Source organism: Sus scrofa, unplaced genomic scaffold (genome assembly GCF_000003025.6).
Source record: "Sus scrofa isolate TJ Tabasco breed Duroc unplaced genomic scaffold, Sscrofa11.1 Contig59, whole genome shotgun sequence".
Lineage (NCBI taxonomy): Eukaryota > Metazoa > Chordata > Mammalia > Artiodactyla > Suidae > Sus > Sus scrofa.
The window spans coordinates 410,581-482,669 of NW_018085257.1; the positions used below are offsets into that span (position 1 = coordinate 410,581).

The 72,089-nt window shown below is 38.8% G+C and overlaps 2 protein-coding genes and 3 pseudogenes across 2 annotated transcripts; 2 read left to right on the plus strand and 3 right to left on the minus strand.

Moving 5' to 3' along the window:
* The window catches only part of LOC100525381, a 929-nt pseudogene extending 23 nt beyond the window's left edge, over positions 1–906 (minus strand).
* Positions 907–9,977: 9,071 nt separating this feature from the next.
* LOC100739386 lies at positions 9,978–11,015 on the minus strand (annotated as a pseudogene).
* A 5,089-nt stretch (positions 11,016–16,104) lies between these two features.
* Positions 16,105–26,690, minus strand: LOC100158087 (annotated as a pseudogene).
* Positions 26,691–45,994: 19,304 nt separating this feature from the next.
* On the plus strand, positions 45,995–46,963 carry LOC100156904 (olfactory receptor 1361-like). Its single transcript, XM_001926338.1, has one exon. It carries the CDS (start codon positions 45,995–45,997, stop codon positions 46,961–46,963), a length of 969 nt encoding a protein of 322 aa, XP_001926373.1.
* A 19,585-nt stretch (positions 46,964–66,548) lies between these two features.
* Positions 66,549–67,403, plus strand: LOC110258938 (olfactory receptor 1J4-like; the record flags this gene model as incomplete). The annotated part of the gene is made up of 1 exon (XM_021082228.1): positions 66,549–67,403. A coding segment is annotated over exon 1 (855 nt), but the record flags the coding sequence as incomplete, so codon positions are not given.
* Between the last annotated feature and the right edge of the window lie 4,686 nt (positions 67,404–72,089).

Genomic DNA, 72,089 nt, shown 5'->3' on the forward strand with positions numbered 1-72,089 from the left:
TCCTCAAGGCGTATTTCATGTCCTTGTTCCTAAGGCTATAGATAAAAGGGTTCAGCATGGGGATTACCACAGTATAAATGACAGTGACCACACGGTCCTTTGTCACTGAGTAGGTGGATGAGGGGCGGATGTACACTGAGATGGCTGTCCCATAGTACAGTGTCACAACTGTGAGGTGGGATCCACAGGTGGAGAAGACCTTGAACCTGCCTCTCCCAGAAGGGACCTGCAGAACAGCACGGGTGATACACACATAAGAGACAATGATGAAGAGGAAGGGGCTCATGATCACAAAGGAGCCCTCTGTGAAGGCCAAGAGCTCATTGACAGAGGTGTCAGAGCAGGAGAGCATCAGCAGTGGCTGGACATCACAGAAGAAGTGGTGGATGATGTTGGGCCCACAGAAGGAGAGGCGGGCCATGAGGATGGTGTGGGTGAGCGAGTGGAGGTGGGACACCAGCCAGGATGTGATCACTAGCAGGAGACAGCGCCTGGGGTTCATGGTTGTGGTGTAATGCAGTGGGTTGCAGATGGCCACATAGCGGTCAATGGCCATGGCAGCCAGGAGGAAGCTGTCAGTGATCGCACAGGTCACAAAGAAATACATCTGTGTCAGGCACTGGGCAAAGGGGACATTCTTGCCCTTGCTCAGTATGTTTGCAAGCATCCTTGGCACAATGACGTTTGTAAAGCAGATGTCCACGAAAGAAAGGTTGGAGAGGAAGAAGTACATGGGGGTGTGGAGGTGAGCATCCCCCCAGATGGCTGCAATGATGACCGAGTTGCCAGCCATGTTGACCAGGTACATGGCCAGGAAGCTGGCAAAGAGCCACACCTGCTTTGGGGGTCACTGGTCAGTCCCAGAAGGAGGAATTCAGTGATGTGAGTCTGGTTTCCTCTTGTCATTGCTGAGAAGGGATCCAGTACTGCCGAGTAGGTCACTGCTGTGGCTTGGATTCAGTCTCTGGCCCAGAACTTCCATATGCTGGGAGTGCGGCCATAAAAAAAAAAAAAAAAAAAAAAAAAAAAAAAAAGCAGTTAGGGTCATCATAATATGCATGCAAATCAGTTAGCAATTTAGGTGGCACAAAATAAGCTTTGATAAATGCCCATTTTAATTATTTTTGCTCTTTAACAACATTAATTAATAGATTTGTGTATATAAACCTTACAAAGCTGGCACATAATAGATGTTCAGACAGTGCCTGAAGAAATGTGTGTAGACCTGAATAATCTCAGAGCCAGAAGAAAACTCAGAGATCATCCTTTCCAAACCATCACCCAGAGCAGGAACCCTAGAGTAGCCTTGACAGTGGTCATCTGGCTTGAATACATCTAGAGACAGAGAACTCACTGCCTTCTAACTTCATGGAATCATAAGGAGATACATCTGTATTTTTGGTGTTAAAGCCATCAGTCAATAACTCTAAACCTCACACTTCTAATAGCCTTCTTTTTTTTTGTTTTTTAATATTTTAAAAATTATTGTTGATTTACAACACTGTGCCAATTTCTGCTGTGCAGCAAAGTGACCTAGTCATATATATATATATATATATATATATATATATATATATATATATATATACACACACATTCTTTTTCTTCTATTATTTTTTTTTGTCTTTTTGTTGTTGTTGTTGTTGTTGTTGTTGCTATTTCTTGGGCCGCTCCCGCGGCATATGGAGGTTCCCAGGCTAGGGGTCGAATCGGAGCTGCAGCCACCGGCCTACGCCAGAGCCACAGCAACACGGGATCCGAGCCGCATCTGCAACCTACACCACAGCTCACGGCAACGCCGGATCGTTAACCCACTGAGCAAGGGCAGGGACCGAACCCGCAACCTCATGGTTCCTAGTCGGATTCGTTAACCACTGCGCCACGACGGGAACTCCTCTTCTATTATTTTCCATCATGGTCTCTCCCAAGAGATGAGATATAGTTCTCTTCAGTTATAACAAATGACCACAATTTTGCTTTTCTCCTTCCTCTGGAATTATTGATTTGTTAAAAATTAATCAAGCACTTCCTGAGTGCCAGCATTCACTAGAGGTCCTGGGACACAGAGGTGAGGAGACACCAAGTCAGTCTACAGATGTTTAAGGATGATGATTACATATTCCTGAGCCTCCACTTTTCCATGTCATCTGTCTCCTGTGTTCACTGTCACCTGTCCCCCTGCCCCCAGAACAGAGCTTCAAATATTCCCACATCTCTTGTCCCATTCTTCCTCTAACCCATGGTTGACACTCCTGTGTGATGGACATGTCACTAGTGAGACATACTGTGAATAGTAAGCCTTAGGAGTCCCAGAATTCTTCCTTTTTATCCAGAAAAATTCTGATTTCATGTGTCTTACAGATTTTGTTTTAAAGGATAATTTTTAAGACAAGCTTTCAGTGCTAAAGAAAATTTCCAAACCTAAATTCTGACCTAAATGATGTGTTTCCTGAGGGCCAGTTGAGGCCTCAAGGAGGAGGTTTTGGGGGACATTCTGGGATGACAGAAGCTGGGCTTTTACCCCTCAGCATCCTCAAGCAACACTCTTCCTATGAAAGGGTCAGTCCCTTTGGAGCTTCACCCACTCAGAGCCAATGCTCCCTCACTTTTGTGAATGGAGAAGGGAAAGAAGGTGTGTGGAGGAGCTTGAAGCCCTCAGATAAATACAGGAGGCAGAGCGGGAAGGATGATATAACCCCTTTTGTAGTCCAACCATGGCATTTACATGCTGCATGTAATTGGACCATTAGTTTTCCTTCTCGGTAAGAATGAATGTATCAGATCAGAAGGTTTGAAAGTGTCTAACACTCCAGGTTAGAAATACTCTAAATATAGAGTTGAGGATACCAGCTACTTACTCAGGTAAGTGTTGGTGACTGCCAGGGTCACCTTCTCAGCCTTATTGTCCTGGTGTCTAGAGGAGGATTGGAGGGCTTGGGGTGTAGAGGGAATGTTCAGAGCAGGCCAAGAAAAGGAAAAAGCCTGATTCCAGAGGTAGGTGTGAATACCTGCAATATTGAGTGCCTGTGCTTGTTGCTTCAGCCTAGAAATAAGGTTATCAATTCCTGAAGTGGACACTTTTCTTCTCCTTCCTGAGAGGTGACCCTTACACGTAGCCCCTGGCACTGGAATCATGATCCATCCATTCATCCCCAACTATCTACCACCTGCCACCTTCAGGCTCCATCAGGTGTTGATAGATTGGGTAGGGGCTTGGAAGTACCTGATTGTCCTGCATGTGACTTCACTCCAAGGAGACAGGAAGCCTCCCCAGGTACAAACCCCAGGGAACCCATTAAACACCTTGCTTGGGGAGAAGTAGAGACCTCTCCACAGAGGCAGTTCCCTGGTGGTGTAGAGGTTAGGATTTGGTACTTTCACCACTGTGGTCCAGGCCCAATCCCTAATTTGGGAACTGAGACCTCTCTGTAGAGACCAAGGAAACCCAGGCTACCATAGCATTGGTTTTCTTAGCATCCCAGATAATTAGTCCTTTTTAGTTTAGTGATTTTTAAGGAGACAGAGGCGAATGCATACACAGAGCCTGGGGCTTCTCCCAAGACGTGGGGGAGAATGTAGAGGGTTAAGAGAAGAGTCCAGGTCTTCACATAAAAGTTCTTTGGTGAAACTTAAAAAAAGTTATTTGTTGATTAGTTGGTGCTCATATAGCCACACCTATCAATTCATCCATTAAAAGAAAACTACTTTAAAAAAACTACCCCTGACATAAATTTTACCATTTTAACCATTTTCAAATGTATAGTTCAGTGGCCTTAAGTACATTGATGAACACAAGTTTTCCATATCTCGGCTTGGAGAACAGTACTGCAATATTCCATTGTATATGGCGGAGATGATGGGGGCAGCAGAGAGGGACTCAAGTCGCTGGCATCAGGAAGTGCAAATACATGTGGGGCAAAATTTAGTGAAATTTGCAGGGGGTCTTGATGGCTGTGCCAGCCATGGATTTCTTCAGCAGAGAGAGCTGCTGGGGTCACTGGCAGAGCAGGTCCCTGGGAACTGTGGTCTCTTTTACTGCATGGCTGTTCTGAAAGCCTCGATTTTCCTTCTTTCTTCCTAGAAATCTCTATATGTCTCAGCTTTGCAGATCTCTAGGTTGGATGAAGCTGGATCCTCAGCTTGTGTCCCCAAAGGCTAGGGAAGCTAGTTACTCACTTACAACTCTTCCATATCCTGAGAGGGGAATGCTTTCCCGCTGGTTTGTTCCCCTTGGCACCAAGAAGTGCCAGACTATTGTATGGGCTTATGCAGGCAAAATGAAGCTGTTTGTCCTTCCCTTTTGGTGCTTTTATTCTCAAGGTTTTTGTTTGTTTGTTTTGTCATTGTGTTGTTGAAGTCTCTCTCTCTCTCCCTCCCTCTCCTCTCTCTCTCTCTCTTTCTCTCTCCTCTCTCTCTCTCTCTCTCTCTTTTTTTTTTTTCTCTCCTCTCTCTCTCTCTCTCTCTCTCTCTCTCTCTCTCTCTCTTTTTGGCTGCACCCATGGCACATGAAAGTTCCCAGTTCAGGGATCAAACCCATGCCACAGCAGCTTCAGTGTCAATGCCAGATCCTTAACCCGCTGAGCTGCAGGAGAACTCCTGAAGTCTCTAAAGTAGACTCGGGAGCTCTCTAAGAGCTGTTTTGTTGGTGGAGAGCTGTCTAGTTGCTCATCTTTGTGGGTGGGGCATAGATGCTGGGATCTGCTGCTCCACCATCTTGGTGATGTAACTCCATTTACTATTAGTTCCACAGGTAAATATGTGCTTGTTATTTGTCACCTGTTCTTAAGTTGCTGTCTGTTGAGTCATCTTGATTTCTGAAACTTGTGCTGTATTAGGTTCCTCAGGAGAAATTGAATAGTGAAAGAGGTTTTCATACTGAAAGTAATTTTGATGGGATATGAAACCTTAGCTCATATATTCTTTCTTATCTCAATTTGTGTTTGTGTAATTAGCTCCTGTTTCATAAGATTTTCAAAGATAGGGTCTTTCACTTTCTGAGCTATCTGGTTCTTTTCCTCTTTTCTACTTTTATTTAGACCTTCTTTTTTTCCCTCTTGTATTATTATTTTTTAAAAATTGTGGTTAAAACTTATGTTTACCAAAGGGGAAATGTGATGGGGGGTTAAAGGCAGTGGGTATTGATATACACATACTACTATATATAAATAGATGGGGAACAAGGGCCTACTGTATAGCACAGGGAAAGTTACTCTATGGGAAAAGAATAACCTATATGGGAAGAGAATCTGAAAAGGAATGGATATATGTATAATTGATTTACCCTGCTCTATGCCTGAACTTAATACAACTTTGTAAGGCAACTACATTCCAATAAAATTTAAAAAAATTGTGGTTAGAAAACATGTAACATAAGATCTCTCTTCTTACATATATTCAATTGCAGGGTACAGCATTAATGATAAGCACAATCATTGTACAGCAAGTGTCTAGAACTTTTTTCATGTTATATGACAAACCCTTTACCAACTGAACAGCAATACCTCATTGCCCCTCCTCCCCGCCCCCAGGGACGAACATTCTACTTTCTGTTTCTATGAATGTGCCTGTTTCATCTACTTCACATTAATGAAGTCATACAATATTTGTCCTTCTGCCACTGGCTTATTTCACTTAGGATGACATCTTTGATATTTATCATGGGGTCATATACTACATAATTTCCTTGTTTTTTAATGGATGAGTAGTATTTCTTTGTAGATATACACCATATTGACTTTACCCATTCATTAATGGATAATTAGGTTGTCTGCCTATGGTGGACATTGTCAAAAATGCTGCATGAACATGGGCTTACAAATATATCCTTGAGATTCTGATTTCAGTTCTTTTTGGACTAACACCCAGGAGTTGGATTGTTGGATAATGTGGTAGTTCTGTTTTTAATACTTTGAGGAAACTCCATCCTGTTTTTCATAGAGGCTGTATCGTTTTGCAGTCCTATCAATACTGTAAAAGGGTTCCAATTTCTCCACATCCTCATCAATGCTTGTTATTTGTTTTGTTTTGCTTTGTTTATTGATAATGATAATTCTAACAGTTGTGAAGTGTTATCTCATTTTTATTTTGATTTGCATTTACCTTATTGATTACCTACTTTGAGTGTCTTTTCACATACTCATTGGCCATTTGTATGTCTTCTTCAGAGAAATGTCTGTTCAAGTCCTTTGCCCATTTATAAACTCAGATTACTTGGGCACTTTTTTGCTATGGAGTTGTAGGAGTTCCTTATATCTTTTGCAGATTAACATCATATCATGTATTTTTTTCTCTTAAATAGTTTCTCCTATCCCCTAAAGCCATATTCACGCTGTTGTTTCATTTTCTTTGTAGAAATTTTTTAGTTTGAGGTGTTCCCACTTGTCTGTTTTTGATTTTGCTGTCTGTGCTTTTGGTGTCATATCAAGGGCTAATGTCAAAGAACTTTTCTTCCAAGATTTATATTTTAGGTCAAATATGTAAATCTTTATCAATTTTAAAATGATTTTTGTAAATCATTTAAAATAAAGGTCCAAATTAATTCCTTTGCACATGGATATCCATTTTTCTCAACACCATTTATTGATGAGACTCTACTATCTTCATTGCATATTCTTTTTTCTTTTTATTTATTTATTTATTTATTTTTTGACCATGGCTATAAACGTTCATGGGCCAGGTATCAAACCTGCACCATAGGAGTAATATGAGCCACATCAATGACAATGCTGGATCCTTAACTGGCTGCGCCACCAGGGAATGCTTGATTATATTTCTTGATGCCTTTGAAAATTAGTTGTTGAGAGAGTTTCCATCATAGCTCAGTGCTAACAAACCCAGCTAGTATCCATGGGGGTATGAGTTCAATCCCTGGCCTTGCTCAGTGGGTTAATGATCTGGCATTGCTATGGCTGTGGTGTAGGCTGGCAGCTATAGCTTTGATTTGACCCCTATTCGGGGAAATATGCCACAGGTGCGGCCCTAAAAGATGAAAAAAAGAAAGAAAATTATTTGATGTTATGTATTTGGTTTTATATCTGAGTTCTCTGTTTTGTTCTATTTGTCTTTATGCCAATACCATACTATTTTGATTACTGTGGCTTTGTAGTATATTTGCAATACATGGGGTATGACACCTCCAACTTTGGTTTTTATTCTTAAGATTGTTTTTGACACTTTGGGTCCTTTATAATTCTATATGAATTTTAGGAATTATCTATTTCTTTTAAAAAGACAGTTGGGCTTTAAGGCTTTTATAGAAATTACATTGGATCTGTGGACCACTTTGTACATTATAGACATTTTAATAATGCATGATCTTCCTATTCATGAAGTCTTTCCATGTATTTGGGTCTTACTTAATTTCTTTTATCCAATATTTTTGTTTTACAATGGACAAGTCTTTTACCTCCTTGGTTAAGTTTATTCCTAAGTAATTTTGATGCTACTGATGGGATTGTGTTTTTAAATTTACTTTTCAGATTGTTCATTTTTAATGTACAGAATCACAAGTGCTTCCTTAACCCACTACAGTCTTGTTTGTTTTACATTCCTCCATTGAAACCTCATTGCCAATGTCACCTTGTCATTAAAGTCTCATTACCTAAAACCTCATTACCAGTGTTCTCCTTGTCATTAAAGCTGATGGACAATCTTCTATTCTTATTTTGCTTAAACTTTTACCGTATTTTGATGAGGATTAGTAGCCATTGCCTCTTTAAACTTCTTCTATTCTAGGCTTATATATCTACTTCTTTTCAGTCCTCTGGATACTACCTCCTCTATCAGCCTCTTCAATGTCAGAAATACTCAGCCCACTTCCCTAGGCCCGCCTCAGATTTTATACAAGCCTTCTTCTTTATGTCATTCACTCTGATCAACAGGCAAAATAGGTTCAAAGAACTCAATTTTTCTTAGTTCAACATTATGAAAAATTGTCAACATTTACATATATGTGAGCCTACAGTAGAAGAACCCCAGTCCATTTCCCGCCACAACATTTTCATCCAAGGATGTGATTACAGCAATATCATTCCACTGTTGGGGTCAGCCAGCCTCCCAGGTGTCTGTATGGTAGAAGGAGGACTGTGAAGAAGTTTCCTGGTCTCCCAAGGGCCGTACAGAAGCAATTTGCCTAACCTGGCAAGGTGTTCAGAAAGTCTGCTAGGATCTTTCTTCTGATTATATCTACTTTCAGAAAGGACTTATTCTTACCAGTGCTTATTAGCAACCTCCAAGGTCAATTTCTGGGCTTTCTTGTTTGGATAGCAAACCTTTTATGAAAGTCTCCAAACACTACCTTCCCCTGAACAGGACGTCTTAAGGGCATTGCTTCATATTCTGAAAAAGACGACAGTCTCATTCTGACAGAAGTTTAGGGCTAATTTTTTCCTTGAATGTGTTATTGCATGGTCAATAATTATGTATTTCTCATTATTTGAGCTTTTCAGAATATCTATGAGAGTTTAAGTAAAAGATCTTGATTTCCTAACAACTATGTGTTCCTGAGAAAAAGGAGTCTGGTTCTAATAGCAGAGGGAGGTTTGAACTAAAGAACCATTAGGTTTCCTGGGACCAAAAGACTTAATGAACTTTATAAATTATGGAAGCTATCATTAATGAATTTATTTATTTAACATATGTATTGTTCATATTCTAAAGTGATTTATGTATGTGGCTGAGCATGAGTGCACTAGCACATAAATAAAGGAAGTGGAATGGGTAGAGATCTTCCAGGCCAGCCTCCCCAAAACTGAGTGATTGATGGGCGATAGTGGTGAAATCCAGGGGTGCCTGTGCAAATAAAAATGCTTTTGCAAAAGGAGTATGTTTCTTGGATGGTGATGGCTTCTTGAAAATTGGAGGTGGACATAGTGACAGCAATGTCAAGGACTTTGTTGTTGGGTCCCAGGCGTCCCTGTGTTCCATTAGGTTGTTGTATACCTCTTGTTAAATCTTTTTTTTTTTTTTTTTTTTTTTTTTTTTTTTTAGGGCTGAACCCATGGCATATGGAATTTACCAGGCTAGGGATCAAATTGGAGCTACAGCTGCTGGACTACATCACAGCTCATGGCAATGCCAGATCCTTTAACCCACTGAGTGAGGCCAGGGATCAAATTCTCATCCTCATGGGTACTAGTCAGATTTATTTCCCCTGCACTCCAATGGGAACTTCTCTCTTGTTTTATCTTTAAACCCAAAAGATTTGTATTCAACTTCATTTTCTGCGTCCTTATCTTGACTGTGACAAGTTGCTTATCCAGGACACAATGGGCATTTCAGTAAGGACTCTGGCCACATGGAGAAAATAATTAAGAAGGAAGGGAAAAGGTGTTGAGTACTGTGAATTCACACTGTGATGACACTTTGGTGTTTGGGGAAGTAAATCTGTTTTATAGATTCTTCTGCCTCCCCCAGCCCATCCTATTCTCCCTGATCTCAAATTGATGAAGCCCCACAGGACTTTTCAATGTCTCTCACACACATTCCAGTGTTTATTGCTTTTACTTGCTTGGATACTTTCCATATTTGAAATGCTCTAGTTCCTTGTCCTTTTAACTTTCATCTGTCCAAATTCAATTCATCCTTACGGACTATTCATAAAGTCTCTTCCTATACTCTGTGGAGCCCATGTAATGTCTTATAAAAATGAATAGGATTTTCTAGTTCCTTGAGTACTGACCATTGTCAAGGGTATGGAAGAATTATTTGGAGATACTTTTTTTCCCCACTATTTTGGCAGCAGAAACTTTTCTCCTGAAATCTGAATTCTGAGCAGTGATTAGCCTGGGACTGATCATATATCCAGTCAAGGTCACTGTAGAGACCACATGACACTGCTTTGAGGTCAGTGCTCTCACTGGGGTTCAACACCACCTCTTATTACCTCTTTGGGTTCCATGTGAAAATCGGTAGGAAGGAAGGATAACCTTATCATCTCTTAGGTCACCTCCCAATTGTGATATTCCATCATATTCTTTCTATGAGTGAATTCTATCCCTTAGGTTCCTCAAACCCCTCTTCATATCTTTGTTCCTCAGGCTGTAGATGAATGGGTTTAACATGGGTGTCACTGTCATGTACCTAACTGTGGCCACCAGGTCCTTCACCATTGAGTACATGACAGAGGTATAAAATAGACATAGATGATACTTCCATAGAACAGAACCACCATAGTGAGGTGGGGTCACAGGTAGAGAAGACCATCCACTTCCCAGCTACAGAGGGGACTCCTAGCACCATGACAATGATTGGCATGTAGGAGAAGAGGGTGCACAGGAAAGGGGTTGTGATGACAGCCAGGGTCTCAGTCATGACCACCATTTGGCTGGAGGAGATGTCAGAGCAGGACAGCTTTAGTATAGTCTGGGTATTGCAAAAGAAGTGCTTGATGATATGGGGGTGGGCAGAAGGACAGGTGGGACATGAGTAGCATATGCAGCATGGAGTGCAGGTGAGAGATGGTGCAAGAACCCAGCAGCAGGAGGAGGCAGTGCCATGGGCTCATAGCCATGTCATAATGGAGGGGGTTGCAGATGGCCACCAGCCTGTCTATAGCCATAGAGGCCAGCAGGTAGCTATCAGTGTTCCCAAAAGCCATGAAGAAGTACATCTGGACCAGGCAGCCCACATAGGATATGGTCTTTGTCTCTGAGAGTAAGTTCACCAGCATCTTGGGCACAATGACTGTGGTGAAGCAGATGTCCTAGAAGAACAGGTTGCTGAAGAAAAATACATAGGGGTGTGGAGCCGGGCATCAGAGTGGATGGCCAGAAGGATAAGTACATTGCCCACCAGGGTGACCAGGTACATGATGAGGAAGACAGCAAAGAGGGGTTTTTGGAGCTGAGGGTTGGAAAAGAACCCCAGAAGGACAAAGTCTGACATGCTGCTGCTGGTGTAGTTCTTTGTCTCCATTTCCATACCCTTGACCTCCTTTACAGAGTTTGGAGGAGCCCTGGGAGAGATGTGAAGGGCAATTTGACCAAGATGGAGTGTTCTCTACCTTCCAGCCTATTAAAAAAAAAAAAAAAAAGCCTGCTGCTCTTTGTTAGGATATTTACTTCAAGAAAGTACAGGGGTAAAATCCATCAAGGGGAAATTTAAATACTTCCAAGGTACTCCCTACATGAGAAACTAAATTTTTCTCAGACGTTGTTAGGAACTTCTAGGTTGCCTCATTTTTCTGAGTTCTTCTCGATACTCTTTCTAAAGCTTCTTTTGAGGTTGCTGCTTGATGCCCTAGACCACCCCCCAATTCCTTTTGCTCCCTTCTTGTCTTAGGGGAAGGGGCTTCTGGGTCACACCTTGAATCAGGATGCTTTAATACAAGAGGTCTCCATGAATGAGGTCCTCTCACCATGATCCTCTCCTACTCATACATCCAGAGGTGATGGTCCACGTGGTCAGGGGATGGGACAAAAGTAAGTACTGGATTTAATCAATTCTCTTTGCTCCCAGAGAGTTCATTTGAGACTTTTTTATCACTTAAGAGCAAAATCTCCTTAATATTTATTAGCATTTCTATTTGGCTAATAGTGATCTTGACACTTGAAGCTTAAGTTTTTGGTCAAGGGATGCCACTCAAAATAGGAACAGAATTGACCACTGAACAATACAGTTATACCATGCAGATCCACTGACGTGTAGATTTTTGCAATAAATACAGCGTATAGTACTACTTCATCTCTGGGTTGGTTGAATCCATAAATGCAGAACTTGTGGATATGGAGTGCTGACCATGAAGTTAAATGGGAATTTTTCCTGCAGGAGGATTTCGTGTTTCTTACCCCCATGTTTCTTTAAGGGTTAACTGTCCTACCAGGTATAGACTATGGTACTGAGTTTATTTTTTATTTTTTTGCATGTGTCTTTTTAGGGGTGCACCCAAGGAATATGGAGGTTCCCAGGCTAGGGTTCCATTTGAAGTCATAGCCACCTGCCTACACCACAGCCACAGCAATGCCAGATCCAAGCTGAGTCTATGACTTACACCACAGTTCACAGCAACCCCAGATCCTTAACCCACTGCTCAAGGTCATGGACCAAAACTTTGACCTCATGTTTCTAGGCCAGATTCGTTAACCACTGAGCCACGATGGAACTCCATTTTTTAAAAATTTTAAATGATTTTTTTTTCATTATAGCTGGTTTACAGTGTTGTGTTGATTTTCTACTGTATAGCAAAGTGACCCAGTCACACATACATATATACATCATTTTTCTCACATTATCCTCCATCATGCTCTATCATAAGTGACTAGATATAGTTCCCGGTGCTATACAGCAGAATTTCATTTCTTATTTTTAATTTTTTTACTGTTATTTCCCCATTATTTTTTTCTTTTCTACTGTACAGCATGGTGACCCAGTTACACATATATGTATACATTATTTTTTCTCCCATTATCATGCTCCATCATAAGAAACTAGACATAGCTTTCAGGGCTACACAGAAGGATCTCATTGCTAATCCATTTCAAAAGCAAGATTTTGCATCTATTAACCCCAAGCTCCCAGTCCATCCCTCTCTTCCCCCTCCTCAGGCAACCATAAGTCTTTTCTACAAGTCCATGATTTTCTTTTCCATGGAAAGGCTCATTTGTGCTGTATATTAGATTCCAGCTACAAGTGATATCAAATGGTATTTGTCTTTCTCTTTCTGACTTACTTCACTCAGTATGAGAGTCTCTAGTTCCATCCGTGTTGCTGCAAATGGCATCATTTCATTATTTTTTATGGCTGAGTAGTATTCCATTGTATGTATGTAAATGGCATCATTTCATTCTTTTTTATGGCTGAGTAGTATTTCATTGTATATATATACCACATCTTCCTAATCCAATCATCTGTCAATGGACATTTGGGTTGTTTCCATGTCTTGTCTATTGTGAAGAGTCCTGCAATGAACATGCGGGTGCATGTGTCTTTTTCAAGGAAAGTTTTGTCCGGATATATGCCCAAGAGTGAGGTTGCTGGGTAATGTGAGGTTGCTATGTATAGTTTGTAAGGTATCTCCATATTGTTCTCCATAGTGGTTATATCAGCTGCCATTCCCACCAACAGCGCCGGAAGATTCCCATTTCTCCACACCCCTTCCAGCATTTGTTCTTTGTGGATGTATTAATGATGGCCATTCTGACTGTTGTGAGGTGGTATCTTATGGTAGTTTTGATTTGCATTTCTCTAATAATCAGGGATGTTGAGCACTGTTTCATGTGTGTGTTGGCCATTTGTTTATCTTCCTTGTAGAAATGTCTATTTAGTCCTTTTGCCCATTTTTCCCTTGGGTTGTTGGTCTGACTTTTAAAAATAGTCATATATGTGTAGCACAAAATTATATACACAGATTTTTATTGTAGCACTCCTTATAATACCTCATAAAACAATGCAAACAAATGAACAAAACAACCCACAAATAACACAACCTAAATATCCACAAATAGTTGAATTATTAAAATAATTTATAGTGAATTTGTATTACTTCATATCACACAGTCTAAAGAATTTAAATGAGTAATGCTAGTAAACACTTATTAGCCCTCAATATATGCGACACACTTAACTAAGTCTTTACACGTCTTTCATCATTTTATTGTCTCCAAATCCTAAGAGATAGGCACCATTTTATCTCTATTTTACAGATTAAAAAAGATGAGTTTAGTAAAGTTCACCAACTTAGTAAGTAGTAGAGCTAGGATTTGAGTTCAGGTCATCTGATGGCAGAGCAGGAGCTATTCATTGCTGAGCTATTTCACCACCATTACACTGCTGTCTGTGATAATTTAAGTTAGAAAAACAAATTGCAGAACAATGGATATAGAATAATCTCATTTTTGTCCAGAAAGATGTCCCCTTTCTCTGCTGTGTTTGTTGTTGTGTGTGTGTTTCTGTGGTGTCATTGCCTCCTGAAGCAAGACTGAAGGGACAGAGTAGGGAGTTCCTTCCATATTTAACTTTAAAAAAATAAGGGACATGTGTATCTTTCATTAATTTTATAATGAAAAGGTGAAAGTTCCCTGAAATTCCACTTCTCAGAGAACTAGAGACATAGGCATATTTTAAAGTTATTTTCTCTGTCTGGACTTATATATACAGAAATGGGGTCATTTATCCATAACACTTTTTCCTTCCATCAAAGACAGTGTTGAAATGGATATTTTTGTGCATAAATATTTTGCATCAAAGAGAGTTTTCTAAGGCAGCATAGAGTACATTTTGGGAGATGGACAGCTGAGGTGGAGTTAAGAACCTAGAATTTTTCTGTTTTTTTTGCACTTTTTGGGCTGCATCCAGGGCATATGGAAGTTCCCAGGCTAGGGGTTGAATGGGAGCTACAGCCACTGGCCTATGACACAGCTCACAGAAATGCCAGATCCAAGCCACGTCTGCGACCTACACCACAGCTCATGGGAATGCTGGATCCCTGACCCACAGAGTGACGACAGGGATCAAACCTGTATCCTCATGGATACTAGTTGGATTCATTTCTGCTGAGCCACAATGGGAGCTCCCGGAACATAGACAATTTTAGTAGGTACCCCCAATCTGAGGCAATTATCCTTTATCCCACTCCTGGGAAATGTATTGATTTGACTCTGGACTCTTTCCCCATGTCTTTCCCTTTGTCTTTTAGCCTCAGTTCTGGGACTTTGTTTTCCCTGGTGGTGAAGGGCTATATGACTTCCTTGGTCCTGAACTTGGAATTCTTCAGATCTATGTGACATTTCTCAATCATTAGGGACCCTCCTTTCCATTTGGCTGAAAGTGATTACATTGTATATTTCCTCATGCCTTGGGCAGGTCTATTCCCCTCCATGTACCATCAATAAAATGGAAGTGTTTTATTAATATGACTTGTAAATCAATCATACTTCAATAAATCTGTAAAAAAAGGAGTTGCTGTTGTGGCTCAGCAGGTAACGAAACTGACTCTTATCCATGGGAGTGTGGGTTCGATCCCTGGCCTCTCTTAGCGGGTTAAGGATCCCACATTGCTGTGAATTGTTGTGTAGGTTGCAGATGTGGCCTGGATCCTGCATTTGTTGTGGCTGTGGCTTAGGCCAGCAGCTGCAGTTTCAATTTGACCCGTAGCCTGGGAAATTCCATGTGCCGCAGGTGAAGCCCTACCAAAAAAAGCAAAACAAAAAAAACAAACACCAACAAAAACTGTCAAAAAAAAGAAACATTGCAGAGCCTGGAAGGTTTGCAGACTTAATACTCATAGATAATGAGTACCCTGCTGTATTGACTGTCTCTGAAAACTTTTCAGAGATAGACCTGGAAAGAATTCAGTGATTTTTGACTGCAGTTGGTTGAGCAGTTTCATGCCTATAAGTCATTTGCATCTTCCTAATAGCATATGATGTTGAGCATCTTTTTTGTATGTTTATTTGCCATATGTATATCTTCTTTGGGGAAGTGTCTGTTCATGTCTTTTGCCATTTTAAAAATTGGGTTGTTTGCTTTCTTATTCTTGGGTCTTAAGTATTCTTTGTAGATTTGGGCTAACAATCCTTTTTGAGATCAGACTTAGGGTTACCAAATGGGAAACCATGGCAGAGGGAGAGATAAATTGGGAGGATGGGATTAACAGGTACATACTACTAAATGTAAAGTAGATAACTAACAAGGACCTATCATATAGCCCAGGGAGTCTTTCCTGGCATATAGTTATCCCTCAACAAATGTTAGTGATATGATGATGATGGTGTACATGTCCCCATGTCCTCAGTATCCGTCTTCTTGCTGGTTTCCATTCCCTTCTCCATCCTACTGAGCTCTGTTGATGGCGCTGTGATGCATCTTAAGAACCATGCGTGCTCCTATGGTGACAGGCACTGTAGGTACTGGAATAGGAGCTGTTTCCTGAGCTCTAGGCAGGCACATCCATCTGTACTCCTCTAGACTATCCCATGGGCAGCTCAAAAGGATACATTCCCAGTGGAATGTACTTCTCAAACTTGCTCCTTTCTGTTTCAAAAACTTATGCTTTATTTTTTAAGGTTTAGTTTAGATACCATCTCCTTTGTAATGTTTTTCTGAACGTTTTAGATAAACTAAGCAAATATTGTCTCTAGCCTCATACAGCAGTTTTCTCCCTTGGTATCACATTGTGTTGTAGTTGTCTCTGTCCCACCTGGTGGATGGAAACTTTCCACAAGACTGTGAGGCCTTTTGAGGGCAGTGACTGTGTCCTGTTAATATGTGTATCTCCAGTGCTGAAAATCCCATGTAACACCTAGTAGGGAAATCAGTAATTATCTGTTAACTTGAATGAGACTGGAATCCAGAAGAAAACCTACATAAAAAGAAATTTAGCCTTTTTTTTTGCCATTTAGCCTTTTTTGTTTTGTTTTGTTTTGTTGGTTACTTCGTTTTTAGGGCTGCACCCAAGGCATATGTAAGTTCCCAGGCCAGGGGTTGAATATAAGCTGCAGCTGCTGGCCTATGTCACAGCCACAGCAACACCAGATGTGAGTTATGTCTGTGACCTATGCCACAGCTTGTGGAAACGCCAGATCCTTAATCCACTGATCGAGGCCAGGGTTGGAACTGGCATGCTCATAGATACTAGTTGGGTTCTTAATCCTGTGAGCCACAATGGGAACTCCGATTTAGCCTTTTAGCATCTGGTGGAAAAGAAAATTGTGGGGTGACATTCAGTTGGAAGAAAATATTTTTAGATCTCTACTGCATGCCACATATAAAAAATAAATTCCAGATGAATTTGAAGAGCTAAGGCAAAAATATATAAAATTGTAGCAGGATAATATAGGATATTTTTTATAATTTTGGGATGGATCAACCCTTCCACAACAAAATATAAACTCTGAAACTCTAAAGGAAAAGACTGATAGATCAGACCACCTAAAATTGAAAACATGTGGTAAATGATTCCATGATATAGTTAAAAGAGAATTAAAAGACTTGGAGAAAATATTGATCTATATAATATATCCATTCAATATAATGCATATAGTATCTGCACAATACAAAGAGTCCTAATAACTCAATAAGAAAATGATAAACATTCCAGTTGTGGCAGGTACAGTGGTATTTATCAAATATTCCATATAAAAAATTCCCACCCCCTGCAGTTTTATATGAACCCTTTTATATATAGAAGGCATAAGGTACATTTGAACAATATATATGCAGAGATGTTCATAGAAATATTAATTATAATAGAGACAAGAAAAAATAGAATCTCTCTAATGTCCAAGAATAGAGAAATGGTTAACTAAATGGTAGTAGCTTCATATTATAAAATGTTATTAAAATACTGTAGAGGCAGTTCCTGTTTTGGCTCAGAGATATCAAAACCGACTAGTGTCCATAAGGACGTGGGTTCGATCTCTGGCCATGCTCAGTGGGTTGAGGATTTGGCCTTGCCATGAGCTGTAGTGTAGGTCACAAATGCAGCTCAGATCCCATGTTGCTGTAGCTGTGGTGTAGACAGGCAGCTACATCTCTGATTTGACTCCTACCCTGGGAACTTCCATATGCCATGGATGGGGACCTAAAACAAAAAAAATACTACGCAACAGTTAAAAATAATAGCGTAGATTGTATATAGTAGTGACCTGGAACTGATTCATCCCCAAGACATCTCGTTAGATGAAAATTCATGTTGCAAGATAATATATTTATGTAGTGTGATTACAATGCTAGGAATCTTTAAATGTGCTGACGTGAAAATATATTTCTACATGTGAGAGATTTGTGGGTGGGAGTCAGAAGGGACTTTCAGTTTGAATCTTAGAATTTGACTGTATTCATGTGTTATCAGAGTCCTTAGGAAATAAAAATTGTAAAATAGAATGAAAGATCAGAAACATAGAAATAAAATATTTTTAATAGAGTCCCTTCTTTATGTTGTCCCTCGGCATCAATTTTTTTTTTTTCTCTCTTTGGTCACACCTGCAATGTGTGGACATTTCCAGGCCAGGATCAAACCTGTGCAGATCCTTAACCTGCTGAGCCACAAGGGAATTCCACAGCATCAAACAATGACACATTAAAAACTTTGAAAAAAACCTCTTATGATATATGAAAACATACCTAGGATAGAGGTATATTAATTTGCTGAACCCTAGAATCACCATATTGGCTCTAACAAATTTCAAGACAACTGGGGTCCTCTAAAGAGATCAGTGGTTCTTAAACTTGGCTGGCGATTGGAATATCCTTTGAGCCTTAAAATTACAGATACCAGGGTGGCATCTCAGAGATTCTGATTTAGTTGGTGTGGGATGTAGTCCTGGGCTTCAAGATTGTTTTAAAATTCCCCAGGTGATGCTAAATGCACAGAAGATGCCTAGAACTGTTGCTTTTGATAAAGTAGATACTATCACAAAGGTTTTCCATTAAGAGACCTAAAGGAATAGGGGAACTGAATTGTATGCATCAAGGATAATGTTATCCAGGGAATGACAAGGGAAAAGGGCCCTGGGTAGAACTGCTTTAAATATCCCCTCCCTCGAGTAGGATGGACTGGGAATCAGGGAGTAAGAGATGCAAAGTATTGCCTTTGGAATGGATAAGCAATGAGTTCCTGCTGTATAGCACTGGGAACTGTATCTAGTCACTTATGATGGAGCATGATGGAGGATAATGTGAGAAAAAGAATGTATATGTGTATGTGTGACTGGGTCATTTTGGTGTACAGTAGAAAATTAACAGAACACTGTAAACCAGCTATAATGGAAACAATAAAAATAATTTTTAAAAGCTTCTCCCTCTAAAATGTTATTCAGTAGCTTCCTTCAGTTCTGCCCTTGAGGAATGGTCTCAGATGAGAGGAGGCAAATCCTCAGACTTATGGTATCCTCTTTCATCTTTCTAGAATTAAATCAGAATGTGGCCCCTTGAGAGCAGCACAGGAGGAAAACCAGGACATCTCACTCATAATGATGTGTCAGGAAAGTTTCTGAGCCACTGTCGCTGCAGAAGCTCCCTCAGAGGGATGAGGTCCCATCTTTGCTTTTTAACAAAGCTCAAGGGAGATCTTGCAGGTGAACCTCCAGGCTCCTTTCCTTTGATGCTAATTAACCACTCAGGGCAGCTCCTTACAGCCTAATCAAATAGAGTCTAGAGGTAAAATTTGGCTCCTCTTTGTGCATGGTTGATTGGGAATCAAGCCTGGACTCTCTTACCACAAGTCAGTCTCAGTGTAACCATGGGTCACAAATGAACCCAACAAAGACTTTGGTCAGAGAAACAGACCACCCAGGCACCCCCATCCCTCTGTCTAGTCAGAAAAACATGCTGTTTCTCGAGGGCCAAAGTGTTGATCTGATCACAACGTTGGCTCATCTGATTGAAAACTCTTCCATAATGGAAGCCAAATAAAGGCTCTGGGGAAGGCCATGGTTGTCCTCAGTGAAATCCTCATGCAGGTTCAGGCATGACCTCAGACAGTGCCCACTTCTCCCCCTAGTGTTTGGCTTTGCAATTGGGACTTCACATTGATCAACTCTGAGTTTGAGTCCTGCTTACTACTTACCTGCTCATGAGTTGGACAAGTCACTTCGCCTCTTTTAACTTCAGTTTCCTCATATTTGCTTTTTTTTTAATTTTTCCTGCCACAGGTTTATTTGTACAAATAGCACAGGAGGACAACAGACCCATATAGACAGCAGCCCAGGGATCACACAAATGCTTCTGTCCTCACATTGGCAGATAAATGCCTCTAATGTGGAAACTTTATTGAGGATTGGGCACATTTGGAGCTCTGGAGCCAGAGCCAGAGCTGACCCTACAGCTGGACCTCCAGCTGCAGCCTTGGCCTTGGTCTGAGCCTTGGCCTGGGACTTTTGCAGGAAGAGCCTGAGACCCTGGGCCATGAGGGCATGAGCACATTTCCCAAGCTTGGGGTGAACAATGTAGGCAAGTCGACTGAGCTTGTGGCTGCCACCCTAAGGGATGTTGGACTTGACCTCCTTGGGTTTTATAATAGCATGTATAGCTTCAGCACATGCACTCATGGCCTTGGCCATTGTTGTCCTTCATCTTCTTTAGGCCCTTCTCATTGTGCTTCTTGGCACAGTGCATGTTCCTCAGGAACTTGGGGTCCACCCCCTTAAGGCATTCATATCATTGTGATTGGGGTTTCTTGATGTCATTTCTGTACCACTTTCGAGATTGATTATTTGTGATGTGGTTCTTGGACTTTTATGGCTGCACCAAGGTCAGCTGACCCTAAAGTGCCTGTGGCCAGAAGAGAAAGAGTGGTTTCCTCATCTCTGAAAGGAGTTCATAAAATCCCATCAGTCAGAACTGGAGGTGGTTGATTTGTACTAGTTCCCTTCCCTTGACCGTGATAATCTACGGCATGTACATCAGCTAGCATCTTTAAATTTATATACAAAGAAATGATTAAAAAAGTATATTCTAGCTCACCAGATGATGGAATTTAAGAGAGGGCATTATGGCCGAAGAACTCAGGAAAAATTGCATCCCACTCAGGTTTCTAAGGAAAAGGCTGCCCAAGGAAAAATGGCAAAGTTCAAGCTTGACCAGAAGAAGGCTCTCTCATATTTCCCACATAATTTATGGGGATTATGGCAGGGACATCACCAGATGTCTTTAGGTTATAGTAATTCTTTATGTCCTTAAGGCTTCAGTTTAAATCAGGGTTCCCTTGTCATTTTGCTTTCATGTTGACTTTTTCACCCCAATCTCTTGCTAGTTGAGTTCTAGGTCTTATTCTCAGACAAGCTAGAGGTTATGGAAATTTCCCAGTTATATTCTCCTGGATAATCCAGAAATCAGAGATGTTCATGTTTAAAAAACTAATTTTCTAGCCAGCTTGGAAGACATGTGGGAAGACTTTGTTGTGGATTAAAAAGTTGAGACCTTACGTACCATTTACTTTTCAGTTATCACCAGCAAAATTATCAAAAATGTTGTCTTGGGAGTTTCCATGGTAGCTCAGTGGTGGCAAAACCAACTAATATCCGTGAGGACTGTGTTTGATCCTTGGCTCCGCTCAGTGGGTTAAGGATCCAGTGTTGCCATGAGCTATGGTGTAGGTCACTGACATGTTTTGGATCTGAGGTTGCTGTGCCTGTGGTGTGCAGGCTGGCAGCTACAGCTCTGATTTGACCCCTAGGCTGAATTTCCATATGCCTTGGCTGAGGCCCTAAAAAGACCAAAAAAAAAAAAAAAAGCCGTTTTAGTTTGCTGGGGCTGCTGTAACATAGTACCACAGACTGAGTGTCTTAAGCCACCATAATTTATTTTCTCACAATTCTGGATGCTAAAATTCTGAAACCAACATGTTGACAGGTTTGGGTTTTTTTTTGAGGCCTCCCTGTTTGGCTTGCCATCTTCTCCCTTTGTTTTACTTGGTATTCTCTTGGTGTGTGTCTGGGTCCTAATCTTTCCCTTTTGTAAAGGCACCAGTCATATAGTATTTGAGCCCACTCTAATGACATCATTTTACCTTAATTACCTCTTTAAAGAACTTCTCTGCAAATAAGTCACATTCTGAGATGCTAGGGATTAGGATTTCAATTTATGAATTTTGAAGGGGACAAAATTCATTCTAAAAATTAAAAAAAAGTAGTTCCCATCATGGCTCAGAAGAAATGAATCTGACTATCATTCATGAAGACACAGGTTCAGTCGCTGGCCTCACTCAGTGGGTTAAGGATCCAGCTTGCTATGAGCAGTGGTATAGGTCACAGAAGTGGCTGGGATCTGGCTTTGCTGTGGCTGTGGTATAGGCTGGCAACTATAGCTCTGATTTGACCCTTAGCCTGGGAACTTTCATATGCTGTGGGTGTGCCCCTAAAAAAGCCAAAGGAAAAAGAATAAAAGAAAATGATGGTGTTTATTTGTATCCAGAGTACTGGATGTTGTCCTCAGTACTTTCCTTGAGGCAATCCAAAGGTTTTCTCTTTTTTTTTAATTACTTGATTATAGTTGACTTACAATGTTGTATTAGCTTCTGTTGTGCAGCAAAGTGAATCAGTCATAAAAATACATATATCCATTATTTTTTTTCTGTATAGGTGATCACAAACTATTGATTAAACTGTCGTGTGCTATGCAGAAGGTTCTGGTTAATCATCTAGTTTATGTAATAGTCTGTATATGTTACTTCCTCTCTCCCAGTTCTTCCCTCCTCCCAGTGGTTTCACTTATGGTGAGCTTAAGATTGGTTTTGAAATATCTGAGTTTGTTTTTGTTTGTTTGTTTGTTTATTTAGGGACGCACCAGTGGCATATGGAGGTTTCCAGGCTAGGGGTCAAATCAGAGCTGTAGCTGCCCGCCTAGACCACAGCCACAGCTATGTCAGATCCGAGCCATGTCTGTGACCTATACCACAGCCCACTGCAGTGCCAGATCCTTAACCCACTGCAAGGGGTCAGGGATCATACTGGCATCCTCATGGATATTAGTCAGATTTGTTTCCACTGAGCCTCAATGAGAACTCTTCAGTTTCTGTTTTTTAAATAAGTTATTTTGTATTATGTTTTATTGGATTCCACACATAAATGATATCGTATGATATTTGTCTTCTTTTCAGACTTAATTCACTCAGTATGATAATCTCTAGGTCCATCCATGTTGCTGCCAATGGCATTATTTCATTCTTTTTTATGGCTGAGTAGTATTCCACTGTAGATATGTACCACATTTTCCTTATCCATTCTTCTGTTGATGGACATTTGCATTGCTTCCATGTCTTGGCTCTTGTAAATAATACTGCAGTGAACATTGGGATGACTATCTCTTCAAATAGAGGTTTTTTTTTTTTTTTTTTTCCTGGATATGTGCCCAGGAGTGGGATTGTTGGGTCATATGGTAGTTCTGTTTTTTAATGGCTTTTATTTTTTCCATTATAGTTGATTTACAGTGTTCTGTAAGTTTTCTACTGCAAGGCAAAGTGACCCAGTCACACATACAGGTGTAAAGTCTTTTTCTTACATCATCCTCCATCATGCTACATCACAAGTAACTAGATATAGTTCCCAGTGCTATATGGTATTTCTATATTCAGTTTTTTGAGGAACCTCCATACTGTCCTCCATAGTGGTTGCACTGCTTTACATTCCCATCAACAGTACAGAAGGGTTCCTTTTTCTCCACACCTTCTGCAGCATTTATTATTTGTAGACTTTTTGATGATGGTCATAACGTGAGTCTAGAGTGGCTCATTCAAATTAAAGAATGGATGAGAGAACAAAAGCCAGGCTGGTAGGGAGTAGAGAGAGGAACATCAAAGGGACATGGGAAGACCCACTGCATGGTGGCTAAGAATGAATGGCATCTCCATTGGATCATCATCACACAGTATAAAGAGTAATGAGAACCAGTCTCCATTCTCAAAAGCAAGCCCTAGCTGTCATGCATGGTGACAAATGAATAGAACAAGGTCACATGTCAGATTCTTGTGTGGGACCAAAAGATAGACCAGTCTGATAAAATAACTGCTTTCTCTTTGGATATGTGTGGAGAAAGGTGCATAATCCCTGAGCATTTAGAAACAGAACTTGGAAGGAGCAATGATAGCCATGAGAAGTGGGAAATGAAGGAATGGGGCTAAATTACAAATCAAAATCCACTGAGAAATTGTGTTATTGGGTTTAAAAAGGCAGAATTGAGTTACAGTTACAAAAAAAAATTAGGGGTTCCTGTTGAGGTGCAGTGGAAACAAATCTGACTAGTATCCATGAGGATGTGGGTTCCATCCCTGGCCTCACTCGGTGGGTCAGGGATCCAGCATTGCCATATGTGGTGTAAATTGCAGATATGGTTTAGATCCTGGGTTGCTGTGTGGTGTAGGTCAGCAGCTGCAGCCCCAATTTGACCCCTAGTCTGGGAACTTCCATATACTGCAGGAGTGGCCCTAAAAAGCTAAAATAATAATTAAATTAAAATAAATATTGAAACGAAGGTACGGAAACAAAGTTACAATTTTGCTTGCCCAGGATTTGAGTTCTATGGTGACTGAAAATTCACTTGTTATATGTACCAATGCTTCTTGTACCTACATCCATAGCAGCCATCGTAATCTATCTTTATTCATCCTTCTTCATTAATCCCAGAGGAAGGCACAAGTTTTCTCACTGCAGCAATGCAAGAAGTTATTATCAATTGTTGAGAAATGTCATTAAAGTTAAAACTTACATGCTACACATGTAATAAAGGAATAAAACTGAGTAATAAATTCTTACCCACACTCTGCCCTACCCTAGGTTAGGGCTGACTGAGGCAAAATCAAAGTGATTTAAAGATTCCTATTCTATCATTTAAAACTTCAAGTATCTCCATTAAGTACTTGCCTAAAATACCATGAAAGATTAATTTGTTTAATTAGATATTTCTATCTACTAAAATAAAAATACCAGAAGAGAGAATCATGCAAACTGCTGTTTTTCACCACACAGTACAACATAATTCATCTGACTGCTGCTCTTATTTTATTGAGGTATAGTTGCATTATATTAGTTTTAGGTGTACAACCTAGTGAGTTGATATTTTTATAGATTACATACCATACAAAGTTATTACAGTGTTACTGACTATATTCCCTGTGCTGTACATTAAGTCCTGTGATTTACTTTTATAACTAGGAATTTGCACCTCTTAATCCCCTTCACCTATTTTGCCCATATCCACACCCCCACCTCTCACAACATCCCCTTGCCTGTAGCAACCACTGGTTTGTTTTGTTTCTATTTTGTTACATTTATTCATTTGTTTCCACACATAAGTGAAAACTATGGTATTTGTCTTTAGCTGATTCTGAATGTTTTTCTGTATAATTCATTCTTTACCTCAACTGAAAGTGTCTTTCATATCAGACATTTTAAACCAAAAGCTTCATACTATTAACTTACATCCATTGATTTTTTTAAAATTGAAGTATATCCTTTTTTTCCTTGACTCTGCCTCCAGTGGCCATAGGAAGCATTTCTGATTAAACAGAATAAATAAACCTTCCTTAATTCTGAAAAGAAATCAACAGATGAAAAGATACGGAAAAACAGGCATCTCTAAGAGAAAAGAACACACAGTCAAGGAGTCCCAGAAAGAGTCAAGTGATGAATTCACTCTGAGCACATGGAGGTGAGGAAGAGTAGAGACCAAAACATGTGTAAAGGCACAGAGCTGGCTAAATAACAGTCAATTAAGTGATTTCTTTGTTGCAAATCTAATGACCCCATAGCCCAGGATAGCCATAGGATATCCATACTGGAAGTATTTTTATAAAGGGACATTGGTTCCATCACCACATGCCTGGGGAACACACATGCTGAAATTGGGAAGCATCTGGTTTGATTTGGAGGTCACACACACATACCCACACCTGCAAAAACTTCTAGAAATTTAACTAGAACAGAATGTTTATGTATGCATAAGTATCTTTGCATGCATATAGATTTCTACACAGATGTATACAAAAATTTAAGTGACCAAATTTGGCTGGAGTTAAAAATAGATGGAAATATGGGAGGTTCTGAATAAATATGGAAAGAGTAAAGGGAATATGATTTTCTAGAAAGGAGAGGTATTATGGGGTGAGTATGTCATTGCAGCATATGAATCAAAACATGGTTATAACTGTCCAACTGCAGCATAACAGAGACCAAGGGGTGCAAAATGACAGGGTGTGGGTTCCAGTTGATGAAAGAATATTTCTCCATGGAAGACTTGCCTCAGAGGCTGTGTGTGTGCAGGAGTGTGCATGTGTGAATACACCCCACTTCCATCCCCACAATTTGTCCACGATTATTTTTTTGGCTTTTGCAGTAGAAAACCTATCCATAAGGGATGTAATCCTGCTTATCAGTTTCTCCAAGCCCCGTTTCATGTCCTTATTTCTTAAACTGTAGATAAACGGGTTCAGCATTGATGTCAGCAAGTGTAGATGACTGTTGCTATTCGGTCCTTGACAGAGTAGCTGGACAATGGCTGGAAATAGACAAAACTAATACTCCCATACAACAGAGTTGCCACAGTGAGATGGGAGCTGCAGGTGGAGAAGGTTTGTGTTTTCCAGAAGTTGAGGGGATTTTGAGGACAGCAATGAGGATTCTCAGGTAAGAGATGACAATGCAGCCAAACGGGGCCATCACAGATGCCAGACCTTCTGTCATGGCAACAACTCTTTTGACAGATGTAGAAGATCAGGCCAGCTTCAGAACGGGGTTGACATCACAGAAGAAGTGATGGATAACATTTGATGCACAGAAAGTGAGCCTACTCACCAGGAGGACATGTAGGAGGGAGTGAAGGTACGAGAAAGCTGTGAAGGCAGCCAATAGCAGCACACAGCGTCTGTGGTTCATAACAGTGACATAGCGGAAAGGGTTACAAATGGCTACATAGTGGTCAATGGTCATAGCTGCCAGAGATAGCTGTGTCAGACATTCAGTGTAGAAAATGGTCTTTGTCTCTGATAAGAAGTTCATTGACATCTTGGAGACTGTGACTGTTGTGTAGCAAATATCAGCAAAGGACAAGATGCTTAGGAAAAAATACATGGGATTTTGGAGTTGAGGATCAGAGCGGATAGCCAAGACGATGAGTAGATTTCCCATCAAGGTGACCAGGTACATGATAAGAAAGAGGACAAAGAGTGGTTTCTGGTCCTCTGGGTGAAAGGAGAGTCCCAAGAGGATGAATTCAGAGAGTCTTATTACATTGGACATCCCCATGGACGTGTATATTCCTACAGATAAACAATACTGTCAGTTGATGGTTCTTACATTATGAAGGACATGGACTTTTTCCATCTTGTCCTTACACTGAATAGGTATTAATAGAGTATCTACTGAAATATTTTTCCTCTTGAACATGGAAAAAATCAGAGCCAATTGTGCACTTTCATTTGTTCTATTAAAATCTTTGAGATAATGATGTATAGAAAACAGATACGGGGCAGTGTTGGTGAGAAAGGGAGAGAGGAAGAGAGAAAGGGAGAGAGGAAGAAAGAGGGATAAGGGGGTTGAGAGTTTGATTTCCTTTTTCTCTTTCCTGCTCTATGGCTGATGATCACAGGAACCACAGAGGCAGTCTGCGAAGCAGGTTCAGGTCTCCTTCTGATTAAGGATTGTCAGTGACTAACCCACATCTATATAATCATGAGATAAGTTATCTAACTTATGGTTGATGAGTAATCATCTTTTAAAATCAAGATGCTTCTTTCCAAATCATTTATGAAGGAAGCAAGAAAGCCATTTAAAGAGTATCAAATTGCATGTAGGCATTCCCACTGTGTCAAAACAGGATCAGCAGGCCTCTCTGGAGCACTGGGATGAAGCTTTGGTCCCTGACCTTGTGCAGTGGATTAAGATCCAGTGCTGCTGATGCTGTGGCATAGGTCACAACTGTGGCTCGGATCTGCTCTCTGGCCCAGAAACTGAGAAAGAGGAAGTGAACTTGGGTGAGAAAATTCTCTCCCAATTCTCCCTATTCATCAGCTGATAATACAAATCCTGAGGTCAGCAGAGGGTGACTCAAAAGCAAAAGGTAAAGGAAGATTCACCTTTGGAGTAGAGATTGAAAACCTTCACCTTTGGCATGAACATAAGTTAGCTCTCTTATTTAGCCTTCAGTGATGACCAATTCTCTGATATCAGAGATTCACATCTTCTCATCAGGCATTCATTCTCAAAGCTGATTTCTTACCTGGGAAGAACATGGATGTCCTGCTTCATGTATTTATTCCACTCTTCCCTTCTTTATGCTCCATGAGATGATTAGTCAAAAAAGAAGACAAAATTGAGCCAAGAGACAGCATAGAGCAAAGGCACCTGATTAACTGCAGACAATCTTCTAGTGCTTCTCAAAACTGATGCCCCTTCCTTGGATTCTTGTGGTCCTCTGCCAGGTGTAGATACCGCAGATCCTGCTTTCCTCATGGGACCATCCTAGACTACTGTGTCACTAAGTCCCTGGTATTAGGTGAAGGGCAGAGTATGCACACAAGCACCCATTATCTATGTGCAGGACTTTCTCCACAGATTCAGAGGAATTACAAGTCTTCTCCCTCCCAGGTGGCCCCACATCCCTTTTTTTGAACTTCTGGGTGTAGTGCAACTTCTGCCTCATCTGACATAGGTGTCCAAGAGGGACAATAATGTTCCAGACCTGGCTCTTCAAACCCCTGTGAGGACTTACCTGGGAGATGTTTCATGTAGTCCTGAGGCTGGAGTACAAGGCAGGGACATCTGGGTCCAATTTCCCTGTTGAACCTATAATGATTTCACTTGGCCTCCCCTGAATCTCTCCATTTCTCCAAAGGATAGCCACTCCCAGAGATCCCCCCTCCTGCAACATGTTAGGTATCTTCTGCCCCATTGCCCCAAGTTCAGATACAAATTCTAGTTTAGTAGCTGTGGCCTTATGCCTCTATCCTCTAACAAACGTGTTTCCCAAGGCGAGCTCCGGCGGCCAGGGAGTGTACACTTTTTCCCTATAGGAGAGGGATGCAGTGTCAGTGAATGTACAATTACGGAGAGAGCCTCTTTGTCCCTTCTTTCAGGGTGCTTGACTGCTCAAACTTTATTGGCAACAGTGGTTGATTATATAGAAAGTTGTTCACTACAGATTACATCACAGTGTTAAAAGTACATTGGTTAACTATTACATGGTGTAGCAGCTATGCATCCTGTTTGAAGATCTCTATCTTAACTCAAGTTAGTGAGTACTTTGAAGAGGCCATAGACACAAGAATTTGGCATTCACAAACCTTGTTTGTAGACTGGTGCTTATCTTCAAAGCATTATGGCAGGGAGATAGCAGAAGCAAATATAAACCAATTTAACTAAACTAGCCATCACTTAAAAGCTTTTAAAATCAAAGACAAAACTCACAGCTAGGTTTTTTGGATAATATATGTCTAACTTTTATGAACCTCATTAAGATCCTAACTCTAAAGTTTATATATAACCAGTTAATAGATAAACACTATGTTTTAACTAAGTTGGGTTAAAACAGGGGACAGTCCTTCAGGATGAAATTCTTATTATATTATTGTTGTAACTTTGTTAAATCACAAATCACCACAGGAAAATAAGAATGGAAAATAGGAATAATAAGTAAATAATCAGGAAAGACTGAGGAAAACTGAATAATAAAACAACAGGAAAGACTAGGTAACCAGAGAAACAATCCACACTCTCCAGCACAAACATGGAAATTATTTTCCCAGGAAAGCCCCAATTCTTCCCCATCAACATCAAAATGAGAGCTGTGTAACCTGAGGCCTGCCCTTGGCTTGTAACATGCAGGTGGCTTTTTATCCTGACCAGAAGCCCACCTTTGGCTTGTACCATTCAGGTGAGCTCCCTTTCTTGGTTAGGAACCTGCCTTCAGGTTTTTCTGCCATCAGGCAAGGTCCTTTTTTTGAGTCCCTGCATCTTCTCAGCTCCCCGCACAAAAGGAAGGGTCATAACCTTGGAACCTAACATAGTTCACCCTTCCTTTATTAGCCAAACCCAAGTCTACTGCTCAGATATTGGTTTACCATTCCCTGCTACCACCCCTGGGGAAAGACACCAGCTTCAGACGTTTCACTCTTTAATAGATGAAAGCAAACAGAACCCACACATCAGGGTATTGCTTCCACATACACATTGCTCATTGCCTGTCACTTAGTGAATTTTTTTTTTCATCTTTTGTCATTTTAGAGTGGAACCCATGGCATATGGAGGTTCCCAGGCTAGGGGTCTAATCAGAGCTATAGCAGCTGGCCTACTCCACAGCCACAGCAACACTGGATGCAAGCTGCATCTGTGACCTACAACACAGCTCACAGCAATGCCAGATCTTAACCCACTGAAAGAGGCCAGAGATGGAACCCTCAACCTCATGGTTCCTAATCATATTCATTTATGCTGCACCATGATGGGAATTCCCAAGATTTCTGATCACATCTTACAGTTCAACCACCTCATGTCCTTCTATTTCTCCATTCACCTGCTTCTCCAGGCTAAAATGCAGCATCCTACAGGAAGCATTCCTCGATGACCTGATTAGACTGAAATATCTGTCCTGGCTGTCTTAGTCTTATATATGAATTTCTATTAAACACAAATCATGTTCATTGTTATATGATCTTTCATTTGAAGGCAACTGATATTTATGTACTCAGTAATTTGTAAGCCTTTCTCACATGAAACACACAACAGACTCATAACATATGTCCTTATTGTCTCCCTTTTATGTCACTTTTATGTGACTTCAAAAAATAAGGTAACTAGCAAAATAAAGCTTGAACCAAGGACTGTTTGAAGCCAAACCACATTGTTGAATCACTGTGCTAAAAGGCCTCTCTCTTTTGCTTTGACAAAATTAAACATTTTTAGTTAAAGAACAGCTTTCAAATGACTTAGGGAGATGAAACTTTGCATTATTTCTTTCTTGCCAGATTAAGTTGAAAGTTCTTTGTTGCCCTGAATCAAATCCAGGCTTTATTTCAGACACTATGTGCTATATTGCCCATGGTGCAGATATTTTATCAATAAAACTCTATCTACCTATTGCTAATATATATAAATAGTATATATATATACACACACATAAATAAATGAGGAGAATGAAAACAGTGTATGAGAAAAATCAATTAGACACAAAAGAAGGAAGTAATGGGGAATTGAGAAACAAAAATATATGAAAGACATAGAAAATGAGTAATAAAATGATAGAAGTTAAGTCTTTCTTTAGCTATAATTACTTTAAATGTAAATGAATTAAGATATTCAATTAAAAGGCAGAGGTTGGCAGAATGGGTTTTTGAAAACAAACAACCATGATTTGACCATAAACTGTCTATAAGTGACTCAGATTCAGAGCCACAAATGAAAGTGAAAGATTGGAAAAAGATATTCATTGAAAAGAGTAACTTAAAGAAAACTGAGGTGGTTATGCTAATTATCAGAAATATAGACCTAGTAAAAAAATTGTAACGTGAGATAAAGAAGGACATTGTAGATTGATAAAAAGGTCAGTACCTCAAGAAGATATAAATTCTGTTCACACACTAGGCTGTACATTAGAACTCCAGAACTAATTCATCTTATAACTGGAAGCTTGTACTCTTCAATCAACATCTTCCCATTTCTCTCACTGCCACCCCCTACAGGTAACCACCAATCTACTCTCTGATTCTTTGAGTTGGATTTTTTTAGATTCCACATACAAGTGATATCACACAGTACTTGTCTTTTAATGTCTGCCTTTTTCTTTTCTTTTCTTTCCTTTTCTTTTCTTTTCTTTTCTTTTCTTTTCTTTTCTTTTCTTTTCTTTCTTTTCTTTCTTTTTAGGGTTGCACCCACAGCATATGGAGGTTCCCAGGCTAGGGGTTGAATTGGAGCTGTAGCTGCCAGCCTGCATCACAGCTACAGCAACACCAGATCCAAGCCATGTCTGTGACCTACACCACAGCTTGCAGCCACCCCAGATCCTTCACCCACTGAACATGGCCAGGGATAGAACCTGTATCCTCATGGATGCTAGTCAGATTTGTTTTCGCTGAGCCATGATGGGAACTCCTGTCTGACATATTTCACTTAGCATAATGTCCTCAAGGTCCATCCATGCTGTTATAAATGGCAAGATTTCCTTCTTTTTCATGGCTGGAATCATATTTCATTGGATATATATACACCACATTTTCTTTGTCCATTCATTTGTCAACACTCAGGTTGTTTGTTGGCTATTGTGAATGATGCTGGAATGAACCTGTAGTTTTAATGTGTTACTGTATCCAGCACACAAGCAGGAGCTCACTTCCCCTTTTTACACAGCAGTTGCCTGAGCACTGACGTGGGTGGATGTGTTCTTTTATTCTTACCAACCCATGCACATTAGCCAGAAAGTCCTCATAGAGCAATGATCTAAGGCAAAATTAAATTGAAAAAAACAACCAAAATTTACAATTTAAATGTAAATAAAACTACAACACTCACTAAAATTCAAATGGACAATGTTAAGTTAATGTGATATATCTTGTTTTATTAAAATGAAATTGGCCTTATTAGGTATAATCGAGAAAGAAGTAGACATATCTTCTTATACTTTTAATGTTTCTATATTTTTGTTTAATAATACTTATATGCTGAATGGCTATTTAAAGAAGTAGACAAAAATGGTGTTAGTAGTATCAAGCTGTGTTTAATAACTTAGGAAGATCAAATATCATACTGAACTCAAATTGCCAATAAGGAATCCTAAAGTACCAAAATTATTAGAATGTCATTTCACAACTCTTTAAAGTTGTGCTGTTCACTTGAAAATTTTAGTATTTTGACTTTTTCTAGATCAGCATGGAAGGAGTAACTAGAGAGCTAATGGGATCTGATTAATCACAGTAGTAACAGCAATAACGGTTACCATTTATTGAGTCATTTACATGTGCTAGGCAGTGTCCTGCTGTCATCATTAACAGCATTTTATCTATTATCTCTTACTATCTGAATAGTACTTCATTATCTTTCTGCAGCAATCAACCTTAGCAGGATGGTTGTACTGTGTCTTAGAGGCACTGATGGTGATCTTTCTAACATGTAGCTACTACCATGACCACATGTCTGTTCTGGTGAGTGGGAGAACCCCTGAGCTTTTGTACTTGTCTACAGGAAAGGTGACAGGTAAACAGAAGTACAGTAGGAAGAATTCTAAAGTGAGTTTTCAGGAGCCCTGCCTCATGGTCTATATGCCTTGCATATTTTCTGGGACTGTGAATCTGATAGATTTTACTCCTATGATGAAGTTATGTTATATGGCTCAGGTGACTTTAAGAAAGATTATCTGAATGAGCTGGACCTAATCACAGGATATTCATTTAGATCTCAGTAGGAGGTCAGAGACATAAGAAGTCAAAGATTTGAAGCATGAAAGGGAGTCTAGGAGCCCCCAAGGACTTGGAGATAAAGGGGGCCACATGGCAAATATTGTGACTTCCCTCCAGGAGTCCTGGAGGCTGGCAGGGAGATGGGGCCCCTGTTTTGCAACTGCAAGGAACTGAATTTCACCAAAAATCTGAATGCGTTTGGAAGGATAGTTTTCTTCAAAGGTTCCAGAAGGGAAGGCAGCCCAGTCCACACCTTGACTTCAACCTTGTGGTATTCTTGTGATGCTGTCAACATGATTTATGACTAATGAAGTTGACCTTGATCTCCTGAATGAGGTATTGTTTGTGAGGCTTCTCCACTGTAGTTACCCCCGTCCCCACTTCATACTGTTTTCTTTGGGGACAGTCAGGATGCACAGCCCACATAAGGAGTGGGGAGGTATACACCCGTTCTGGGGAGTGGAACTGCCACAGGTTTATGTATTTCATTTTTATTTTTTTTCCACTGTACTGCATGGTGACCCAGTTACCCATACATGTATACATTCTTTTTTCTCACATTATCATGCTCCACCATAGCCAGATTCCTGCAGACTGACAGAAGGCTGGAGCCACAAAGTCCAGAGTCAGAGACATCCTTTCTTGCCAAATGAGGGTGTGGGTTGGGAAACTACCCTGATTCTACCTCCTGCTTCTCCTTGACCAATTCTTATCTCTATTAGATCTCTCATTCTGGTTCTCCTTTTTGTCCGCAGAGCCATGTCCCCTCTCTCTTCACCCTGAGAGTCTCTTCCACTAGCCTACATTTCTGTTCCCAATCTGATGCCCCATTTCTCACATCTGCCTACCTTTCTCTTTCATTTGAACCAGTATATGACCCCCTTCTCCATTCTGCTCTCCTTCTGCTCCTTCCACATTTCCACCTTTCTCTTCATCAGCATCCACATGCCTGTCTCCTCCAAATCCTTATTTCTGTTCATTGATTCAACCCCAATCATTAAAAATTTCCCATCCTCAAGTATGCTTTTTTCTCTTCTCATTTCTAAAGTTCTTCCCCCTATTTCTTTATTGTTTCTCCATTCATCCATTTACTGTAAGACTCTCTTTCCATCCTTCATTTCCAGTCTCTCTCTTTTCCACTACTTTGCATTCTTTGTTTTCTCTTCCCATTTATTCTTTTCTCCATTGTGTCTTAATTTCTGTGTCATGCCTCACATTGTTCCATTCGGTCATCTCTTCATGGAAACTACATGAATATTTTTAGAAATAAAGAATTTCATTGTATGACATAAAGTGGTATAAAATTGTAAATCAACTATATTTTATTTAAAAATTAAAAAAGAAACATAGAATGTGAGGGATGGGAGTTTAGAAGAAACAGTAAATTGACAGTAAATTCTGCTTTTTAATAATTTTCTCAATTTTCATCATATACATGAAGATTATAATCAGTATACACACACATACATAGACACACACGCACACACAGTTATATCACACTCATATAACTCGTTCAGAATGCCAGCTGTCTGTCCTCTGAGTAAAATGGAGGACAGTTTTGGTGTCAACTAGGATAGTTTTTAACGGGTACACACTTATTTGATCTTGCTATTTCTTAGGAATCTCCTCATGACCTCAGCCTGTCTCCCACCTCACCTAAGACTGATGGGACCTGCTCCAAATAATTTCCACGAGCCCCTTTGCTTGTGTTCATCATATTACTTATCACAGTGCTTTTCATCCAAAGCTGATTTTTCTTTCTTTCCATACTGTGGTTTCCTCATTGTGTGGTTTGTCTTTTAATGTCCCATCACAAGCAAGAAATCAGTATTTGTAGAACAGATAATTTAATCAACAAATGGATAAAAAATGAATCCTTTTCAGGATCATGTGATTACCTCCAGCCCTCAGTCTATCCAAAAATTATTTCCTGAGAACAACAGGCAAATTAAGGTATTTAAGATTAATTTTTAAAAAATCACATCCCTTTTGTTCACCCTGCTCTCAGGTATTTCCAGATGCACAGATCTTTGTGAGAAAAAGTCTTTCCAATTGCATTTAGATATTATTAAAAATCTCCAATGTGAATGATTTGTAATAATTAGATCCACATTTTGTCTTCTTCATACTCCAGCCCTTCTGTGCTTTTCTTTTGATGGCTTTTGATGGTCCTCTGTCTCTTTTTCTTTTCTGTCTCTATTACTCTCTTTGAGATCTTCATCTGTATTATTAACCATCCCTATATACTTTGCTTCATTATGTAGTTTTTTTTTTCTTACCAGAATGATAGCATGGATCTTTCATCCCTTTGCTGGGGAAGTGAGGTCAGCTAGGTGGGGAGGTGTGCATTTATTTTTTATTTTATTTAGTTTATTTCTTGTCTTTTTAGGGCTACACCTGTGGCATATGGAAGTTCTCAGGCTAGGGGTTGAATCAGAGCTCTAGCTGCAGGGCTGCACCACAGCTATAGCAACATGGGATCTGAGCTGTGTCTGTGACTGACACCAGAGCTCATGGCAGTGCCAGATCCTCAACCCACTGAACAAGACCAGAGATCAAACAAACATCATCTTGGATACTAGTTGGGCTCGTTGCTGCTGAGCCACGATGGGAACTCCAAGATGTGCATTTATGAGGACTCAGTATTAAGCTGGTCAATGGGGTTCTAGGATTAGATACATTCTTCAGGTTTACTCTTGGTGTAGATACATTCTTCAGGCCCCTTCATGGTGAAGGTATTATGAGAAGAGGATAAAAAATATAAATATAAAAGAGCTAACAACCGAGAGATGGAAGATGAAATTCATAATTTTACAATATGATGGAGATTGAACAAAAAACATGCCAGGAATGTGGGGGATAGTGGTTAATAATACCATCAGTAGAGAGAGAAAATTAAGAAGAGTTGAAAGAAGTTGTCTTCAAGACATAAATTCTCTGTTCAAATTCCAGTTTTGCCTCTGACTACCTGTGCTAATTTAAAGCAAGTTGATTAATTTTTCTGTGCTTCAGTTTCTTCATCTGTAAGATGAGAAAAAATAATATCTACCTTATACAATACAGATTTTAAAAAAATACACATGTAGAGTGTTTGTGTTGTGTTTGGCACACAGCAAGGGCTCTAGAAATGCTACCTTTTACTCTATTACTACTACTATTGACATTGTCACACATCATTGTATGGGGTGAGGACTATTCATTGATAACCTTGGAGGCAAAAGTTTGAATAAATTATAAGTAAACTATAATTATCATAAATATAAGAAATGTAGCAAATAGTTGATAGAGCATAAGATATTATTTATAATTTTTAAACACTAATAAGCATTTTATTGTATTCTTCTAACAACTTTGAAAAAGTTTTATGTCCATTTTATGGTGGAGGAATCTGAGATTCAGAAAAGTGTTTAAAAACATATCAGGGAGTTCCCCTTGTGGCTCAGCAGAAACAAATATGACTAGTATCCATGAGGACACAGGTTGTATCCCTGGCCTCTCTCAATGGGTTAAGAATAGGCGTTGCTATGAGTCATGGTGTAGGTTGCAGATGCAGCTCAGATGTTGCATTGCTGTGGCTGTGGTAAGGCCAGTGGTTACAGCTTGGGTTCGATCCCTAGCCTTGGAACCTCCATATGCTGAGGGTGTGGCCCTAAAAAGACAAATAAATAAGTAAATAAATTAAAACATATCAGACCAGTCAAGACACTCATATAAAAGAGTTAGAAACTGGAGCCCAGAAATATAAACTTATATCAGTTTGGGTCTGTACTATGTAGCAGAAATTAGTAAACAACAAAATGTACATCACAGAGACTGGATAAGTACATTGTGGTATATTCACATGAAGACTATTATATAGTAACAAAATATAAATGACCAAAATCTCTAGCCAATAGTATCAGCAAATCTAAGTAATATAATATTGAGGCATAAAATCAGGTCAACATACATTAGTTTGTTACACTTTTATATTTTTCAGATTATGTCAGACTTGACCGTATTCTTCTTGGAATACCTATAGTAGATATATATCAAAAATAAAGATATTAAAAAAAGAGAATGATTAACCTGAGATTCAGGAGGTTGACTACCTCAGGCAAGGAATGAAAGGGAGAGGTGATGGAGAATGTTCATATAAGTCTGCGACCTACACCACAGTTCACGGCAATGCCAGATCCCAACCCACTGAGTGGTGCCAGGGGTCAAAACTGTGTCCTCATGGATGGTAGTCGGGTTAGTTAACTGCTGAGCCACAATGGGAAATCCTGATTACTGATTTTCACCATTTTTTTGTGTATATTTTGTTATGTTGAGCTCCTATTTTTTGTTGGTTTTTATTTGTGGGTGTCCTGTACAGAGTGGCATCTGCAAGTCTTTGAGAAGAAATTTTGTGTTTGCTTATACAAGATACCCTCAAACTTTTACCAGTCTGAGTATGGTTTTTATGTTAGTCTATCAATTTGTATGTTTTAGGAGTATTTGTATTGTTTACATCAGATTTATCCATTCCATGTTCTGTACAGACACATATGCAGTCCCATGGGAGATAGTTCCAGAGGTAGATAGTTCTAGCTACATGTAGCAAAGGTTGAGAGATACTTTGGGTTTCCCATAGTGAAAGGTATATCTATATAGATATCTGTATCTATATAATCTCTATTTAGATATGTATATCTGTATATATATCTGTCTATCTGCCTATCTGCCTCTGTCTGTCTGTGTGCCTCTCTCTATATCTATCCATATATTTTTTTTCTTTCTTTTTTGACTGTACCATGACATATGGAGTTCCCATGCTAGGAATCAGATCTGAGCTGCAGTGGTGACCTACACCATAGCTATGGTAACACTGGACCCATTAACCATGCTGTGCTGGGATTGAACCTGCATCTGGGTGTTGCAGAGACGCCACCAACATTGTGCCACAGCAGGAACTCCTCTATACCTGTATTTATATCTACATGTATTTTCATATTTGTGTATGCCCACTCACCGAAAGTTTAGCCTTTTGACTGTTCTGAATTTATGCGGTGGTGTCTACCTCTTGTCTCACGCAGGTCTACACACTCAAGTCCTATCCCATATGGGGGGTAACACTTAAGCCTCTGGACTCTGAAGACTGATTCCATGTCCCCTCCCACTTACCTGTTACCACCACCACCATCACAGATGGTTTAGATGTTAGTTTTTCATATCACTCCTTGATTATCAACCCTTGTATTTCTCTAACATTCTTGAAAGCTCATTTTGAACTTAAAAGGATGATTATTGCATTTTTCCAAATTTCTTTCCATGTTGAGTGAGAGCATGTTATTTATGCTTCCTGTTTCAGGAAGGTAAAGTTAAAAAATAGCATGAGAAGTTCTACAGGAATATGAGAGCTTAGCATGCTCAGAAAACCAAATAAAAACTGTAAAGTACTGACAATGAAAATTGCTTTCAAGCCAGTTCCACCTATTTGGATTTTATTCTGAAGGAATTTGGAAATTTTACTCTGACATATATGTGTAAAATATCTACCAGGTGGGATAAGTAAAGAAACTAGTAATTAGACTATGAATAGAACTGGCCAGAGATGCTGAAACTTAAATAATGTTAGAGGTCTGAGAGCAAAGGAAAACAAGTCAAGGAGTGATTGAATATGGGAAGTGAAGGGGAGATTCCTCAAGTTTTTGATTTGGGCAATCAGGTGGCTGATGATGCTGTTAACCAACTGAATCAAATAAAAAATAAAAAGTTATTTCATTACAACCTGAAGCAATTTCACTGCAACACCTAAGTACCTATAAAGAACCATTTCTGTCTATATCATGTATTAAATGGAATATCTTTTTCATTACAGGTTCAGATGGAAGAAATCATGAGAACCACCATGGGATGAACTGTGAGTAGAACATGAGAAGTTAAAGACAGTGAGTACAGGAATTATTTTCATTGTACTCTCCTACCTCTGCCCTGGGGCCACCATCCTGTTTGCCTTCAGTGGCTAGTCACCTCTGTGGGGTCTCCACCTGTGGGTCCCACCTCACCATGGTTGGCTTTCTCTATGTTACCATCATCTGTGTCTACATCAAGCCTCCTTCCCAGAACTCCCAGGATCAGGATACAGTGGCTGCCATGTTGTACACTGCCATCACACCTCTGGCCAACCCTTTTGTGTTCAGCTGCCACAGCAAGGACATCAAGTGTGCACTCCAAAGACTGCTTAGGGGAGGGAGGGTACACTCCTGATTAGCCTGCCTCATGCCATATTGGTTAAGTGAGGAGAGGTGGACAGACAGGAGCATGTCTAGTTTTGTATTTGCATGGGATGATTGTGTTGGACAATTTACGGAACTCCAGATTCAGCTCTTGTTGATACGGTACTCTGACAGCGGTGAACTTTACACATTCAGGCCAGGGTTTCCTCATCAATGTGCCTCTGGAACCTTCCTTCAGGCCATTTATCTTGACTTATCAAAGTAGATAATAATCCTGGATTATTTAATTACAATGTTTTGAAGAAGTATTGTGAAATTCTGAACTAAAGCAGAGACAGTGAAGTTAATTGCAGTCACCTTGAACTTGGTGTTCCTGCCTGTGGGAAGCATGTTGGTGTATATCAGAGAGTTAGTGGAAGAGACGAGTTGATGTAAATAGAGATGGCAACTTGCTACCTTTTTCTTTAAGTGAGAAAATATATGCCCAGAAGTGAGTGTGAAATTGGGGTCGTGATTTTGCTATTCCACATGTGAGCCCCAGTTTCCATGAGCCTCATAATGTGAGCATCTTAATTCTGATGCTTGTGAATTCTAGTTTATGTATGCTCATTTTAACTTACATTTCTTGAGTAAAATATATGGAAGAAATGCAAGCTAAATAATTTGCTGCATAAAACAAGGAACAGTGAACTATTTCAATAGTAGAGGGAAAAAAATGCTATACTTAGCTTTTTGGAAACTAGACATTGGGCTCTATTTTGTTAGCTCTTGAGAGATTTACAATGTCAATTAAACATTTTAATCAACATATAATGGACATGTAACATTGCATACAGTCAATGTGTTGACTTGATACATTTGTATATTGCAATGTGATTACCAGCATAGCGTTATCCTCTATCACGTCATATAATTATCATTTCTCTTTTGTGATGGTAACAATTAAGACCTAGTCTCTTAGAAACTTTGAAGTTTATAATACAGTGTTGTTGTCTATAATCACTGTGCTGTGCATTATCTCCAAGACTTATTGAATCATAGGTTTGTACCCTTAAACAATATCTCCCCACCTCCCCCACTCCCTAGTTCCTGGCAACCACCATTCTATTCTCTGTTTTTGTAAGTTTGGTTTCTTTAGATTCCCAGTGTAAGTGAGATGATACAGTATTGTCTTTGTCTGACTTATCTCATTTAGCTTAATGCCCTGGAGGTCATCCATGTTGTCACAAATGGGCAGGATTTCTTTCTTTTTAATGACCTAATAATATTCCATTGCAGGTATGTACCACATAGTCTCTATCCATTCATCCATTGACGGACACTTAGGTTGTCTCCAAATCTTGGCTATTGTGAATAATGCTGTAAGAAACATGGGAGTGCAGATATCTTTTTGCAGATATCCTGTTTTCATTTCCTTTGGATATATACCCAGAAATGGAATTGCTGGATAATATGTGGATTATATTTTTAGTTTTTTTAAGAACCTCCATACTATTTTCTATAGTGCCAAATTATGTTTCCACCATCAGTCTCCAAGGGCTCCCTCTTCTCCACATCTTTGCCAACACTTGTCTTTTTGATGATAGATTCTAATGTGTGCAGTGCTCCTTTCATTGCCATTTTTTTTGGCCACACCCACAGTGTGTGGAGATTCTCAGGCCAGGGACTGAACCCACACCACAGCTGTAACAAGAGCCATGTCAATAACAATGCCAGATCCTTAGCCCACCAAGGCACAAACACACTCCTTTATTGCAGTTCAGATTTGCATTTCCTGATGAGTATTGATGTTGAGCATGTTCTTAGCCATTTGGATATCTTCTTTTTTGTTTCATTTTTTAAAGTTTTATTGAAATATAGTTGATTTACAATGTTGTGATAATTTCTGTTATACAACAAATTGATTCAATTATACATGTACACACACCCATTTGCTTTTAGATTCTTGTGTCTACTCAGATCTGCTCATTTTTCAATCAGATGTTTTGGTTCTTCTTATTACTGAATTGTGTCAGTTCTTTATATATTTTGGATATTAACCCCTTTCAGATACACAGTTTGCAAATATTTTCTCCCATTCTGTAGGTTGCAATTCCACTGTTTCTTTTGCTTTGCAGAGGCTTTACAGTTTGATGTAGTCTCACTTGATTTTTGCTTTTGTCGTCATATCCAGAAAATCATAGCCCAGATTAATATGAAGGAATTTCCGTCCTGTTTTCTTTTAGGAGTTTTATGGTGTCAGGTCTTATGTTTAAGTCTTTAATACATTTTGAGCTAATTTTCATGTCTGGTGTAAGATAGAGTTTCAATTTTATTTTTCTATTTGGGTCTATCCAATTTCTCCAACACCTTATTTTTTGAAGAGATTATCTTTTCCCCACTGCTCTTCATTGCCTTGTCAAAAATTGATTGACAAATATAAATAGGTTTATTATTGGGTTTTAATTACAGTTCATAGTTTTATATGCCTTTCCTTTTGCAACTACCATATTCTTTTTATTGCTGTAGTTTTGTAATAAGTTTTGACATAGGGACAGATTAGTCCTTCAACTTTGTTCAAACCAACTTTGAGTTTTTTCAAGATTGTTTTGAGTACTCATAGTTCCATACACTTTCATATGAATACCTGGTTTGCTTTTTTCCATTTATGCAAAATAGTTCACTGGCATTTTGAGAGAGATTGCACTGAATCTGTAGGTCAATTTGTGAAGACTTGAATGAAATTACATAACTCAGAAGGGGGTGGGTCATGTTCCAATGAGGGACAAGCAGTATAGACTGGGAGATTCCAAATGCCAACAGAGCCATTTGGAGCAAAACGAGGAAGAGGAAACTCCAGGGGTAGTTCTTCCCTTGAAACACCAAAATAATTGGCAAATACCATCAGAATCAATATTATAGGAACTGCAAAAAAATATGAAGGACTATATGTCAACAACAAGAACAGAGAGTCAGTGATAAAAGCCACTGAGCCAGTATAGAAGATCTTTGTGGAATTTTAAATTACCCAGACCAACCCCTACTTGTTCTTGGTCACAAGAGTCTGCATTCTGAAGAATCTCTCCAATTTTCAAACAATCTCAGTGTTTTCAGTTTGGTGCTCTATCTTCTGCTGTCATGTTTAAATCAAATATTCTGAAGGTGACTGTTCTAAAATAGAGAAGCAAAATATCTAGATGAAATCCAGCAAAGGATGCAATTGCTTGAGGGCAGGAAATGAGGAAGTCACTGGTGAGCAGAATGGAAACAAAGTGGCCATCAGAGTATAACATAAAACCTCATGCCTTTCAATGAACTCAGCTAAATTAAGATGTTTGGGTTAATAGCAAACACTCAACAATTATAGAAAGGATAGATTAGGAAAGATGGCTTCTTGAAATGATGAAATGGAAATTGAGTTGCCCTTAAGGTTGTCTTTTGCCTAACTGTTGACATTATGTGAAGCAACGGTGTCCCCCAAAGGATAGAACTTCTCTACAGACACAATTGTTTTCAGAGACTTTATGGTTTTTGCCTCAGTAACACTTAGATATAAAGATGGGGAAGGAGCAGGCACCTGTGTTACAATCCCAGTTGATCCTGGAAGGTATAAGGGTTCAGCCCATTCTAATTAATGTTTTACATGAACAAAATTGGAGCCTCCAGGAGTTGGTAGAGTCCCAGAGGGAGTACACATAAGTGAGCCAGCCTCATTGGGACGAGCTGCTCTATAGAAAAGCTTCTATGGAAAATTATAAAAATGGAACCCTTTATTTTGTGCAAATGTGGAGAAGAGGGAACACAGCTCTACCCAGATTTTCTGAATTGAGTGTGTGATGTTAGATCCAGAGAAAAGGTGAGATTAAATTTACATTGTATCCTAGTAGTAAATAGAAAGGGAATATAAAACAAGGAACTGTCATCCTTTTGCAGAAAACAGTGTGACATTGGTACCCAAAATACTATAGAATAGAATGAGGTACAAGTATTAGTCAAGGAAAGCAATGGGATGGAGGAATTGTCAGTTATGACACAGAACAATATGTTTTTGAGTGAAAATCTGAAGGCTTAGTTGGAGAATATAGTCATGCAATCAGAGAGGTATAGAGAGAAAGGGCACAGTGCTAGGTGCAAGAAATGTGTGGCAGAGGACCTAATTTATTTTGTTAGAGTTTTGAAGATGTAGTCTTGAGACAGAGCATAGGTTCAGATTTATACATCTCTGATTCAACCTTTGCGATTCATCCACATAAGGGATCAGGGTAGAAATAGAATTCAGATCAAAGAGACATTATATAGAGCATATTCCTGACATTTAACTATGGATAAAACACTGAGGACTCATATGTTGCTTGGTGCTTTCATCAGAAAGGAAAGACAAGAATAAGTACAGTTTGTGCTTGGCATCCTAGTGCTCTACCTTCATCATGACGCTGCATGTCCTGATGTACCAGGTGGGAACTGGGAAACCAGAGATGGTTTTCTGTATCATTCCCAGGAATTCTCTCTTTTGTTTTTTTCTTCCTAATTTCAGTATAGTTTACTGATCTGAGGTGCACAAGTCTATATATGTGTGTATACTCATATTTCTCCTAAAGGAACGACTCCCCTCTCTGTCTTCTCCTGCACCAGCATCCTGATCCCTCAAAGTCATCTGAACAGGATCCACAGAGCTCATATTCTGATGATAATTATATTAGGATATCAGAAAATAACAAAGATACAGAGATGAGTACTGAAGAAGTCATCCAACAAGAGCACTACTTCTGCTTAGTACTGGTTTTGTGTTTAACTGGCTTTAAAATACTGTTTTGCTTTGCTTAAAAGAAAAATAGTCTTATCCTCATAATGGGTAAATCTATTGTCTTTGACTTTTTTTTTCCTTCTTGAAGATCATTTTCTCTCACCTTTTCCCCATGACAGGACCTTTTTTCCCATTTCTTCTTCTCTTTCACCTTCATCTATACCTCTATTCAAATGCGTGTGTGTGGCCACTTCCTTGAAAGAAGGATAGGATCACAAGAGCATATCATTTGAGCTATACCCACTGGCATGGAGAAGGCTACATGAAGAAATAAAGATGAAAGAACAGACACTGGAAAACATAAGTTTTCTTTATCTTTTAAGCTCCTGCTTAATAGATGATCTTTAGAGTAAAGAAAGCACGCATGCACACACACACACACACACACACACACACGCACACATAGAGATGTTCTTAAAATAATTTTGATTCTTTATCTGAATGTTAGGAATATTCTCTTTTAGAGGGGTGGAACATTGGACTCATAAAAGAGTAAATGTAGGGAGTTCTCATTGTGGCTCAGAGGATTAAGAACCCAGCTAGTATCCATGAGCCTGTGGGTTCAATCCCTTGCCTCACTCAGTGGGTTAATGATATGGTATTTCCATAAACTGATGCCTAGGTCACAGATATGGCTTGGATCACACATTGCTGTGGTGTAGGCTGGCAGCTGGAGCTCAGATTCGACCCCTGGCCTGGGAACTTCCAAATGCTGCAAGTGTGGCCCTAAAATAAATAAAAAAAAATAAAAAAGGGTAAGTATAATCCTGGCACATTATTTGACTCTTCAGTGAAAAATACAGAGTTACTCTTGAATAAATGTTTACTGAGTTTCAGCATTTACTTGGAAGTCTTAACTATGGCTACTAATAATTTGTATGTTTTCAGTCTGGACAAAACACAAATCAAGGTGCAGCTTTTCAATTGTTGGGGAGGTGTAGGGGTGAAGATGATAAGTGGAGTCTGAAGTGGATAGGATATAAATTGAGGCATAACTTTTATAAGCAGGAAAGCAACTAATCGAACAGCTAAAATCATCATTGAAAAAGGGGAAAGGAAGAAGAGATAAAACTTCATCTTTGGAAATGGAAACCTGAAAGATATTCTTAAACTGATACATAGATGTATAAGCAAGTAGATAGTATTTAGAGACATAGAGGTAATAAAAACCACCACAAGTGGTAAAACTAAATATGGAGGTGTATTATCTTAGAGTAAGAGACCTCTACTTTTTATTGTATGTTCTCTTACACTCTACTATTTTAAAATTACTTTTCTCACCTTCATAAAGAAACAGATCCTTATCTGTAACGCAATCTCAAAAATTCACATCTTTGGTGTGCCATAACTCTGCTGATAGGGAAAACCTGAGCAGAAAAGACCTGAGACTCTCACCCACTGGCAGATTGTATTATTCCTTGAAAATGAATCATTAATAAAGTCAGTGATTATACGAATCACTGCTACCCTCATCCCAAGTAAGTTCAGTTGACTTAATGGAACAAGAGCTCCCCTACCAGAAGAACAGAACTGAGTTTCTGGACACACAAATCTGGGACCAGGTGTTCACTTCAGTCCCTCATCAGAGGTGTATAGAGACTCAGAATTCTGGCTGGAGTCTTGACATCTTCCCTTCTCTTTCCAACTCTGACAACTTGTGATGTGTGGTGCTTAAGTCCAGTAAAACTAAACAGGGTTACGTTCAGGGTTGAGTCTGTTGCTCAGACCCTAGAAGACCTTCACTAGAGTAGTCCCTCTGCTTTAGCTTTCTTATCTGCAGTGTGAGGCTGAAAGTAGTTTCTACCATTGGCACTGTTGTGAGGATCTAGTGCATGATATTTAGTATGCTCTGTAACTCAGAAAGCACCAAAGGAACTGTGTGTTTTGTGCTGTCTTCCTTGTTATACAGTGCATTTCATAAAAGCCAGGACCATGTGTGATTTCTCCTACTGTCATTATATCAGCCAAATTGAGAGATTTTTAAGTGGTCAAGAAATGACCCTGGAATATACTGAAGAGTAGGTGGGTAAAGTCGATGAATAATGGAAAGGGAAGGAAATGAAAGGAAAAAAAAAAAACATTTTGTAAAACTGAGGACATCCATGCAAGAAAAGATGTTTCCTGAAAGTACCCCAGAGTAAACTTTAGCATTATTTGATCCTCACGCTTGCTCTTTGCAGGTGATGTGGGTCGAGCCTCATGACCACTAGAAACAGGACGGAAGTAACTGAATTTGTCTTATTGGGCCTGTCCATCTGGCCAGAGATGCAACCCTTCATTTTTGGGATTGTCCTTATCATGTACTTGGTGGCAGTTATGGGCAATTCCCTGTTAGTAATCGTTGCCCTCTCAGACCCCAAGCTTCAGACCCCCATGTATTTCCTACTCAGTCACCTTTCTTTTATTGACATATTTCTGACATCCATCACTGTTCCCCAGATGCTGGCACACATGCTGTCTGGGAATAGAACCATCTCCTTTAACTGCTGCATGATCCAGCTCTTCTTTTTTATGGCTGTGGGCAGCATGGAAGGCCACTTGTTGGCCGCAATGGCCTATGACCGCTATGTTGCTATCTGTGACCCCTTAAGATACTCAGCCATCATCAGCCATCGCCTCTGTCTTCGAATAACACTGACCTCATGGGTGGTCGTCAGCCTCAACAGCCTCCTCTACAGTGTCCTGGTCACCCGCCTAACTTTCTGTGGCAACCAGGTCACCCATTTCTTTTGTGACATCACACCCTTGCTGAAGCTCTCCTGCACCCGCCCAGTGGTCAATGAAATGCTAATATTTACAGAGGGTGTAGCTGTGGTGGTCAGCCCCTTCTTCTTTATTTTAGGTTCCTACACCCGCATCGGCATTGCCATAGCCCACATGCACTCAGTTGCTGTCCTGCGCAAAGCCCTGTCCACTTGCAGCTCCCACATCCTGGTTGTGCTGCTCCTGTATGGCTCTGTGATCCGCATGTATCTCCGACCCTCCTCCAGCTATGACCTGGACCAGGATTGCCAGGTTGCCATCTTTTACACAGTAGTTACCCCCATGCTAAACCCACTCATCTACAGCCTGAGGAACCAGGAGGTGAAAGGTGCTCTGCAAAGGCTTTTCAGGAAATTCTGTATCTCAGGAAACTTCCAACTGGGTTCTCAGGCAAAAAGGAAATGACAGCACATCTCCTGAAACTATGCAGCTAAGATCTAACTTGAAAGTGCCTCAGATAGATGGGTGATACCCCTCATAGCTGGTAAGTTTCACATTCTTGTGGGAAAATCTTCCCTGAGCCAGGGAAATGAATGCATGAATAAAGAATTATGGTCCCTGTTGACTGATTCTGAATCTCATGAAATTGGAACTGAAAAGATATTTTAAGATCACCAAATCTGAAGACCTCATCTTTCAGATCTGATATGGGCATAGGGTATTACTAAGCCAAATGGTTACAAGTCAGTTTGACCTGTGGAAGTTGATGACTTCAGTGATGGAGTGGCATGTGCTATTTTCCAGAGAGAAGTCAATGTGAGTTACTACATCTTACAGTGGAGTGATTTTTGAATAGACCATAGAGTCACCTAAGCATCTCTAAAATTTTAGCAATTTTGTGATCTCGTGTCCTTCTCAACTCACAGTTAGAATAAGCAGTTCATTACTCATAGTTGACTGAGTTATTTCATCTGAACTTTTGAGTCAATCCATTAAAGACAGCATAGGTCACTGACAATGGAGACTGGAAGGGGGAGGGTTCACTGTAGCTCCAACACAAGGGTAGGTCGTCATATTGGGAACATATGGTAGGCAGAGCTGTTTAGACACACTGATAGCCCAGCTGTAATGTGTAAAGTAAAAAGAACAATGAAGGATGGATATGAAAGTTGGTGGAGTCATTTTCCATGAATTTATCTGTGGAAGTTTCTGCAGAAGTGTAGGGCATGTTGATTTGTTTTTTTGTTTTTTTTTTGGGGGGGGGAATTAATAACTCCATTTTGGCCATGATAATTTTGTGATATCTATTGAAATGAATATATTTCAAAGGCAGCTGGATACATAATTACTGAAGCTTAGAGAAAGATCTTAAGATAGAAATGTCATAACAAAATGTACATGATGTTGAAGGCATGAGACTGGATAAAATTGCCCAGTAAGGAAATGTAGAAGAGAGAAGAGGACTATAGGGAGAGCTCTGAGCTGCGAGTTGTGTCCAATACTTCAGGGTCTAGGAGAAGAGGTAGCAAAGGAAACTGGGAAATTGCCGTTCCTAGGAAGAAAGTAGGTAAGTTTGGTGTATCAGAAACCTATAAAAGAATATTTCCACAATATAGAAGTGATCACTCAGAGTTGAGAGGTTATTAAAATGAACCTTTCCACAGAAAAGTAAATCATGAACTTGGAGAATAGACTTGTGGTTGCTAAGGGGAAGGGAGAGGGAGTGTGGTGGATTGGGAGCTTGGGGTTAATAGATGCAGACTCTTGCATTTGGAATGGTTTAGCAGTGAGATCCTGCTCTGTAGCACTGGGAACTATGTCTAGTCACTTATGATGGGGCATGATAAGGTGAGAAAAAAAGAATGTATACATGTATGTGTAACTGGGTCACCATGCTGTACAGTAGAAAAGAAAAAAATAATGAATTGGGGAAATAAAAAAAGTAAGACTTTCAAAAAAAGCAGATAAACAATAAGGAAAAAAGAACATATAATTGATTATTAGATTTGGAAAGTAATATCTTCTTTGATAAGGACAGTTCTGTGATGTTTTGGAGAGAAATTGCAATTACGGTTATTTTTTTGACAACATTGCAAGTGCGTAAATGGAGGCTGTGATGAAAGACACTTCCCTAATATAGGGTGTTTTTTTTTTTTGTTTGTTTGTTTGTTTTTGGTAGGAGGTAGACAAAAGGTGGTGTGGACCTTGAGAAGGACCTGGGTAAAGGAAGAATTTCTTCTAATTTTTATAAAGACTAATGATATTAAGCATGCATGTTTGCTGATAGAAATGATCTAATATATAATTAAAAATTAATGATTCAATAGAAAAAGTAATTGACTCTAAGAGTAATATTCTGGGAAGGGGATGAGCATCTATTAAGTGAATGACTTTATCAAAGGAACTGAGAGACTTCTTCCCCTGTAATAAAAAGTCAGAATATGTGGATTCAGATGTGGATTGGCTGGTGGAATTGATGGAAAGAACATGACATATACTTGGAGAGATTTCAACTGAGCATAGTGGGAACAGATGTGTTTTAGAAATTTCTAGAAAGGCATGAAGTATGCTAGAGCTTAAGAAACTGAAGTACCAGGAATGTTACAGTAAGCCCCAACTCTGCCGATATGAAGTGTCCATTTAGGTAATTTGTTCATGAGTATGAAAGTAGTCAAATCAGCACGGGTAAGTGATATTCTCCAATAATATTAATCTAATCAAATATTGTCATGAATAAAAAAAATGTTGGTCTTATCTAAGGCTGAGGCTTTGCCAGGTAGAGCAAAGGGAAACAAAAGAATTAAAGGCATTTACAGGAAGGTGGTTCTAGTTCTGGACCATAAAGTGTATTCTTATTAAATGAGAAAGAAGGGCATAAATGAGGTAATAGTTAAAAACAACTTCACAGGATAATGCAGGATAATGATCTCATTGGTGCCATAGAATTGTTGGAATTGGAAAACTAAATTTAAAGAGGTGAAAAAATAGAAGCTGATAAGATGTTAAGTTATTTAAAATGGAGATTTCACCAGATGTGCAGTGATTATAAGGGCAATGTCTAAGATATGACCACATTGGTGGGTGACTGAGCTGGGGGTCCAGTAAAGGATTGTTGAAGCTAAACAGTTCAGGAACTGAGCATCTAAGTTGTTAGCTACATAAACCATTTATATAGAAAATTGTATTTCTAAAAGTGACAAACAGTGGTGGAGAAAGTTAGAAAATCAGATGTCATCAGGGTTTGAGGGAGGAAGACAATAAAATTTCTTTATTTTTCAAATAGAAATTATGTATATTAAAGGAATACAGCATGATGATTTTATATGATTACTATGATCAAGCTCATTAATATATCATCTCCTCACATGATTACCATTTTGTGGGTGGTGAGAACACCCAGAATCTAAAAACTCTTAGTGCATTTCCAGGATTCGGTGCAGTGTTACTGACTACAACCATCAGATTACACACTAGATCTCTTGACTTATCCCTCCTACGCAATAACTTTGTATCCTTTGACCAACGTCTACATTTCCCCCAACTCCCTGACTCTGATAACCTCTGTTCTATTCTCTATTTCTATGTGTTTGACTTTTTATATTCCAAATAATGAGATATCATGCATTTTTTTTCCTTTCTGTGGTATGTCTAATTTCACTTAACATAATGTTCTCTAGCTTTATCCATGTTGTTGCAAATGTCAGGGTATCCTCTTTTAGGGATGAATAATATTTATTTTTTAATTTTTTATTATTGTTATTTCCCCAATACATTTTTCTCTACTCTACAGCATAGTGATCCAGTTACACATACATGTATCCATTCTTTTTTCTCCTATTATTGTGCTCTGTCATAAGTGACTAGACATAGTTCTCAGTGTTTAACAGCAGGATCTCATTCCTAATCCACTCCAAAAGCAACAGTTTGCATCCATTAACCCCAAGCTCCCAATCCATCCCACTCCCTCCCCCTCCACCTAGGCAAGCACGTCTCTTCTCCAAATCCATGATTTTCTTTTCTGTTGAAAGGTTCATTTGTGATGTATGTTAGATTTCAGATATAAGTGATATCATATGGTTTTTGTCTTTCATTTTCTGACTTACTTCACTTAGTATGAGGAAATCAAGAAGGAAATTAAGAAATACCTGGAGACAAATTATAATGAAGACACAACCACTCAAACTCTATGGGATGCCACAAAAGTAGTGCTCAGAGGGAATTTCATAGCAATACAGGCCTTCCTCAAAAAAGAAGTAAAATCTCAAATCAACAACCCACCACCTAAATGAATTAGAAAAAGAACAAATAAAACATAAAGTCAGCAGAAGGAAGGAAATCCTAAAGATCAAATAGGAAATCGATAAAATAGAGATTCAAAAAACAATAGAGAAAATTAATAAAACCAAGAGATGGTTCTTTGAAAAGGTAAACATAATTGACAAGCCTCTGGCTAGACTCACCAAGAAGAGGAGAGAAAAAAAACAAATAAACAAAATAAGAAATGAAAAATGAAAAGTCACAATGGATACTACAGAAATACAAAAAACCATGAGAAAATACTATCAACACTATATACCAACAAATTTAACAATCTGGAAGAAATGGACAATTTTCTAGAATCTTAAAGCCTGCCAAAACTAAATCAAGAAGAAATAGGTAAACAGAACAGACACATCACTAGAAATGAAAGGATGAATAATATTTCACTGTCTATGTATAATATGCCACAATTTCTTTGTCCATTCATCTGCTGATGGGCACTTAGGTTGTTATTGTATCATTTCAATTGTGATTAATGTTATGATGAACATGAGATCACAGATATCTTTTAAAGGCTCTATTTTCATTCCCTTCTTTATATACTGAGAAAAGGAGTTGCTGAATCATGGGCTAGTTCTATTTTTAATTTTCTGAGGAATTTCCATAATGCTTTCCATAGCAGCTGCATCATTTTCCATTCTCACCAACAGGGTAAAATGATTCTGATTTCTCCACCCCTTCACCAACCTTTGTTATTTCTTACCTTTCTGAAAACACCGATTCTACCTATTATGAGGTAATTTAATTGTGGTTTTGATTTGCATTTCCTGGTGGTTAGGGATGGTAAGCACTTTTTCATATACCTGTTGGAAACTTTGTATGTCTTCTTTGGAAAAATGTCTATTGTGGTCCTTTGCTCATTTTAAAATAGGATTATATGTCTTTTTAAATTTTTTTTCATTTTGTTTTGCTATTGAGTTGTATGAACTCCTTATATACTTTGTCTAGTAACCCCTTGTCAAATATATGGTTTGCAAATATTTTCTTTCATTCCATAGGTTGAAGCTTGTTGATTATTTCTTTTGCTGTGCAGAAACTTTTTAGACTGATATAGTCCCACTTGTCTATTTTTGCTTTTTGTTTGTGTTTGATGACATAGCCAAAAAATATTTCCCCCAAGACCAATGTCAAGAAATATTTTTACTGTTTTCTTCCAGGAGTTTTATGGTTTCATGTCTTATATTTTAAGTTTTTTTGGGGAGAGCAAGTTGGTCTAGTTTTAATACAGAGTCAGAAGAAAAATCTGGTTTTGCCCCCCAAAAACCCACTCCCCCCAATTATTTTGGTTAACTCATTTCAGAATTTTAAGTAAACAGTTGCTGAAGCTGGGTGAAGGTAACCCTGGATCCATCCACCAGGAAGTACTATTACACTCTTTACCGATAAAGACCCGAGGTACCATTCTGGCTCCCATGAGATGTTGCAGACAAGCTTGAATCACATTGGTGTCACTGGTGGCTGAGATATCCACACATTCCAGAAGCCCTTCTTTGAAGGGAAATTGTCTGAGGAGCTCCTGGGTCTTACTGCAATAGGGGCAGGTGGGCTTGATGAAAACTACCACCTTCCTGGGCTGGATTTTGCTGCTCACAAATGCTTGAGCCATGCTGACTGGTGTCTGCCTCCCAGGAGGAAACCTCAATTGCAGGTATTGCTTTGGTGTAAAACTTGAAGTTTTTAATTCATTTCAAGTTAAAAATTATGTGGCAGATATAAGCTAGAAGTCCAGTTTCATTCTTTTGCAGGTGGATATCCAGTTTTTCCAACACTAGTTACTTAAATGACTATCCTTCCCCTTGTGTGTTTTGTCATTTTGTAAAAGATTAGTTGACGATATATGCTTGGGTTTATTTCTGGACTCTATTCTGCTCCATTGGTCTATGTGTCTGTTTTTATGCTAGTACCATACTTATTTTTAAAATTACTACAACTTTGTAATATAATTAGAAATCAAGAAACATGACATTTCAGCTTTGTTCTTCCAACTTGTTTTGGATGTTTAGAGTCTTTTGTGGTTCCACACATATTTTATATTTTTTTGAATTTTGATAGGGATTGTGTTGGATCTGTATATCACTTAGGGTAGCATGGATTTTTAACAATAGAAATTCTTCCAGTCCATGCACATGAGATAGCTTTCCATTTATTTGTGCCTGCTTTAGTTTCTTTCATCAATGTCTTAATGTTTTTATTCTAAAGATTTTTCACCATCTTGGTTAAACTTAATCCTAAATATCTTATTCTTTTTGATGTTGTTGTAAATGGGATTGTTTTATTGATTTCATTTTTAGATGGATTGTTGGTAATGTAAAGAAATGTACCCCTTTGAGAGATAATGAGATGGTATTTATAATTACACTGAAAAAATAGAGATACGTAGTTCTTTTGTGCCAACATATGATCTTCAAATAATTTTCCTTAAATAGGTCAGAATGAAAGAAGTCAGAAGCCCAAGGGAAAAGGATAAAGGGCTTTGTTGAAGGTGGTATAGGGTACTGGTTAAGGGGACAAACTCTGGACACAGATACAGTGAATTAGAATCCCAACTTTGTCATTACTTGCTATATTGTTTTGTTCCTAGCAATAACCAGTAAGCTAAACTAGCCCCTGTGATTCTTATTATGATTGCAAGGTGCCCTTAGCAGTTCTTTGGTGATAACTATGAAAAACTGTATTTATTGCTCACAGGTCCTGGAGAGCACAAGGCACACCTGGGGCCATGCAATATGGTTGCAGAAAGGGGGAGACAGTGTGGGTTTGGGGTTATGCTTTTATTGGGGTTGAATTTAGGGGCCTAGAATTTCCTAGGGTTACTTTTTATTGATTGATTTAAATCAAAAGAACAGGAATTCTCTGGTAGCCTAGTGATTAGTTATCTGGCTGGTCACTGCTGTGGCTCAAGTCCTTGTTGTGTCATGGATTCAATTTCTGGTTGGGGAACTTCCCCCTTCCCAAGGCCTCGACAAAAGAGCAAAAATTTAAAGCAGAAGAAGATGAAGAAAAAAAATCAAGTGGCCCAAATGACTAGTTCATTTAATCAATCAAGATCTCTAAGGAAAATGGGAAAGGGCAGATGGGAGCTGGCTTTTTAACATTTGTAGCTGGCTGTGTTTTATTCAAGGTTGCCTTTAAAGTAGATGCCTCCTCAATTAAACCTTAAGTTAGGCACTTGCATTATGAAAAACAAAAACAAAAAAACATATTTTTAGGCTTCCAATACAGTGAAAAAGTTGACAAATTTGCAAGTACTCTCTGCCTCAGCTATCCCTGTGTAAAGAATGGAGAAATGGTATCTATCATTAAAGGTTGTTGTAGGGATTTGATGAGTACAATATAGGTAAAACACCATAACAGGGACCAGTTCACAGTAAGTACCATTTATGAGTATTATTATTATTATTATTACTGCTATTATCAATAGCACATGCATGAAGAAATAGTGAGAGAAAAGGACAAAGAGTGGCTAGTAAGGTTTGGGATACCTATATGTGCCTCAGTGCTATTGATGAAATTTCAACAAGGCCAGGAATTAATCTTTTTATAGACTACACAATAATTCATAGTGTATATATATATATATATATATATTGAATTGGTTGGGATTTACTTTGAAGTACTGAATAAGAAATGATCTAAGCCATTTAAGTTGTGGAGCACAATAATTCTTTTTAAAGGCTGCACAATAATTCATAGTGTATATATATATCAAATTGGTTGGGATTTACTTCAAAGTACTGAATAAGAAATGATCTAAGTCATTTCAGTTGTGGAGCACAATAATTCTTTTTAAAGGCTATGCAATAATTCATAGTGTGTGTGTGTGTGTATATATATATATATGTATGTATTGAATTGGTTGGAATTTACTTCAAATTACTGAATAAGAAATGATCTAAGAGTTTCCACTCGGTTAAGGAACCAGCACTGCCAGAGCTGTGGAGTCAATCATAGCTGTGGCTCAGATTCAGTCCCTGGGCCAGAAACTTCCATATGTTGTGGGTGCAGCTGAAAGAAAGAAAAGACACAATCTAAAACCTCCGTGACATATAACAGACTTTTATTTCTCAGTCAAAATTGTGTAGGCTGAAAGAGGCAACTGTGCTTCAGACCCCAGGTCAAGTTCAGATCTATTCAGTTCAGGTCTATTTCTCTTTCTGAGATCCAAGCTAAAGGTCCCTAACTACGTGGAATGAGCTTTTCTTCTCATGATGAAGGATAGTGCTCAAGAGGGCAAACCAAATGTCTGAAACTCATTTAAAGCTCTTTATTCAAAGCAGCATTTGTTATCCCTGTTCATAAATTGCTGGCTAGAGCAAGCCCAACGTCAATGGGGTGGAGAGTTTTATTCTGCCCTCAGTGAAGCCATGTCAAAGACAGGAAAGGAAGGAAGATACTGAACAAATAATACCATCTATCTAGCTACTGAACACAATGAACCAAAATTCTGTTAGTATGCATGAATTTTCTAATTTTTCACTATCATAGACAATGATAGTATATGCAATGTAAAATATATGTGCATATATTCACTAATATATATATTTATTGATTATATATTCTCATTTTATGAGGTAAATTCCTAGAAGAGGAAGATATCTAAATGCAAAATTTTTGATGGAATTTCCCAACTGCATTTCAAAACTGTTGAATTAGTTTTCTCTCCTGATCATTTCTTTACCTTAAGAAAGTTCTTTCCATGGGAGCAGGGGGGATTCCTATAAAAGGCTAAAGTGATAAGAGGGATGGCTTATTGTTGGTAAAGAGTGGAGATCAAAAACAAAACTACCACCTAAAGAAGGAGAAGGAAAAAGGTGGGTGTGGGAGGCAGAACAGAGGAAATATGAGAAAACAGGGAAATCCAAAAGAAAAGTATTTGGTATATGCATTCCTTTCTAGAAAATGTGAAGGGCCAGAGTTAACTAACCAAAAGTTGGCTTCATTCTTTGGTTACAATCATTTGACAAGTGCCAGGGCCCCCTTTGTCTTGGAAGAATTTATTATCCTGGTGTAGTCAAAGACTTGGAAGGTGAATAGCTTCTCAGATACATTTCAGAGGTGTAAACTTTGACCAAGCCTTATATATAGGCTTCAGGAAACTCTTCTTCTAGCTCTGTACACAAAAATTATTACAATTTTAGCTCCTTCTTTACTCAGTGTCATAACACCTCAGATTCTGTAATAGAAATCTTTATCCAGACAAACGGACTGAATCAGCCCACACTTGCAACATCTGCCCATGTCCTGGGAGACCACTTTCACCTTTCCCTTTTGATCCTATAACCTTGAAACTGAAGAATCAACATTTTAAGAGACATCTTGGCTCTTGAACCTGCTCCCCATGTCCAGCACTGATTGGTCATCAAATATGTAGTCATAGACAAGTTCCACATCTCAACTATAGAAAAGACCAGGAGGATCCTGAGGCAGAAGGAGTGAAATAATCCCAGAATAGTGCAGCTCCTGTGGGTTAAGAAAACACAAGTTGGACAGGTGTTTAAATTTGGAACATCCATATCTTTTCTCTTTTTTTTTTCTTTTTAGGACCACACCTGTGGCATTTGGAGGCTTCAGGCTAGAGATTGAATTGGAGCTACAGTTTCCAGCCTATGTCACAGCCATAGAAATGCAGGATCTGTGCTGAGTCTGTGACCTACAGAACAGCTCACAGCAATGCTGGATCCTTAACCCACTGAGCGAGGCCAGGGATTAAACCCGCAACTTCATGGACACCAGTCAGATTCATTATCACTGAGCTGCAGTGGGAACTCCTGAAGTAACCACACCTCCTAACCCACTAGTGGACATTTGTGATTATATCCCTCTTCCCATTCTGAAGTCTTTCACTTCCTCCAACTTGGAGAAAATAAATGCAGCACTATTGCTCTTCCAGTGTCCTTGAGAACTAGAGCACAGGCAATTGAACAAGACGTGGCCAATCAGATGCACTAACTTATGGATCGAGAGGTGTTGGTGCAAAAAATAAGTGAGCATTTCTCTCTGGAGGTGATCACACCTGGTTTCCAGGCCTCCAAGAACTATTCACAGTTGATGATTTCTGGTAGTGCTGGTGAGGTACAAGAGGCAGTGAACAGAGCTTGGTGGCTACAGTAGTGACCTCATCACACCAATGATGAAATATGATCTTTACTGTGGTTCTGCATATACGGTCTTATTCCTGTACATTTTATTGAGCCAATTTTCTTAGCTTTCTTGGACATTCATCCATGAGTTTCACATATCCTTTCAACAACTCATTTCCTCCATGAATAACCAGAATTGGATTCTGTTGCCTACATCTAAAAAACCTGAGAGGTTGCCAAGGGGGAGAGGAGGGATTGGGATGGATTGTGAGTTTGGGGTTAGTAGATGCAAACTATTCCATTTAGAATGGATAAGCAATGAGGTCCTGCTGTATAGCACAGGGAACTATATCCAATCACTTGTGATAGAATGTGATAGAAGATGATATGAAAAAAAGAAAATAAATATGAGGCTGATGTCAGAGAATGTTTTGCCTATGTTCTCTTTCAGGAGTTTGATGATGTCTTGTCTTATATTTAAGTCTTTCAGCCATTTTGAGTTTATTTTGGTGCATGGTGTGTGGGTGTGTTCTAGTTCCATTGATTTGCAAGCAGCTGTCCAGGTTTCCTAGCAATTCTTGCTGAATAGACTTTCTTTTTCCCATTTTATGTTCTTGCCTCCTTAACCATAGGTGTCTGGGTTTATTTCATCATTCTCTATTCTGTTCCATTGGTCTGTATATCTGTTTTGGTACCAGCACAACACTTATTTGATGACTGTGGATTTGTAATATTGCTTGAAGTCTGGGAGAGTTATGCCACCTGCTTGGTTTTTGTGTCTCAAGGTTGCTTTGGCAATTCTGGATATTTTGTGGTTCCATATAATTGTTTGGATTGTTTGTTATAGTTCTGTGAAAAATGTCATGGGTAATTTGATATGGATTGCATGGAATCTGTAGATTTCTTTGGGTAGTATGGCCATTTTTACAATATGAGTTTTTCCAATCCAGGAGCATGGAATATCTTTCCATTTCTTTACATCTTAATTTCCTTGATTAATGTTTTATAGTTCTCGGCATATAAGTCCTTTACATCCTTGGTCAGGTGTATTCACACGTATTTGATTTTTTAGGGTGCAATTTTACAATGTATTGTATTTTTGTATTCCTTTTCTAAAGTTTCAATGTTAGTATACAGAAATGTGACTGATACCTGAATGTTAATCTTATATCCTGCTACTTTGCTGAATTTGTTAATTAGTTCAAATAGTTTTGGGGTTGAGTCCTTAGGGATTTCTTTGTATACTATCATGTCCTCTGCATAGAGTGACAGTTTTACCTCTTCTCTTCCTGTTTTGATGCCTTTCATTTCTTTTGTTTGTCTGATGGCTGTGGCTAGGACTTCCATTAAACTGTTGAATAACATTGGTGAGAGTGTGCATCCCTGTCTTGTTTCAGATTTGAATGAGAAAGCTTTCACTTTTTCTCCATTGAGTATTAAATTTGTTGTGGATTTGTCATAAATGGCTTTGACTATGTTAAGGAATATTCCCTCTAGACCCATTTTGGTGAGAGTTTTTATCATAAATGGATGTTGGACTTTGTCAATTGCTTTTACTGCCTCTATTGAGATCATCATATAATTTTTGACATTTTTTTTTTGTTAATGTGGTGTATGACATTGATTGATTCATGTATGTTGAACCATTCTTGTGAAGCTGGGATGAATCCCACCTGGTCATGGTGTACGATCTTTTTCATATGTTGTTTGATTCGGTTGCCTAGAGGTTTTTTTTGAGTATTTTTGCATCTATACTCATCAAAGGTATTGGCTGATAGTTTTCTTTTTTTTGTGGAATCTTTGTCATGTTTTGGAATTATGGTGATGGTGGTGTCATAGAATGTCTTTGGGAGTGTTCCTTCTTCCTCCACCTTTTGACAAAGTTTAAGGAGGTGGACACCAGGTCCTCTTTGTATATTTGGTAGAACTCACCTGTGAAGCCATCTGGTCCTGGACTTTTATTTGTAGGGAGTTTTTATGACATCTTCAATTTCATTTTTAGTGATCAGTCTGTTCAGTTGATCTATTTCTTTTTGATCCAGTTTTGGCAGGCTGTAAGATTCTACAAAGTTGTCCATTTCTTCCAGATTGTCAAATTTGTTGGGGTATAATTGTTCACAGTATTCTCCTATTGTTTTTTGCATTTCTGCAGTATCTGTTGTTATTTCTCCTTTTACATTTCTAATTTTGTTTATTTGGGTTCTTTCTCTCCTTTCTTAATGAGTCTACCAGAGGTTTGTCAATTTTGTTTTACCTTTTCAAAGATCCAGCTGTTGATTTCATTAATTTTCTCTATTGTTTTTTGAATCTCTATTTTATTGATTTCATCTTCGATCTTTATGATTTCCTTCCTTATGCTGACTTTAAGTCTTTCTTTGTTCTTCTTTTTCTACTTCATTTAGGTGGTGGGTTAAGTTGTAAATTTGAGATTTTTCTTTTTTTTTGAGGAAGGCCTGTATTGCTATGAATTTCCCTCTGAGCACTGCCTTTGCATCATCTCATGGATTCTGAGAGGTGGTGCCTTAATTATCATTTGTCTCCAGGTATTTTTTAATTTCCTTCTTGATTTCCTCATTGGCCAATTGGTTTTTTAGTAGCATGTTGTTTAGTCTCCATGTAGTACTTTTTTTCTCATTTATTTTCCTGTGGGGTTGATTTCTAGTTTCATACCATTGTGGTCAGAGAAGATACTTAAAATATTTTCTATATTCCTAAATTTGTTTAGGTTAGCTTTGTGCCCCAGTATGTGATCAATTCTTGAGAATGTGCCATGTGCACTTGAGAAGAGTGTATATTCTGATTTTTTTGGTTGTAATGTCCTGAAGATGTCAATTAAGTCTAACCTTTCTATTGTTTTCTTAGGATCTCTGTTACCTTATTGATTTTATGTCTAGAAAATCTGTCAATTGATATGAGTGGGGTGTTAAAATCTCCTACTATGATTGTAGTCCCATCAATTTCTCCTATTATGTCTGTTAGTATTTGTTATATATAGCTGGTTGCTCCTATATTGGGGCATATATGTTGATGATTGTAATATCCTCTTCTTGAATGGATACTTTAATCATTAAATAGTGTCCTACTTTGTCTTTATGGCCTTCTTTTTAAAGTCTATTTTGTCTGATATGAGTTTTGCAACTCCTGCTTTCCTCTCTTGTCCATTGGCATGAATTATCTTTTCCCACCCCCTCACTTTCAGTCTCTATGTGTCCTTTGCCCTAAGGTAAGTTCCTTGTAGACAGCAGATTGAAGGTTTTTTCTTTTTTATCCAATCAGCCACTCTGTGTCTTTTTATTGGAGCATTCAGTCCATTAACATTTAAGGTGAGAGTTGATAGATGATTGTTTATTGCCATTTTAAACTTTGTTTTACAGTTGATTCTATGATTCTCCATTATTCCTTTCTTTTTTTGGTTGGATGGTCTCCAATTATTTTCTGCTTGAATGATTTTCTGTTTCTTTTTTTGTGAACGTAATATTAGGTTTTGATTTGTGTTTGCCCTGTTTTTTAAGTATGTAAACCCCTTCCTATAATTGTGTGTTTTAGCCTGATAGTCCTGTAGGTTAAAACACTTAATTGCCGTAATAAAACTGAAAAAAAAAGAAAATTAAAAAAGTATCTATTTATTTCCTTACATCTCTTGCCCACATTTTATGATTTTGAAATCTCTGTTTTCTTTTAATTTAATTTTATTTTAAACATGTTTATGATTACATCTGTATGCTGGCTTATTTGAGTGATTGCTCTCTGATTGCGGTTTCATCCATCCTAGTTCTTCCTCTTTTAGAGAAGCCCTTTCAATATTTCCTTTAGAATGGGTTTTGTATTTCTGTATTCTTTAAGCTTCTGATTGTTGGAAAACATTTCATTTCCCCTTCTATTTTAAATGATAGTCTTGCTGGATAGAGTGTTCTAGAGTGTTGCATAATTTTTTCCTTTCAGTGCTTTAAATATCTCTTGCCACTCCCTCTTGGCCTGTAGTGTTTCTGTAGAGAAATCAGCTGATAGCCTTATGGGGTCTCCCTTATAAGTGACACTGCTTTTCTCTTGCTATCTTTAGGATCCTGTCTTTATCATTAACTTTTGCCATTTTTATTATATTGTGTCTTGGTGTGGGTCTATTTGGGTTCAACTTGTTTGCAGCTCTCTGTGCCTCCTGTATCTTGAAATCAGTATCCTTTAGACTTGGACAGTTTCCAGAGATAATTTCTTCAAATATATTTTCAATCCCCTTATCTTCTTCTTCTCCTTCTGGAATTCCTCTTATGTATAGATTGGCCTGCTTTATATTACCCCATATGTCTCTTTTATATCTTTTATGTTTTTTTCATTTGGTTTTCTGTCTGATGACCTGTTTGGGTGATTTCCATTATTCTATCTTCCATATCACTGATTCTTTCTTCTGCATTATTCATTCTGGTTTGTATTGCCCTTAGGTCAGTTTGTATCTCTGCAAATTTTAATTTTTTTAGGGCTCCACCTGCAGCATATGGCAGTTCCTAGGCTAGGGGTCAAATCAGAGCTGCAGCTGCTGGCCTACACCACAGCCACAGCAATGCCAGATCTGAGCCCTATCTGTAGCCTATACTACAGCTCATGGCAATGCTGGATCCTTAACCAACTGAGTGAGGCCAGGGTACAAACTGGTATCCTCCTGGATACTAGTTGGTTTCCTAACCTGCTGAGCTGCAATGGGAACTCTCAAAAGTGAAGTTTTAATACCATTCCTCCTAGGACTCTTGAAAAGTTTAGTGAGGAAATCATGCAAAAATGTATTTGTCTGCTATCATGTTCATTAACTTTCCATTATTACCAATGTGAAGATCAATATTGGGAGATAGTACTGGTCAATCAGGTCACTGACTTCTAAGAGACACCTCAATCCTTCAGGATCTCTCAGCTCTCAGACCCCATCTCAGATCTTAGGGATTGGTCTTCCTAATGATGAATATCCAGATCTAAATCAATTTGGAGGATAAGATGGAGATGGAGATTTGTGGAGATCCATGCACTGAAGTAAGCTTTCTTTCTTGGGAAGAAGATGAACATGCATTAAGACAAGTTCAAGCAGGGAACTTACCACAGTGATAGGATATGAGCTAAGAAAGTCACCTTAAGAATGTGAGAGAGGAGTTTCCACCATGGCACAGCAAAAATTAATCTGACCATGAACCATGAGGTTGCAAATTTGATCCTTGGTCTTGCTTAGTGGGTTAAGGATCTGACATTGCCATGAGCTGTGGTGTAGGTTGCAGAGACAGCTTGGATCTGGCATCGCTGTGGTTGTGGCATAGGCTGGCAGCTGTAGCTCCAATTAGACCCCTCCCTGGGAACCTCCATATATATATATGTGAAAGCTCAGATAAGTTAACATAAATTTTAGGTCAGATTCTTGGTCCTTTATGGTGACCACCTAATAATACTGTTTGTTAAATTCCTAAACTTGATACTGATTTTTGGGGGGATACATATCCTGTCATAAAAATAATCTGTGCAATTTTTGGTGTTCATTTTATGAAGAAAAGTGCTCTTAGATATTAATGCCTAATGAATTAAAATTTTTTTAAAATCTATGAAAGTGTGATATTATTATCTTCATGTTGTTATAGAAGGACAACATGAGGCCAATAGAGATTTAGCATCCCAAATCCTATGGCAAGAAAGTGGTGGGAACAAAATCATAACACAGCAAATCTGGCTTTAGGTTCATTTAGTTAGTCCTTGGTCAGGTGTGTCCTTGAGGGTTAGTCTCCTGAGGGACAAGGTCCTGTATGTCACATTTATTCTTCTATGTCCAATTAATAGCTTAGTGTCAGAAACATGGTTGATTAAAAGAAAAAAGAAGAATGAACATGTGGTTTACATAGAAAGGAATCGCGTTGAGTGTTGAGTGTGTGTCCCTTGTTTTGGCAACACTAGGTGATAAAAGAAATTCAGGCAGTTATTCTTTTTCTCCACGAGAAGGTGAGAGACCTAGTGTGGGCAAAATCATGTATTAAATGTCTCTGCCATTTCCCACTCTCCTCTTTTGGGTTCCTCAGTTGCACTAGCTATATTTCAAGCCTTGAGTAGTCATAGGAGACTGGTGCTGCTGTATTGGACAACACAGCTATAGAGCATTTCCATCCTTATTGTAACTCCTATTGTATGTGCAAATAACAGTCCATAGAGGTTGGAAATCTGCAATACATGTGTGTGTGTGCTTGGGTTGCTGTGTGCATGTTGCTTCTTTTTATGTTATTTCTGTGTTGGGTTTGACCACACATGATTCTCAGTCTGTGTAGTAGAGTTTCTGTGTGTGTGAATGTATGGTGCATGAGGTGTGTGTGTGACTGGATGTGGTCTTTGCAGGTTTTTTAAAAAACAACTTGTGAGGTGCAATTAATATACAAAAAACTCCACATATTTAATATATAAAATTTTGAGGAGTTTGGTCATGTGCACACACATGTAAAGCTACCATCACAATCAAGATCATCAACATATCTGTCTCCTATCACAATGTCCTTGTGTCCTTTTAATATAGTAAGAATACTTAATATGAGATCTACTCTTTTAAGGAATTCTTAGGTGCACAGTATAGTGTTTTTGACTCTAGGCATTATGCTGTATTGCAGGTCTCTAGAACTAATTCATCTTGCATTACTGACACTTTTTTTCAACTAAATAACAACACTAAATTTCTCCTTCCCCCTAGCCCTGGTGACTGCCATTTATTCTCTGCTTCTATGAGTTTTTCAAAGTGAAATTGTGCGGTATTTGTCTTTGTAGGACTGGCTTATTTCACTTAGCTTGAGGTTCTCCTAGTTCATTCATCTTGTCATAAATGGAAGTATTACCCTTTTTTAAGGCTAAATTATATTCCATTATACGTACATGCAACATTTATACATTTATCTGTTGATGGACATTCAACTTGTTTCCATAGTTTATCTTTTGTACACAGAACTTCAGTGCACATGGATGAGTAGATATATCTCTGAGATCCTGATTCCAGTCCTTTCTGGTCCACACCCAGAAGTGGGATTCCTGGATCATGTGGTAGTTCTATTTTGAATGTCTTAGGGAATCTCCATACAGTTTCTCATATTGGTGGAAACATTTTACATCCCCACAAACAGCATGGAACTGTTCTTCTTTGCATGTTTTTAAAGCTGTGAGTGACAAAAGATTTAATTATAATGTTGTAAGTTGGTATGAATCCATAAATATCTCAATTCCAACTAGGATGAATATAGCTTAGAGAGAGACAAATAAAAGCAATTGGGGTTTTGTTTTTGTGTCACTCTGTCATGCTGAGTGTCTGTTTTTGTGTATAACATACTCACAATCTACTTCTATTCTCCTTGGATGGCTGTAGAGCAGAGAGGGTCTTGTGAAGGCTTGGGAAATACATGTATGCATTTGACCTCGTCAGATAGCCTCAGCGCCTGAGTCTTGCTTTGTCTAAGCTCTAGACATAAACAGGCAGCAAACCAAGTCCTCTTTACGCTAAGTCGATGGCACTTTGTCAGATGGTTTGAAGGCTTCTTGCAGTGTTCCTCAATGATGTTTAATGATTTCCAAAATTCCACTCTGGGGAACAGGGTGGGATCAGTTTTGGAACCCTGTCTAGTTAATCAGATGGCTCTGAGTTCTGATATATGTCCTTGGTCCTACAGCATCTGTAATATCTCAGGTCTCTGGTCATCTCATTGGGCAAATTCTCATGTCTCTCACTTTGCATGTATGCTCAGAACTGAGCCATTTTAAAGCCCTGGTGATGGAAATGGAGAGACAAACAATGGAAGATATGAAGGAAGCTACATACTGGAAAAATTTTAAAATATGCAATGAGTCAAGTGCTGTGAACCTACTCATCTTCAAGGGGCATCTATGGTTTGGGCCTGGAGTCCTTCCTGGACATGAGAATGAGACCTCAGATGTAAACACACATTTTCAGCAAGCTACTTGATCTTGCTTGATGGCCTCCTGTAATTTCACCATTTTTAGTTCCTGATGTCTGCTTATCCATCCTGCCCAAATAATGAGATGATTTATTTGCTTGTTTGTTGTATCACTCTCATTTTGATTGCTATTTTTTGTCAATATTTATTGATCTGTGATATATTTTCTAAATTAAAAATTTTGATTGTGATAAAATATATGTAACAAAATTTAACATTTCAATGATTTTTGCGTATATTTCTGAGGCAATAATTATTTCATGTTGTTTTACAACCATCGCCACCATCCACCTCCAGAATTTTTCCTCTTCCCAAATGGAAACTCTGTACCCACTAAAAAATAACTCCTCCTTTTCCTCCCCACACCAGCACCTGGCATCCACCTTTCCATTTTTTGCCTCTATTAATTTGTCTCTTCTAGAAATATCACATGAATGGAATCTTACAGTATTTACACTTTTGTGACTGCATGATTTTACTTAGGATAATATCTTCAAGGTTCATTCATGTCTGGCTATATCAGGATTTATTTCCTTTTTTAAGGCTAAAGCATATTCCATTGTATGTACAGATCACATTTTATTTATTTAATTATTTGCTAAAGGACATGGGTTGTTTCCATCTTTTGGCTATTGTGAATAATGCTGTTTGTTTGATTGATTGATTGATGATTGATTTTTGTCTTTTTGCTGTTTTCTTGGGCCACTCCTGCAGCATATGGAGATTCCTAGGCTAGGGGTTGAATCGGAGCTGTAGCTGCCGGCATACACCAGAGCCACAGCAATGCAGGATCTGAACCACGTCTGCAACCTACACCACAGCTCACAGCAACACCGGATCCTTAACCCACTGAGCAAGGCCAAGGATCAAACAGGCAACCTAATGGTTCCTATTTGGATTCATTAACCACTGATCCATGATGGGAACTCCTGAATAATGCTGTTTTAAATATTAGTGTATAAATATCTCTTTGGCCCCTGTTTCAGTTATTCTGGGTATACAAGCAGAAGTAAAATTCCTTAATCACATGGAAATTATATTTAATTTTTTGAGGAACTCTGATAATGTTTATCTTTTCCTTCCTCCCTTACTTCCTTTCTTGTTCCCTTCCTTCCAAACTTGGTTCCTTCCTCCCTTAATTTCTTCCTCTTTCTCTCTCTCTTTCTTTCTTTCTTTTTAATTTCTTGCAGTCATTCTAATTATAAAATGTAAGTTTATGTATTGAGCACTTTATTTTGTATGTGGTACATTAATCTAAATAATGCAAAAGAGGTGTGTATATGTATGTGTATTGTGTGTTATGTGTGTGTGTGTGTGTGTGTGTTTTAGAGACAAGAACATAAGCATTCTGAGAGTAGAGCCATGGAAGGGATTGTGCTTCTTTATTACTCTTTCTCTGCTATCAATCATGATGTCTCCACTTTGTAAAAAAGAGAATAAGCTATTCTTTATTTCCACTGAAGCGTTTGATTAAAGTCAAGTACTTTCTCCCTGTGGTAGTGTCAGTGTTCAGAGAAATCACACTGTGTTGCTCTCACTAGACTGAATGAGACATCAGAGTGTGGGTGCAGTTGCAGTAAGACCTGTCTGTACACTGACACAGTCACTCTTAGAAAATATGTGACTTGGTAATTGCTATGCTTGGTACTTCTAAGTTCCAGGAATTTCTCCTTTCCCTCCATTCCCAGAAGAGAGAAAAGCAACATGAGGAGGGAGAACCACAGCAGCATGTCTGAATATCTCCTCCTAGGGCTCCCCGTCCATCTAGTGCAGCAGGGCATGTACTTTGCCCTGTTCCTGGGCATGTACCTGACTACGGTGCTGGGACAACTGCTCATCATCATGCTCATCAGGCTGGACCCTCGTCTCCACACTCCCATGTACTTCTTCTTCAGTCACCTGGCCCTCACGGACATCTCTTTTTTGTCTGTCATGGTCCTTAAGATGCTGATGAACATGAAGACTCAGGATCATTCCATTTCCTATGCAGGGCGTGTAACACAAATGTATTTTTTCTTATTTTTGGCTTGCACTGATAATCTACTTCTTTCAGTGATGGCCTATGACAGATATATGGCCATTTGTCACCCTCTGCACTATGCCATGCTCATGAGGGAAGAGCTGTGTCTATGTCTGTTGGCTGGATCCTGGCTCCTCTCCTGTGCTAGTGCCCTGACTGACACCTTCCTCCTGGCTCAACTGTCCTTCTGTGCTAACAATATTGTCCCCCTCTTCTGTGAACTTGCTGACCTGCTTAAGCTGTCCTGCTCAGACATCTCTCTCAATGAGCTTGTCATATTCACTACAAGGGCAGCAGCTGTCATTTTGCCTCTGAGTGGCATCCTGGTCTCTTATGGATGCACTGGGGTCTCCATCCTGAGGGTCCCCTCTACTAAAGGGATCTGCAAAGCCTTGTCCACCTGTGGCTCCCACCTCTCTGTGGTGTCTCTATTCTATGGGACAATGATGGCACTGTACTTTTTCTTCTCATCATCCCAGTCCTTTGACAAAGACATCATTGCTTCTGTGATGTGCACAGTGGTCACCCCCATGCTGAACACTTTCATCTACAGCCTGAGAAACAGAAACATGACATTGGCTCTGGGGATTCTTTTCAGAAAAAATAACCTTTTTGCCAAGTGAGAATCACCTAACCATGTTCTTATTTCACTCACTGACCTTGTTAAAAAAGCCGTAAGTTTTATGTTAAGCAACCATACCTCTAGCACTTTTCTAATTGTCTTTTAAATGGTCTTTGTTTTTGGAGAAATTTTTTTCCCTTTAATCGTGTTGAGGACTTGCATAGGGAAAGAAGGGAAACTGAGGGTTTTTTTTTTTTTTTTTTTTTGCCAGCAAACAGAGTTTATTCATGCTGGCACTGGCTTAGTGGATTCCTATCCAGAGTCTGAGCCCCAAATGCATTGTGGCACTGTCTTATATACTCTCCTTTATTTCTGTCCTTTACACTTTGGTCCCTTTGTCCCCCTTATAAGGTAAATACATTCTGTAAATTCTGGTCAGATGGTTTATGCTACATAGTTGCACATGGATATGGATGATGTTAATCTGTCACAAAGTTGCACATGTGTGCACAGATGCTTATTTTGCACATTGCCATCCCTTTGGTCTGGGAGGGCTCTTACCACATTCATATCTCTTGTCCATTTATTTTTCCATAACCCTAAATATGACATTACCCACAGCACACATTAAAGATGTGGTTTTCAATGCACCAAACTCCTTTGTGTATATGTGTAAGTATGTTTAATTTTTTTCAATATATTATTATTGTATTTGGCTTTTTTTACAGCTTTTTGAAGTATATATACATTTTTTATTATGGTTATCTATACTTGGTCATTGGTTTTTAAATGGTTTAATTGATTAATCATGTAATTAATTTGAAGTATAGTTCACTTACAATGTTGTGGTAGTTTCAATTGTAATGCAAAGCGATTAGATCTTTTATCTATTATGTAGTATATATGTATATTTTCAGGTTGTTTTCCCTTATATGTTATCACAAAATATTGAGTACAGTTCCATGTGCTATACAGTTGGTCTTTGTTAATTATCTATTTTGTGTACAGCAATATGTTTATGTTAATCCCAAACAAATAATTTGTCCATCTACCCTTAACCCTGTGGTTACCATAAGTTTCTTTTGTATGTCTGGGTGTCTATTTCTGTTTTGTATGTAAGTTCATTTGTATAATTTTTTGAGTGTTTTTATGGTCATACAACAGCATATGGAAATTCCCAGACAAGAGCTCAAAGTAGAGGTATAGCTGCTGGCTACACCACAGCCACAGCAATGTGGAATCCAGGCCATGCCTGTGACCTATACCACAACTCAAGGCAATGTTGGATCAATGACTCACTGATAAAGGCCAAGGATTGTACCTGCATCCTTATGGTTACTAGTCAGATTCATTTCCCTTGAGCCACAACAGGAAGTCCCTGTATCATTTTTTTCAGATACCCTGTATAAGCAATATCATATGATATGTTTGTCTCTGTCTGGTTTACTTCATTCAGCATGATAATCTCTACCTCCATCTATATTGCTACAAATGGCATTATTTCATTCTTTTCATGGCTGAGCAATATTCTATTATATAGTTGTATCACATCTATGTAATCATTCATCTGCTGATGGGCATTTGGGATGCTTCCTAGTCTTGGCTTCTCACATTCCAACTAAAAACCTTCAGTTAAGTTTCTAATGTTTCATTTAGTGAGGTCCACAAATTCTATGGTAGATGGGTTTCTATGTCTGAAACAAACAAATTCTAAGTTTTTGGTAGGTAAAAACATCTGTGAATAAAGGATATATAAAAGGCGGAGCAAGGATTTCCTATCATGGCTCAGTGGTAACAAACTTAATATCAAAAATGGACACAGGTTCGATCCCTGACTTTGATTAGTAGGTTAAGGATCCAGCATTGACATGAGCTGTGGTGTGGGTCTCAGTTGGGACTTGGGTTCAGCTTTGCTATGGCTGTGTGTATGCTGGAAGCTACAGCTCTGAATCTACCTGTAGCCCAGGAATTTCCATATGCTCCATTTGTGGCCCTAAAAATCATAAAGTGGGGAGAGTGCTGGTGTGCAGTTCATAATTTCACACCATGGAGTCTAGGTAGAGCTCATTGGGAAGGTAACATCTAAAAACTTTAGTGAGGACTGGGAAGTGAGCCATGGGGCTACCTGGGCAAAAGCATGGAGGTCAGCACCTAGAAATACTCTGAGGGGAGATGGTGCCTGGCATATCCCAGGGACATTAATGGAGCCTCTGTTCCTGGACAGGATTAAGTCAGGAGGGATGGTGGTTGATTAATTCATAGATATCAGAGAACCAGAGATGTAGGGCACTTAATGTCATGGTACATTTATTTGTCAAGATTTTGCAGAAAGGTAGAATCAATAGTGTGTGTGTGTGTGTGTGTGTGTGTGTGTGTGTGTGTGTGTGTTTATGTAAGAGGAAGAGGTTTATGGAGTTCCTGTTGTGGCACTATGGGATTGGTGGTGTCTCTGCAGTGGGTTAAAGTATCCCGTTGGTGCAGCTGTGGCGTAGGAGGCTACTGCGGGTCTGATGTGATTCCTGGCCTAGGAACTTCCATGTGGTACATGGTGTCCAAAAGATTTATTTTAAAGAATTGGCTAACATAATAGTGGAAGCTAGCAAGGGTAAAGTCTGCAGGGTAGGTTGGCAGGCTGGAAACCCAGGGAAAAGTTGCAGTTTGAGTCTGAAGGCGGGCTGCTGACAAGCGCCTCTTCTGTGTGGGAAGTGGTTCTTTTTCTTAAGGTCTTTAACTGATTGGATAATGAGCACCCTCATTATAGAAGACAGTCTTCTTTATTCAGAGTCTGCAGAATACAGTGTTAATCTCATCCACAAAGATACTGGCATAGACATATCTAGATGTATGTTTGACCAAATATCTGGGTACTGTATCTAGTCAAGTTGACATATAAAATTAAGCATTATAGTTGAGTTTTTGGTCCTCAGTCTGATTTGGGAACCTGCTGGAAGGGATTCCATAGAGGAATAACATGACCATACTTGATTTTGTTACTGCTTCTTTAAAAACACCCAGATTTTTAGAGGTATAAGTGACATACAATAAACTTCGTATACCAAAAGTATACCATTTGACTCAGAAGACTGAATATAGAACTACCATCTGATCCGGCCATCCCACTCCTGGGCATATATCCAGATAAAACTTCAATACAAAAAGATACATGCACCCTTACGCTCTTTGAAGAACTGTTCACAATAGTCAAGACCTGGAAATAACCTAGATGTCCATAACTAGGTGAATGGATACAGATGATGTGGTACATATAGAGAATGGAATACTACTCAGCCATGTGAAAGAATGTAGTAATGCCATTTGCAGCAACATGATGCAACTAGGTAGTCTCATACAAAGTGAAGTAAGTCAGAATGACAAACATCATATGATACACTTACATGTGGAAACTAAAATATGGCAGAAATGAACCTATCTACACAACAGAAGCCAAATCATAGAGAAGAGACTTACAGTTGCCAAGGAGGATGAAGGGGGAGTGGCATAGATGGGAATTTGGGGTTAGTAGATACAAACTATTGCATTAAGAATGGATAAGCAATGAGGTCCTACTGTATAGCATAGTTAACTATATCCAGTCTCTTGGGATAGACCATGATGGAAGATAATATAAGAAAGTTTATTATACACACACACACAGTGTGTCACTTGCTATACTGCAGAAATTGGTGCAACATTGTAAATCAACTATACTTTAATTTTAAAAAAGGTCAAAAAATTAATGATAACATTTGACCAGTTTTGACATATATACACACCCATGAAATTATCACCACAGTCATCAAGATCAGGAATTTCCCTGATGTCTACCCTCCTTCCCTCTCTTTTCACCTCCCATTTGTCTTCAGGGGAACTATTGCTGTGTTTCTGTCACATGGATTTGTTTGCATTTCCTAGAAGCTTATTTTAGTGGAATCATACACAGTGTATTTTTTTTTCTTGCTGCCTTTTTCCACTTAGTGTAACATTTTGAGATGTATTCATTTTCTAGTGTGTACCAGTTAATTGTTTTTATTGCTGAATAGTATTCCATTGTATGGATATACCATGGCTGTTGTATCCATGTACATTTAGAAGTTTTTCTTAGAGTTCCGTCGTGGTGCAATGCTTAATGGATCCGACTAGGAACCATGAGGTTTTGGGTTCAATCCCTGCCCTTGCACAGTGGGTTAAGGTTCTGGCATTGCTGTGAGGTGTGGTGTAGGTTGCAGACGTGGCTCAGATCTTGCATTGCTGTGGTTGTGGTGTAGGCCAGCAGCTACAGCTCTGATTCAACCCCTAGCCTGGGAACCTCCATCTGCTGCAGGAGTGGCCCAAGAAAATGGAAAAAAGACAAAAATAAATAAATAAATAAATAAATAAAAAACAAATAAATAAATAAAGTTTTTCTAAATTATTCCATTATTTTAAAATTTTAAATTATTTTTAATTTTGTTTCTGTTTATCTTTTTTAAACTTTCATTGGACTTTATTTTTAATCAAAGTGTAGTTTACTTACAATGTTCTGTTAATTTCAAAGGTACAAAATAGTGATACAGTTACACACACACACACACACACACACACACACATACATTCTTCTCAGATTCTTTTCCCAGATAGGTTATTACATAATACTGAGTATAGTTTCCTGTGCTACTTAGCAAGT

What these genes read in the sequence shown, in the direction of transcription:
- LOC100156904 (XM_001926338.1), top strand. Translation starts at nt 45,995, where the DNA reads ATGACCACTAGAAACAGGACGGAAGTAACTGAATTTGTCTTATTGGGC.